General features: G+C 41.2%; 3 protein-coding genes across 3 annotated transcripts; 1 reads left to right on the plus strand and 2 right to left on the minus strand.

Annotated features, from left to right (window-relative positions):
- The first annotated feature begins 8,830 nt into the window (after window positions 1-8,830).
- LOC139374759 (uncharacterized) lies at window positions 8,831-24,329 on the plus strand. Its single transcript, XM_071115889.1, has 8 exons — window positions 8,831-9,313; window positions 9,737-9,861; window positions 10,024-10,197; window positions 16,108-16,269; window positions 16,653-16,764; window positions 17,076-17,200; window positions 22,729-22,840; window positions 23,053-24,329. Exons 1-8 carry the CDS (start codon window positions 9,055-9,057, stop codon window positions 23,940-23,942), a joined length of 1,959 nt encoding a protein of 652 aa, XP_070971990.1. The 5' UTR covers window positions 8,831-9,054; the 3' UTR covers window positions 23,943-24,329.
- Window positions 24,330-33,163: 8,834 nt separating this feature from the next.
- Window positions 33,164-45,950, minus strand: LOC139374769 (uncharacterized). Its single transcript, XM_071115902.1, has 6 exons — window positions 45,431-45,950; window positions 44,913-45,043; window positions 44,556-44,714; window positions 41,998-42,147; window positions 41,522-41,633; window positions 33,164-36,052 (listed from the first exon to the last, which is right to left on the minus strand). The coding sequence occupies exons 1-6, from the start codon at window positions 45,693-45,695 to the stop codon at window positions 35,013-35,015; spliced, it is 1,857 nt and encodes a 618-aa protein (XP_070972003.1). The 5' UTR covers window positions 45,696-45,950; the 3' UTR covers window positions 33,164-35,012.
- A 6,223-nt stretch (window positions 45,951-52,173) lies between these two features.
- LOC139374801 (uncharacterized) lies at window positions 52,174-56,737 on the minus strand. Its single transcript, XM_071115945.1, has 3 exons — window positions 56,239-56,737; window positions 55,681-55,811; window positions 52,174-55,482 (listed from the first exon to the last, which is right to left on the minus strand). The coding sequence occupies exons 1-3, from the start codon at window positions 56,519-56,521 to the stop codon at window positions 54,292-54,294; spliced, it is 1,605 nt and encodes a 534-aa protein (XP_070972046.1). The 5' UTR covers window positions 56,522-56,737; the 3' UTR covers window positions 52,174-54,291.
- Window positions 56,738-62,162: the final 5,425 nt, after the last annotated feature.

Here is a 62,162-nt window from a genome sequence, read left to right on the forward strand (position 1 = left end):
AAAGCCCAGACTTGAACCCGATTAAACATCTCTGGAGAGACCTAAAAATAGCTGTGCAGTGACGCTCCCGATCCAACCTGACAGTGCTTGAGAAGAATGGGAGAAATCTCCCAAATACAGGTGTGCCAAGCTTGTAGCGTTACAGTATACCCAAGAAGACTCAAGGCTGTAATTGCTGCCAAAGGTGCTTCAACAAAGTACTGAGTTAAGGGTCTGAATACTTATGTAAATCTGATATTTCTGTTTTTTATTTTTAATAAATTAGCAAACTTTTCAAATACATTTTAGAATAAGGCTGTAACCTAACAAAATGTGGAAAAAGGCATATCCTCAGATATATACCTCAGACAAACTTCCTTTTATTTATTTTTTCACAGCTTTTATGCATGAACCAGCTTAGACTCTTAAGGATTTTAGAACCTCATCCTTCGATCCTGTTTGACCTTGAGACTTGGTATGTAGGTGTCTTTCCTGATGCTGAACAAATTTGCCTCAAGGATCCATAAGATCTGTCAGGATAGATTTTCCTCCATCTTGGACATTTTGGAAAACGTCTTCTCATGAACCATAACAACAAATTTGGTATGTAGGGCCCATCCCTTGACTTAGTTTAAGAAAAGCTAAAGGATATGTTAAGAAATGGCTGAATTATTAATAAATCAGGAAATCAGATTTTACATGTCTCTTTTTAAATTATTTGTAAACCTACTACACAATAGCTTATCAACTTTCAACTTTTTACCATGATGAACCATGTTAAGTTTGGCATTGATATATTTTTTAACTATAACGCTAATGCCTAAAATAATCATTTTTTTTCTCATTGACTAAGCCAGATTCACAACAAATTTGGTTCCTATAGAGTTTGAGAAAATGTTGGCGCATTCAAAGATGGCCACACTATACCAGTAGATGCACATATACTAATCTGATTTTACGTGTCTATTTAAACAACTGTAAATCCACTCCACAATGGCCTAATAACTTGAATTGTAATCACTATCATGGACGTCCCTAAGATAAACCATACTGAACTTGATATTGATGAAAAAATTTAAACTAGGAAAATATTACCAAATCTTTGCATACCATGGGGCAAAAAAGTATTTAGTCAGCCACCAATTGTGCAAGTTCTCCCACTTAAAAAGATGAGAGGCCTGTAATTTTCCTCATAGGTACACTTCAACTAAGACGGACACAATGAGGTAAAGAAATCCAGAAAATCACATTGTAGGATTTTTTCTTAATTTATTTGCAAATTATGGTGGTAAATAAGTATTTGGTCACCTACAAACAAGCAAGATTTCTGGCTCTCACAGACCTGTAACTTCTTTAAGAGGCTCCTCTGGCCTCCACTCGTTACCTGTATTAATGGCACCTGTTTGAACTTGTTATCAGTATAAAATACACCTGTCCACAACCTCAAACAGTCACACTCCAAACTCCACTATGGCCAAGACCAATTTTGTCTGTCATAGTTGAAGTGTACCTATGATGAAAATTACAGGCCTCTCATCTTTTTAAGTGGGGGAACTTGCACAATTGGTGGCTGACTAAATACTTTTTTGCCCCACTGTATGTAATGCTAATGCTCAATATCCCTCCCATTACTTTATATCAACGTAGGATTGCAGCCTACAAAATAAATAACCAATACTGATAACCATCTAGATGTCACCGTGATACATACATACGTACAGTCCAGTGGGGGCTCCTCAGGGGAGGACCATCCTACTCAGTCAATTTCATAAAAAAATAGGGAAACATTTCAAAAGTTGTCCTTTTTAGATAAAACTATGCTAAATATATTAACGTCACCAAATAACTGATTAAAACACTTTTGTAGTGAAGGTCTACGGTAACCTCAACAGCACACTCTGGTGTAGCCGGAGGACAACTATTTTTCGCCCTCCTCTGGGTGCATTGACTTCAATACAAAACCTTGGAGGCTCATGGTTCTCACCCCTTTCCATAGACTTAACACAGTAATTATGACGACTTAGGTTGGAGGACGTCCTCCAACCTATCAGAGCTTTTGCATGTTGTCGACCCAATCAAAGGATCAGAGAATGAATCTAGTGCTTCAGTGCATAAAATGTGGTGAGTAGTTGACTCAAAAACAGTAGTTGAACAGTTTTGAACAAATAAATCTCTTAAATTAAGGAGAAGCAGCAGAGCGAGAGCTGGCTATATTTTGTTGTCTTTTTTTTAAACTTTCACTAACTTAGCCTGCTAATGCAGCTAGCTAATTTAGCCTACTCAAACACCTGACTCAAACAGAGAAGAATGCTATTATGTTAGCTAGCTGGCTAAGGCTATCCAACAGAACTCTTCCAAGTCAAGGTAAGCTTCGGTTTAAGTAATTTATTGCCACGCGGCCCGCCTGTGAAACTGCTTGCTGTACACTGTACTGCGGGATTGTTGCGGGTTTACTTACGCGTTAGTTCTAGTAGCTATGTTGACTATGACGTTTGCTAATATTGTGACATTGACAACGATGTGGGCTGTGTAGCGGTTATGGTATGATTGTTTGGCTTGGAAAGGGTTTTTAATCTGGTCACAGACCGCTGTTGTGTTGTGCACTGAAGTCCACAAGTGAAGGGAAAAGGTGAGAGGAGGAGAGCGTGTAGATGTGAGAAGGAATTATACAATGACCAAAATGATTATGCTGTTTGTATGTGGCTGCTATGAAGGTGAACTGTGTGTGCAAGTGATCAGGGGTGTATTCATTCTGTCGATTTTGTTGAAAAACATTTCTTAAACAGAACGAAACAGGGAGAAACCTACCTGAATTTGTCCAATAGAAACTATTGTTTGCAACTGTTTGGACTAATGAAGAAAATAAGAAAAAAAATGGTTGGACTAATGATTACAACCTAGATCGGCTAGATGCAGGCAAGAGTGTGCAAGGTGGTATTGAATGTGGCACTGTGTCACCTTGATTACTCCAATTTGTGTCTCGACCTGTGCAACTACGTTATAAACTTTTATTCGTAGGCTAGGTTGTAGCAACCTCCATGATGGGTATAGGGAATATTTCTAGTTTCATGTAGTAGCCTAAACCTATCGATGTTGGATTGAGCTGGGTGAATGGAAGATGAATGACAGTCATCCAATATGCTGTAATAGAAATAAGGCCATGGTCGTAAAAGAAAATTGTCCTCCCTAATCTTGAACTGCAACAACACCGGGACACAATGCCCTTCTCTCCTGCTTGACAAGCACTACTGTCCGGAAACTGTGTGGGAAGTAGCTACCTAGTAGTACACGCATAAAAATTTATTTGTGTAAAACAGTGAAATACAACTCATTCCCTGGCTTCAAAACAGAAGACCAAACTCTCGTGGTACAGTAGCTCATTGTACGGTAGTTGCATGGTAAGAAACAGAAGGAGAAAAAAACACTGCTCAATCAAAGCTCAGGCTTTGCTGAGATAGAATTAACTTGGCTATCTTTGTGTGATCCGTACTGATAGTATAAATATGCTGAGGGGGAAGTACCCCCTCCGAGCTTCTGACGAACTTGTGCTGTTTGTCTGTAATCACTTCGCTGGCGTGAATAAACCAATTAATTTAAGCTTGACTTTGTCGTGGAAATTACCACTAAGGACCCCAATCTCAACACACCCACTCGCCCATACTCCAGTCGCCATATTGGGATGCAGCTACCCCCTTCTTCCTTTTTCACCCATCTACACACAATAGCCCATAACGACAAAATTAAAACATGTTTTTAGAAATGTTTGCAAATTTATTGAAAATTAAATACACAATCTAAATAACGTCAATACTTAGTAGCAGCACCTTTGGCAGCAATTACAGCTGTGAGTCTTTCTGGGTAAGCCTGTAAGAGCTTTTCACACCTGTATTGTTCAACATTTGTCCATTGTTATTTTCAAAATTCTTCAAGTTCTGTCAAATTGGTTGTTGATCATTGCTAGACAACCATTTTCAGGTCTTGCCGTAGATTTAAGTCAAAACTGTAACTCGCCACTCAGAAACATTCACTGTTATCTTGTTCAGCAACTCCGGTGTAGATTTGGCCTTGTGTTTTAGGCTATTGTCCTGCTGAAAGGTGAATTAATCTCCCAGTGTCTGGTGAAAAGCAGTCTGAACCAGGTTTTCATCTAGGATTTTGCCTGTGCTTAGCTCCATTCCGTTTCTTTTTTATCCTGAAAAACTCCCCAGTCCTTAGCGATTACAAGCATACCTATAATATGATGCAGCCACCACTATGCTTGAAAATGTGGAGAGTGGTACTCGGTGACGTGTTGGGTTTGCCCCAAACATAACTTTGTTTTCAGGACAAAACTGTACTCAAGTTTGCCAAAAAGCACCTGAATGATCATCAAGCCTTTTGGAAGAATGTTCAATGGACAGATGATTCAAAAGTATAATTTTTTGGACTAAATAGGTCCCATTATGCCTTGCGAAAACCAAACACTGCATTCCACAGTAAGAACCTCATACCAACGGTCAAGCATGGTGGTGGAAGTGTGATGGTTTGGGGATGCTTTGATGCCTCAGGATCTGGACGACTTGCCATAATAGAAGGAACCATGAATTCTCCTCTGTATCAGAGAATTCTACAGAAGAATGTCAGGGCATCTGTCTGTGAGCTGAAGCGCAGCTGAGTCATGCAGCAAGACAATGATCCCAAAACACCCAATCAAGTCTATGAAAATGGTTAAAAAGCAACAAATGTGAAGTTTTGGAATGGCCAAGTCAATGTCCTGACCTAATCCCAACTGAGATGTTGAGGCAGGACTTGAAACGAGCAGTTCATGCTTGAAAACCCACAAATGTCGCTGAGTGTTAAGGGAATTTTTATCAATGATGACTAATTATGTTTACATTTCAATCAGGACTGACTAATCAGAATACTATTATGTTACTGTATATGTACTAATCTGAATACTATTATGTTACTATATATGTACTAATCAGAATACTATTATGTTGTTGTATATGTTTGAGTTTTCTTTCTTGATCCCAGTGCTGAATATAATGGGTGTAAATGTGGTCACGAGTTAGAACAATGACTGTCTGTTCCTTGGTAGAAATGAATTAATTATATCTCCAGTCTGGCTAGAGGGCTTACAAGCTGTCTTAAGCCCGGTCGTATATTATCTTAATAGGGAGAGACGATGTGAGAACCATACAGCCTTTGTACTGGAACGGAGATGGCACGGGTTGGTGCTGAAACTAATGACGTCATTTTCAGTTTATAACCTGTGGTAAACTGTATCGTGTTCAGTACTCTCGTGAATAAACTCTGCTGATTGACTTTAAGACTGGGCTCTGTCCATTATTATAGAATAAGGGTCTTAAAAAATCCTTATGAATTGACAGAGTGTTTAATTTCAATTGGGTATTAAAACAGAGTAATTTAATTCCTTTAATACTGAGTTACAGTAGTTCTGCATGCAAGAATGAGACGACATGAGAGACTGATCAACAACTACACAAAGCGTTTGGTTGGAGTCTTTGCAGCTAAAGGTGCCACAATCAGTTACAGTGTAAGGGGGAAATTACTTTTTTACACAGAAGCATTGTATGTTGCATAACTTTGTTTATGAAATACAGTTGAAGTCAGAAGTTTACATACACCTTAGCCAAATACATTTAAACTCAGTTTTTCCACAAATCTTGACATTTAATCCTAATAAAAATTCCCTGTCTTAGGTCAGTTAGGATCACCACTTTATTTTAAGAATGTGAAATGTCAGAATAATAGTAGAGGGAATTATTTATTTCAGCTTTTATTTCTTTCATCACATTCCCAGTGGGTCAGAAGTTTACATGCACTCAATTAGTATTTGGTAGCATTGCCTTTAAATTGTTTAACCTGGGTCAAACATTTTGGGTAGCCACAAGCTTCCCACAATAAGTTGGGTGAATTTTGGCCTATTCCTTCTGACAGAGCTGGTGTAACTGAGTCAGGTTTGTAGGCCTCCCTACTCGCACACGCTTTTTCAGTTCTGCCCACAAATCTTCTATAGGATTGAGGTCAGGGCTTTGTGATGGCCATTCCAATACCTTGACTTTGTTGTCCTTAAGCCATTTTGCCACAACTTTGGAAGTATGTTTGGGGTCATTGTCTATTTGGAAGACCCATTTGCGCCCAGACTGATGTCTTGAGATGTTGCTTCAATATATCCACATAATTGTCCTTCCTCATGACGCCATCTATATTGTGAAGTGCACCAATTCCTACGGTAGCAAAGCACCCCCACAACATGATGCTGCCACCCCCGTGCTTCACTGTTGGGTTGGTGTTCTTTGGCTTGCAAGCCTCCCCATTTTTCCTCCAAACATAAGGATGGTCATTATGGCCAAACAGTTCTATATTTGTTTCATCAGACCAGAGGACATTTCTCCAAAAAGTACAATCTTTGTCCCCGTGTGCGGTTGCAAACCGTAGTCTGACTTTGTTATAGAGGTTTTGGAGCAGTGGCTTCTTCCTTGCTGAGCAGCCTTTCAGGTTATGTCAATATAGGACTAGTTTTACTGTGTATATAGATACTTTTGTACCTGTTTCCTCCAGCATTGTCACAGGAGTCAGAACACGTCTCCGCAACATGTAAGGTGTTGGCTTCATGAGCTGAAATAAAATATCCCAGAAATGTTCCATATGCACAAAAAGTGTATTTCTCACAAATTTTGTGCACAAATTTGTTTACATCCCTATTAGTGAGCATTTCTCCTTTGGCAATAATCCATCCACCTGACAGGTGTGGCATATCAAGAAGCTGATTAAACAGCATGATCATTACACAGGTAAACCTTGTGCTGGTGGCAATAAAAAGCCACTCTAAAATGTGCAGTTTTGTCACAACACAATGCCACAGATGTCTCAAGTTTATATTTTTTAAGGAGCGTGCAAGTGGCATGCTGACTGCAGGAATGCCTACGAGACCTGTTCAAATTGAATCAAATTTTATTTGTCACATGCACCAAATACAACAACCTTTCCTTTAAATACTTACATAAAACCCTTAACCAACAATGCAGTTCAAGAAATAGAGCTAAGAAAAGGCTACTGAGGCTATATATGGGGGGTAACGGTACCGTGTCAATGTGCGGGGGTACAGGTTAGTCAAGGTAATTTGTACATGTAGGTGGGGGTAAAGTGACTGTGCACTATGCCAGGTATATGACCTCCTACCTACAGCGGTCTCATTCTTGTCGGTGATCAGGCCTACTGTTGTGTCGTCAGCAAACTTAACAAGGGTGTTGGAGTCGTGCTTGGCGACGCAGTTATGGGTGAACAGGGAGTACAGGAGGGGACTAAGCACAAACCCCTGTGGGGCCCCCATGTTGAGGATCAGCGTGGCAGATGTGTTGTTGCCTACCCTTACCACCCGGGGGCGGCCTGTCAGGAAGTCCAGGATCCAGTTGCAGAGGGAGGTGTTTAGTCCCATGGTCCTTAGCTTAGTGATGAGCTTTGTGGGTGCTATGGTGTTGAACGCTAAGATATAGTCAATGAACAGCATTCTTACATAGGGGATCCTTTTGTTCAGGTGGAAGGCAGTGTGGAATGCGATTGAGATTGCTTCATCTGTGGGTGGCTGGAGTCTGCCTGGTATAGAGGTCCTGGATGTACTGGGCCATTTGCACTACCCTCTGTAGTGCCTTGCGGTCGGAGGCTGAGCAGTTGCCATTCCAGGCAATGATGCAATCAGTTAATGCTCTCAATGGTGCAGCTGAGGAACCGTTTGAGGATCTGAGGACCCATGCCAAATATTTTCAGTCTCCTGAGGGGGAATAGGTTTCGTCGTGCCCTCTTCACAACTGTCTTGGTGTGCTTGGACCATGTTAGTTTGTTGGTGATGTGGATTCCAAGGAACTTGAAGCTCTCAACCTGCTCCACTGCAGTAGAGGTCGACCGATTAATCGGCATGTTTTCATAACAATTGGTAATTGGACGCCGCTTATGGCCGATTACATTGAAATCTACGAGGAGACTGCGTGGCAAGCTTGACCACCTGTTACGCGAGTGCAGCATCAAAAGGACCTGTGGCTGCAAGGAGCCAAGGTTAGTTGCTAGCTAGCATTAAACTTATAAAAAACAAATCTTAACATAATCACTAGTTAACTACACATGGTTGATGATATTACTAGGTAAACTAGCTTGTCCTGCATTGCATATACAGTGCCTTGCGAAAGTATTCGGCCCCCTTGAACTTTGCGACCTTTTGCCACATTTCAGGCTTCAAACATAAAGATATAAAACTGTATTTTTTTGTGAAGAATCAACAACAAGTGGGACACAATCATGAAGTGGAACGACATTTATTGGATATTTCAAACTTTTTTAACAAATCAAAAACTTAAAAATTGGGCATGCTAAATTATTCAGCCCCTTTACTTTCAGTGCCGCAAACTCTCTCCAGAAGTTCAGTGAGGATCTCTGAATGATCCAATGTTGACCTAAATGACTAATGATGATAAATACAATCCACCTGTGTGTAATCAAGTTATTAACGGTTCATTCAGGATTATCCGTAATCATGGTAGCATCCACATTCATATAGAAGTGTTTAGAACCAGTCTATTCTTATTTACAATAAGTGGCACCAAAAGGGTCATATTAGATTGTGTAGCAATTTTGGGGTAATCTAAAGCTAAGACCGTTGACCATTTACCTTACTGAGGTGATGTAGATGGAATTGCATTGTATTCGATTCTACTCTGTTCTTGCTAACACATTTATTTCTGAACAAGTCTGCTCTCAGATTTAAAAAATACTGACTGATAGTACCGTATTTAAAAAAAACAGCGCATATACAGTTTTTTTTATTTAACCACAACCTATGAGCTATGACTCCACCCAATAACATCCTTTCTCTTCAGTGTTAACGGAAATGAAAAGTGACCTAGAACAATTACCACGTTCGCGTTGTTATTTAGACGTTTATTAAAACCCTGGAACTCAAACTATGACTCATTTAACTGCACAGCATCACATACTTACAAGGTAGTGTTTAATTCGCGTTGAAGACAGGGCATGTTTGATAGATGTTATCCAGGTAGCGCTAGCTAGTTGCTAACAATGGCTAACTGTATGGTTTTTCACACTCAAATAGCCTCCATTATGGAGGTGCTAGCGAATGCAGCCGTGGCAGACATCTGTAAACTCGTAGACGACGACTATGCAGTGTTTCGTTTGGAAATTTCTCAAAGCCAGAAAGAAAACAGGGCATTGCGAAGGAAACTACAGCTATTCGAACTGAAGATGGCACGGGAGCGCGTCCTCACCAGTCGTCCCAGTAGTGTCAAGATCCTCGACCGATACAGAGGAATGGCAAGAGGTACATTTAGCAGAAGGCCGAGGCTGAGCGGCCTGTGGCTGTTCATATATAGCTAAGTGCCTGTCGCCCCTTCTGCACATGTGTTCTGATGTGTTACCCAGAATTGGGTCATGGTCAGTTTTTGGATAATATTCAATAATTCCCCTAATTACTTACCTATATTGCATAATGACACTATCATATTCTAACCATGTTCTTGATTTACTGCATGTCCTATTATTTACTCAGTAAAAACAATGCGATGCCCGGAACATAATCAATCAGTCTGTAAATAGTATATCAAGAAGTTATGCAAATTGTTACCTTACATCCTTGTCAATTCTATACTTTTTTCCAACTGTCAATAGTGTACAGTATAGCTTTGAGCATTCACGGTAGCTAACATAAACACCTCTTTTACCCCAATTACTCTCTCGGGTGAAGGACAGCTCACTGGAGGCAATAGGAGCTTTGTGAAGCCAGTGGGACACAATACATGGAGAGATGACCAACCAGATACTGTTGATGAGGGGAATGGCGAGTCAACCCAGCATGTTATCGTGATAGAGGTTAGTGTAATAGTGTTACATTAAAATTACAGTACATCAAATGTGACCAGTTTATTTCAGAAAGGCTCCGCTCCGCTATTAATTTGCTTAAATCCTAATTGATCTGCCGTAGGGGAGCTTGTGAGACTTCCCTACAACATTGTTATCCAATGCTTGTGTCAGTCTGCAGATGCAGAGGCTGCAGGTCTTGGGGTCAAGCAGCACAGGTCTGAAGGAGAGGAGGGCCTGAGGCAAAGCGGAGACATCCAGACTGGAGTGGCTGGAGCGCCCTATGAAGCCATGGAGGACCCCACCACCTCTGCGCCCCAGCCAAGGACCCGACGTAGCGTCACGGAGGTCAGTGGAAGGCCCGACTCCGTCCTCAAGTCAGAGACAGACACCAAGACTTTAACTGTAACACACAGGCTCTTACACACAGGATCAGACCCCAGATCAGACCCAGAGAGACTAGTGCTGGGAAGACTGGTCTGTCCTCCTGCTCCTGGCTCAGAGTATTTACCGGTATTTCACCAGAGCCAGAGGATGGTTCATTCCGGTGGGGATGGCTATGGTGACGCGTTAGACACTGTCGGTGATGAGCCGTCTTGCTCTTACACTACAGAGATGGACCCTGGCAACATGCCCTTGGGTTTAGAGACACAAACTGATCTGTCTAAAGGGGACTGGAACCGGTACAGTAGTAGTCTATACGCTGAAGGGTCCCTAGATAAGAAAGGGGAGGTTATAGTCGTAGATGAGGTGACTGTGAAAGTGGAGAGCGACGCTCCTCTGACATGGGATGCAGACGAGACTCACGTAGGGGAAGGACACTCTCAGGGCAACACCAGTGACTTTTTAGACTACAGGGAAAGCATAGAGACAAATGTAAATGTTGCGACCCACTCCCCTTTGCACGTGTTCAGGGATCTTGACCCAATGTCCACATCAATGGCACCTTCCGATTCACACGGCCGCGTCCTTTTATTGAATTCAAACGACAGGGCTAGAGCCCAGTCTCAGGGAGGGGGAGCCACATCAGGTGGTAGTAAAGATAAATGGTTCTTCTGCATGTTCTGTAACAAAAGCTTCAGCTGCCCACAGAAGGTGGAGATCCACCAGAGGGTCCACACAGGGGGAAAACCCTTCAGCTGTACCCAGTGTCATATGCGCTTTGCTCAGGCTCGTGACCTGAAGAGGCACCAGAGGGTCCACACAGGGGTGAAACCCTACAGCTGCCCCCAGTGTGAGAAGAGGTTCTCCCGCCAGGACCATCTGAAAATGCACCTGAAGGTCCACACAGGAGAGAGGCCGTTCGCCTGTACGCACTGCGGGAAGAGGTTCTCAGAGAGGAGATACCTCAGGATACACCAGCAGAAAAACCATTCCACTCTATAACATAGAAATGAACCATTCCACTGGATAGCTTATAGAACAAAACCCTGCATTAAAGACAAAGATTGTTTTTGTATTGTTGTTAGCAGAAAAGATCCACAGATGCATTTGGAATAACGAGAGTTAAGCCAAATTCAGATACAACAGCCGACATGAGACAAGATAAAACTCTAGTTTTAGAATGTTATGTTGTACAACTGCTGACCAAGAAGACAGTTGAGGCCATTTCCACGTGGCAGCATCATTTTGTGGGGGTGCTTTGCTGCAGGAGGGACTGGTGCACTTCACAAAATAGATGGCATCATGAGGATGGAAAATTGTGGATATATTGAAGCAACATCTCAAGACATCAGTCAGGAAGTTAATGCTTGATCGCAAATGGGTCTTCCAAATGGACAATGACCCCAAGCATACTTCCAAAGTTGTGGCAAAATGGCTTAAGGACAACAGAGTTAAGGTATTGAAGTGGCCATCACAAAGCCCTGACCTCAAACCTATAGAACATTTGTGGGCAGAACTGAAAGTGTGTGCGAGCAAGGAGGCCTACAAACCTGACTCAGTTACACCAGCTCTGTCAGGAGGAATGGCCCAAAAATCACCCAACTTATTGATGGAAGCTTGTGGAAGGCTACCTGAAACGTTTGACCCAGGTTAAACAATTTAAAGGCAATGCTACCAAATACTAATTGAGTGTATGTAAACTTCTGACCCACTGGGAATGTGATGAAAGAAATAAAATAATTCCCTCTACTATTATTCTGACATTTCACATTCTTAAAATAAAGTGGTGATCCTAACTGACCTCCTTTTTACTAGGATTAAATGGCAGGAATTGTGAAAAACTGAGTTTAAATGTATTTGGATAAGGTGTATGTAAACTTCAGACTTCAACTGTACATGCACCAGAAACAGGGTACACTTTGGGCCTGATCCCGACTTAGGAATGTATGCCTTTCCTACGCACTTCTCAGTATTTGGTATTCAGACTTACCTTATTCAGTCGCATAATGCTCTCTGCAGGCGTGGCTACCTTGCACGCTCTGAATAAATTTAATTCAACTGCTGAAAACCTTCCCACTTGCTGCCCAAACAAATTTTCTCGTGGAGTTTTCATTCAATGGTGTTTTCAGCACATTCATCTTTACATGTCATTTAGCAGACACACTTACCCAGAGCCTTTACGCACAAAATATATTGCTAAATAAAAAAATGGTGGTTCGATTCATCCTGACAGTTGTCGTATTCAGGTTCAATCTATACAATATTGGAAGGTGGGGAAAAAAGTGTACAATAGGGATTGAACAGTAATCCTATAAATGTACCCAAATGTCTTACTAATTGTGGAGCTGTATGACAACAGTCCAGTCATCGTGAACCATGCTCCAAGTTTAAACTGCTACGTGGGGCCTGAGTTCCATAATGATTCAATTAGGCTACATGTCCCAAATTATTGCACCACGTTAGGCTGTTATGAGCCACTAATGCTAGCGACCCTCAGGAACAATTTACAAATCAAATCAACATTGATTTGTCACATGCGCCGAATACAACAAGTGTGTGACAGGTCTAAGGAAAGAAAGGTAAACAGAATGGAATGATGCAAAATAAATGTATGTGGGTATTACTGACGTTGGCTCTCGATATTGGCTAATATTTAACATGATAAAAATTGTAAAATAAAATGTAGAAAAGCCCGGGCATATAATCAAAACATTCTAAAGTACATCAACTCGGCAGGTTCAGCCCCACAGAAGCCTATAGTTTGGGTCTCCAAATTTCATCCACGCAAATTATGAGGGCACACAATTAAAATTCGGAATAACGGCAGAGCTATTTACATCTTATTTCACTGTGGAAAAGGGGCCGCAATACATGTCATGTTGATATAATTTTCAGTTTGCTTCCATATGGCTGGTTTCACATTTGCCTCCAGGGATCCTAAGGGAAAAATAATCTAAAACAATTGCCATGTGTATTTACAATCCCCTTTTCCAAACGGATGACTAATTTACATAGCACTTTACATATCAATTGATAAATCACAGTGCAGGGAGAATACTGTGATTTCGATCAGTAAAAATAAAGTAGATCCTTTTTCCACTTGGAATATGGCAGGTTGGCTCGACCTTGTGCATGGTTTCCTCGCGCGTAAAGGTGTTGGAATTTTGATGGGAATTAATTAAGTCAAGTTTAGAATACGGCGTGTCTGGACACCGCTCCGCCACACCTTCATTTATTCTAGTTCAACCTCAAACAAATAGTGGGGGAATAGTATGCTATTCAAATGCTTAAGTTCAAGGTCAGAATACGAATAGAGAGAAAAGCACATAAAAAGTGAATTACGTTCCATTTACGCACGCTTAAATCGGGGCCTTAGAAACTTGTCAGATAAATATCAGCAAAATAGCTAGCTAGTTCCCTTCAAAGCTAGCTCCTTAAGACCGTCATGTCTCATCTTATGCATGTTGAATATTCCTGGGTGGAATATTGCATCCAGACATTGTGAGATATGCAGTCTCTAATGAAAGTCTACACACCCCTTGCACAGTCTTCACATTTTGCTGCCTTCAAATTAAATCTAAAAAGGGATTAAATTAGTTTCTTTCCTACCTATCTACACAACCTACTCCACATTTTCAAAGTGAAAATCATTTTATTATAGATCAAAAAATGTAAAACAACCATGTCTTGATTGCCTATGTCTTCACTAACCAGAGTTAATACTTGGCAGAAGCACTTTTGGCAGCCAGTACAGCTGTGAATAATTTTGAATAAGATTCTACCAACTTTGCACAACTCTTAGGGCAACATATATCCATTGTTTTTGTCAAAATTGCTCTAGCTCAGTAAATTTGGTTGGAAATCATTGATGGTGAGCAATATGCAAACCTTGTCTCTGATTTTCAAGACTGGACTACTAAAATACTCAACACCTCTTGGAAAGCTATTCTGGTGTGTCCTTGGCATTACATGTGTGTAATTGTAATGCTGAAAAATAAAACACTATCCCAGCGTTTTTAGAAGACTGAGGGGAGATTTCCTTTAACTTTTTAGCTGGGCTTTGCTCCTTTCATATTTATTTTGATCCTGACAAAGTCCCTGGCCGTGACAAGCATACCCATAACATAACGCTGTCACACTATGGTCTATAATCTTTCATTCACTTTGAAAATGTGAAGTAGCTTGTGTAGATCGCTAGGGAAAACGTTCAATTTAATACTGTGTGTACACACTGTGCAAGAGGTGTGGAGACTTTCAGCAGGCACTTTATATATAAGCCTAATGTTACCTATTGTGTTTGTACTGTGTAAGCTATATGATGTTCCCAAATGCCTATTTTCATTACTTCTGTTCAACTGCTTAACATTTTTTTCTAAAACACTTTTAAAAATAAAGTTAATGCAGTTGATCAAGTTCATGCAGATTTTTGTATGTGGTTTTCATATGGTGTATTTTAAAGATGCAATATGCAGAAATCACTGCCATTTCCTGGTTGCTAAAATTCTATTTTAAAAGCCTATTTTCAGTTTGTAAAACAAGCAGTCATTGTGTAGAGAATCATTGTACCATCTAAACTGCTGTGAAATATGTTTTACAGCTGTTTTCAGCTGTAAAAAGCTGGTGTACAAAACCGAAAGTAAATGACACAAAAATTAAACTTAAGAAGGGGAAGCATGGAACAGATCTACCACACATAGAACAGATCTACCACTTTTTAGACTTATAGACAGACCTATAACTCACATTTCTATGGGTATTTGGTCAGGTTGCCCAAAAAGTTACATATCGCAGCTTTAAAACTTGTTTATGTTTAATAGAACAAAAAGTCCCTTTTTGTTTTTAAGACTTTCATTAAGACTTTCTTTAGTTCACATCACATCTGATCTCACCCTGTTCTGCATACACACAACAGTGCTTTATAACCATTATAGACTTACTAAATATACCTACACAAACCCACACACTCATAAACACCTACTGTACAAGTCAAAACACACTGAACAAAAATATAGTGTAAAGTGTTGGTCCCATGTTTCATGAGCTCAAAAAAAATCCCAGATGTTTTCCATATGCACAAATTTGTTTACATCCCTGTTAGTGAACATTTCTCATTTGCCAAGATAATCCATCCACCTGAACGGTGTGGCATATCAAGAAGGTGAATAAACAGCATGGTCATTACACAGGTGCACCTTGTGCTGGGGACAATAAAAGGCCACTATAAAATGTGCTGTTTTGTCACAACACAATGCCACAGATGTCTCAAGTTTTGAGGGAGCGTGCAATTGGCATGCTGACTGCAGGAATGTCCACCATAGCTGTTGCTAGAGAATCTAATGTTAATTTCTTTACCATAAACCGACTCCAACTTCGTTATAGAGAACTTGGTAGTATGTCCAATTGGCCTTACAACTATAGACCACGTCAGCCCAGGAGTGTTTCTGTCTGTAATAAAGCCCTTTTGTGGGGAAAAAACTCATTATGATTGGATGGGCCTGGCTGCCAAGTGGGTGCACCCCTGTCCAGTCATTTGAAATCCATAGATTAGGGCCTAATGAATTTATTTTAATTGATTGATTTCCTTAAATGAACTGTAGCTCTGTGAAATCTTTGAAAATGTTGCGTGTTGCGTTTATTTTTGTTTAGTATAGTTTAGCTGGGTTTGGCTGATGACGACTTTTGAATTATTTACCAACAACATATTTATGTCCACCATGATGGGCTTAACAACAACAGTAATTCTGTAACTACAGTATAGGCCTCAAACGTAGTGGAGATGGGTAAACACTCCATGTTGAAAGTGTGTTTATTATCTGTGTGTACGTACCTGATGGAGTGTATGTCTTTGTAATCTGTATCACCTGTCTCTTCCAGGAGGAGGGTCTAGAGGTGCTGCTGGTGAAGGAGGAGGGGTGTGAGGAGGGTTTAGGGAAACCGGAGGGGACCATGTTCATGGAGGACAACCAGACTACACCTCCTCCTGAATCCACAGAGGAACCAGCTGAGCAGCACAGGACCACACACAGTCTCACTGAGGTGAACCCACTGTAAACTACTGTCTGTATGGTATTAGATCATGGTCTATATCCACAAAGCCTCAGAGTAGGAGTGCTGATTTAGGATCAGTTTTCCTTTTAGATAATAATGAATGACTATGCAGACATATGGGGACCTGATCTTCGATCAGCACTTCAACTCTAATACTCTTTGTGGATACAGGCCCAGGTCTTGATTCATTTTGTGTGGGACCATGCCTTTGAATTATCAAACCATTAAATAGTATGAAGTGATCAAATCAACTAACATGTTTGCATAGTACTCATAGCAATCCCTCATTGTTCAATCAGAAGATGCTGCATAGCAGGGTGCTCATATCAGATTTCTTGATCCAACATCCTTTCACTCTGTATCTCTTACAGTCAGTAGACATGGAGGATGGGAAGCCTGATCTGCTGCTGGTCAAAGAGGAGACAATAGAAGACGGACCAGAGAGCATTGACCTGCTGACTGGATTAAAGATGGGGGAGCAAGGTAAGGTAGAAATACATATAGCCTCCATACAGTAATAGATCTTCAATGGGAATAGTAATACATATAGCCTCCATACAGTAATAGATCTTCAATGGGAATAGTAATACATATAGCCTCCATACAGTAATAGATCTTCAATGGGAATAGTAATACATACAGCACATTGAAGTGATGTGCCTATTTTTTTTTCTTCATTCAATACATCAAAGGAAATCAATAGAACTTATGTTTGCATAGAAAAACAGACATTATAATGTCTGAACTTGACTCAAAAATGTTTTTAACGTTTTTTTTCTAACCTCTTCCTGCAGTTAGTTGGCTGGAGGCTAACAGAGAAGACTGGGCAACCATCTTGGATTACCAGACCCAGACGGGTGCCAAGGGCCCAGTGGATAACATCACTGAGCAGGCCAGGACCAGAGGTGACATAGTGGAGGTCAGTGGATGGGACAGCGTCCTCAACTCTGGGCCGGGGAACAACACTGTTAACCACAACCAGAAACAGACAGTCGAATCCAAAACAACATCTGAACATAGTCTCCATGACAACAGACTGGCTACGACCAGGGCGAGGCATAGCTTTGGTCTGCGGGGACGGGGAGGTGTCGGTATGCCGCGGGAGAGAACACACACAGACTCGGCTAGTGATGCTCCGTCCTGCTCCTATAGTTGTGATTCAGAGAGACTGATGGCGCCTCAGGTTACCCCCCTAACAGATGCTGCCTTCAGCTTGCCTTCTATAGGATCTATCAACTGGAACATTGACCCTGTGACATCACAGACCCTCCCTGGCCTTCGTCCTCCTCACAATCTCCTTATGTTAAACCAAACCTCAGACAATGCCAGTTCATCAACACTAAATGGCTACACAAGACCATTGACAAATGACAGAATCAGTAAAGGTGGCAGCGCCACAGAGAAGCGGTTCACGTGTTCGTTCTGTGGGAAAGCCTTCAATTTCCCCCAACAGGTGGAGATCCACCAGAGGATGCACACGGGGGAGAAACCATACGGCTGCCACCTGTGCCGGGCCACTTTCTCCCAATCGTCCAGCCTGAATAGGCACCAAAGAGTCCACACAGGGGAGAAACCCTTCAGCTGTACCCAGTGTAACATGCGCTTTGCCCATGCTGGCAACCTGAAGAGACACCAGAGGGTCCACACAGGGGAGAAACAATACAGCTGACCCCAGAGTGAGAAAAGATTATCCTGCTAGAACCAGCTGAAGGTCCACACTGGAGAGAGGTTGTTCGCACTGCAGGAGGAGGTTCTCAGAAAGGAGCTACCTCAGGATACACCTGCAGAAAAAACATTCCACTCTATAACATAGAACGTAACCATTCCACTTAATAGCGTCTGCAGTTTAGATTAAACCCTGCATTAAAGACAAACATGAATGGTCATTATTGTCAGCAGAAAATATATTATTGATTTGACTTTTATTTAAACAGGGAGTTAACAATGAGACCAGGGTCTCTTTCACAAGGGAGCTCTGCATATACAATGAATAGGACAATGTAAAACAAAGAAATAGCACAACACAAATATCCAAGATAAACAGTTACATTCCTCAATAAGAATTGCACGAATGGCACCAGAACATCCAATTGTAATGTATTATGTAGTTGGTTCCAGCAATGAGGTGCATTTATAACTAAAAGTGGATTTACCTAGTTTGGTGGAGACCCGAGGAACCTTGAGTTAACCAACAAAGTTAGGTAAGTTGGAAACTTGTGTAGTAAAGCTTTGTAAACAAAAAAGGGACGTTAATGAGGACCAGCCAACATTTTTATGCAGTGGTGAGTGTTACACAGATGCATTTGGAATTACGAGAGTAACAGATGTGTTGAATATTCCTGAATAGTCTATATTGTATCCAGACAGTAATATGTCAGGCATATACAGTGCCTTCAGAAAGTATTCACACCTCTTGACTTTTTCCTAATTTTGTTGTGTTCCTGACTGAATTTAAAATGTATTTTTTTTGTCACTGGTCTACACACAATGCCCCATAATGTCAAAGTGGAATAATGTTTTTAGAAATGTTTTCAAAAAAATTAAAAGTAGTCAATAAGTATTCAAGCCCTAAACACGTTCAGGAGTAAAAATGAGCTTAACAAGTCACATAATAAGTTGCATGGACTCACTCTGTGTGCAACAATTGTGTTTAACATGATTTATGAATGAAAACCCCACACAAACAATTATCTGTAAGGGTCCCGCATGTGAGCGATGAATTTCGACCACAAAGACCAGGGAGGTTTTCCAATGCCTCGTAAAGAAGGGCCCTTGTTGGTAGATGGGTAAAAAAAAGCAGACATTGAATATCACTTTGGATGGTGTATCAATACACTAAAGTAATACTGTAAGAAATGTAGCAACGCAATTAACTTTTTGTCCAGAATATAAAGTGTTATGTTTGGATTAAAAACAATACAAGACATTACTGAGTACAACTCTCCACATTTTCAAGCATAGTGGTGGCTGCATCATGTTATGGGTATGCTTGTAATCGTTAAGGATTGCAGTGTTTTTAGGATAAAAAATCCTAGCATAAAACCTGGTTCAGTCTGCTTTCCACCAGACACTGGGAGATGAATTCACCTTTGCAGGACAGTAACCTAAAACACAAGGCCAAATCTACACTAGAGTTCCTTACCAAGAAGACAGTGAATTTTCCTGAGTGGCCGAGTTACAGTTTTGACCTACATCTACTTGAGAATCTATGGCAAGACTTGAAAATGGTTATCTAGCATTGATTAACAAACAATTTGACCGAGCTTGATACAGTTTACATGCAGGTTTAGAAAGCTCTTGGAGACTTACCCAGAAAGATTCACAGGTTTAATCGCTGCCAAAAGTGTTTCTACAAAGTATTGTCTCGGGTGTGAATACTTTTGTAAATAAGACATTTCTGTACTTTATTTTCAATAAAATAAATAAAATAAAAACATGTTTTCACTTTGTCATTATGGGGTATTGCGTGTGGATGGGTAAGCATTTATTTTTTATACATTTTGAATTCAGGTAGTAACACAACAACATGTGGAATAAGTCAAGGAGTATGAATACTTTCTGAAGGCACTGTAGTCTAATCCATTGAGAGGGGACTGGAACTGGTACAGTAGTAGTGTATACTCTGAAGGGGAAAGAAAGGGGAGGGTCTGGTCGTAGATGAGGCGACTGTGAAAGTGGAGGGTGACGTTTCTCTGACATGGAATTCAGACGAGACTCACTTAGGAAAAGGACACTCGGAGGGCAACACTAGTGACTTCTTAGACTACAGGGAAGCTTAGAGACATCTAAATGTCACAACCCACTCCCATTTACATGGCTATTTCCATTAAATAGACTAACCAGGTGAATTATATGATCCCTTATTGATGTCACTTATTAAATCCTCTTCAATCTGTGTAGATGAAGGGGAGGAGACAGGTTAAAGAATGATTTTTAAGCCTTGAGAAAAATGAGACATGGATACTGTATGTGTGCCATTTGGAGGGTGACTGGGCAAGACAAAATATTTGAGTGCCTTTGAAAGGGGTATGGTAGTAGGTGCCAGGCACACAGGTTTGTGTGTATCAAGAACTGCAATGCTGCTGGGTTTTTCACGCTCAACATTTTCCTGTGTGTATGAAGAATGGTCCACCACCCAAATTACACCCAGCCAACTTGACACAACTGTGGGAAGCCTTGGAGTCAACATGGGCCAGCATCCCTGTGGAACGCTTTCGAAACCCTGTAGAGTCCATGCCCAGACGAATTGAGGCTGTTCTTTTTTAATTTTAATTTTACCTTTATTTAACTAGGCAAGTCAGTTAAGAACAAATTCTTATTTTCAATGACGGCCTAGGAACAGTGGGTTAACTGCCTGTTCAGGGGCAGAACGACAGATTTGTACCTTGTCAGCTCGGGGATATGTTGGTCACAGATACCTTTTAAAAAAAGGTACGCGCGTGGATGAGAACCACCATTTGCCTCATGCAGTACGACACATCTCCTTCGTATAGAGTTGATCAGGCTGTTGATTGTGGCCTGTGGAATGTTGTCCCACTCCTCTTCAATGGCTGTGCAAAGTTTCTGGATATTGGCGGGAACTGTAACACACGGTCTTACACATCAATCCAGAGCATCCCAAACATGCTCAATGGTGTCTGGTGAGTATGCAGGCCATGGAAGAAGTGGGAAATGTTCAGCTTCCAGGAATCGTGTACAGATCCTTGTGACATGGGGCTATGCATTATCATGTTGAAACATGATGTGATGGTGGCGGATGAATGGCACAACAATGGGACTCAGGATCTCGTCACGGTATCTTTGTGCATTCAAATTGCCATCAATAAAATGCAATTGTGTTCGTTATCTATAGCTTATGCCTGCCCATACCATAACTCCACAACGTTGACGTCAGCAAACCGTTTGCAGACAAGACGCCATACACACTGTCTGCCATCTGCCCGGTACAGTTGAAACTGGAATTAATTTGTGAAGAGCACACTTCCCAAGCGGGCCAGTGGCCATCCAAGGTGAGCATTTGCCCACTGAAGTCGGTTACAACGACAAACTGCAGGCAGGTCAAGACCCTGTTGAGGGCGACAAGGTGGTTTCTGACAGTTTGTGCAGAAATTCTTCGGTTGTGCAAACCCCCAGTTTGCTCTCATCAGCTGTCTGTGTGGCTCAGATGATCCGGCAGGTGAAGAAGCCGGATGTGGAGGTCCTGGGCTGGCGTGGTTACATATGGTCTGCATTTGTGAGGCCGGTTGGACGTTGTGTGACAAAACTGCACATTTTAGAGAAATAAACATTTTGTGTGTATGGAGCATTTTCTGGGAACTTTTATAACAGCTCATGAAACAAGGGACATTCTGATAGGCTCGTTCTGATATATATATATATATATATATATATATATATATATATATATATATTTTAATCTGTTTTCATAAAAATAAAAAAAATGTTTTACATATTTTTGTGCCGTGAAAAAGTATGTGCCCCTTTTTGGATTTTCTATTTCCACATATGTTTGATATTTAATGTCATCAAATCTTCAACCAAAACTAATATTAGATAAAGGGAACCTGAGTTTACAAATAACCCCCCATAATATATATTTTATTTAATGAACAAAGTTATACAACACCCAATTCCACTGTGTGAAAAAGTAATTGCCCCCTTACACTCAATAACTGGTTGTGCCACCTTTAGCTGCAATGACTGCAAGCAAATTGTTCCTGTAGTTGTTGATCAGTATCTCATGTCGCTGTGGAGGAATTTTTGCCCACTCTTGCATGCAGAACTGCTTTTACTCAGCAACATTTGTGGGTTTTCAAACATGTACTGCTCGTTTCAAGTCCGACCACAACATCTCAATTGGGATTAGGTCTGGACTTTGACTAGGCCATTCCAAAACTTCATATTTGTTGCTTTTTAAACATTTTCATCAAGGCTTGATTGTGTGTTTTGGATCACTGTCTTGCTGCATGACCCAGCTGTTCTTCAGCTTCAGCTCACAGACGGATAGCCTGACATTCTCCTGTAGAATTCTCTGATACAGAGCAGAATTCATGGTTCCTTTCTATTAAGGCAAGTCGTCCAGGTCCTGAGGCGGCAAAACATCCCCAAACCATCACACTGTTTTCCGGATTCTGACATAACACGTTCTGATCCTTCTTAATTATTATTATTTTTTTCTTGTGTGTATTGTTAGGTATTGTTGGAGCTAGAAACATAAGCATTTCACTGCACCTGCGATAACATCTGCAAAATATGTGTACTCAACCAATAAAATTTGATTCAAAGGTCTTGATTGATTTTTTAAGTGTGGGAACATGTCTTTGAATGATCAAATCAACTAATAATACTCATAGCAATCCTTCATTGCCCAATCAGAAGATGCTCCATAGCAGGGTGCTCATATCAGATTTCTTGATCCAACATCCTCTCACTCTGTATCTCTTACAGTCAGTAGACATGGAGGATGGGAAGCTTGATCTGCTGCTGGTAAAAGAGGAGACAGTAGAAGACGGACCAGAAAGCATTAATCTGCTGAGTGGACTAAAGATGGGGGAGCAAAGTAAGGGAGAAATACATATGGCCTACATACAATAATATATTTTCAATGGGAATAGTGATGCGCCTGGCTATACTTTTTTCTTCATTCATAAAATGAAACAACTTGTGTTTACATACAAAAAAAACACACAAACATAATGTATTCATTTCAGCAGGTAATATGTCGAATTCTCTGCCATGTTTGTAAAGTACTTTTCTAAACTCTTCCTGCAGGTGGTTGGCTGGAGGCTAACAGAGGAGACTGGGGAGCCATCTTGGATTCCCAGACCCAGACTGGTGCAGCCAAAGGCCCAGTGGACAACATCACTGTGCAGGCAAGGACCAGAGGTGACATAGTGGAGGTCAGCGGATGGGACAGCGTCCTCAACTCTGGGCTGGGGAACAACATTGTTGACCACTACCAGAAACAGACAGTTGAACACAAAACAACATCCAAACTCAGTCTCCATGACAACAGACTGGCTGAGACGAGGGCGAGACTTAGATTTGGTCTGCGGGGAAGTGTTCGTATGCAGCTGGAGAGAACAGACACAGACTCGGCTAGCGATGCTCCGTCCTGCTCCTATAGTTGTGATTCAGAGAGACTGATGGCACCTCAGGTTAACCCCCTAACAGATGCTGCCTTCAGCCTGCCTTCTATAGGATCTATCAATTGGAACATGGACCCTGCGACAACACAGACACTCCCTGGCCTTAAACCTCCTCACACTCTCCTTATGTTAAACCAAACCTCAGACAATGCCAGTGCCTCAACACTAAATGGCTACACAAGCCTATTGACAAATGACAGTAGTAGTAACGCTATCAACAGATCTTGTGGCAAAGAGAAACGCTTCCTGTGTTCGTTCTGTGGGAAAGCCTTCAGTTTCCCCCAACAGGTGGAGATCCACCAGATGATGCACACAGGGAAGAAACCGTTCAGCTGCCACCTGTGTCGGGCCAGTTTCTCCCACTCCTCCAAGCTGAAGAGGCACCAGAGAGTCCACACAGGGGAGAAACCATACAGCTGCCCCCAGTGTGATAAGAGGTTCTCCCACCAGCACCACCTGAAGAGGCACCAGAAGGTCCACACGAGAGAGAGGCCGTTTGCCTGTACGCACTGAAAATACAGAAAATACACACAGTGCGTGTATAATGTAGAACTAGTTAGATTGTAATGAATTCTGTTGGATTTGGATGTATAGGAAAGTGGATGAGGTGAACTGAGGATGATGAGGCAGAGTAGATGATTATGGTGATGGTTGGTGTGATGGTGTCTGTAAAAATGCTTTGTCCCTTTAGGTTGATACTGTTTTATAGTAAGATAATGACAGTGCCTTAATTAATGTTTACTTGACGTGATGTCTTGAAGCTGTGTGTAATGTAATGTTGAACCTTTTCCAAAGTATTCTAAAATGAATGTTTTCATTTATCGTTTTGTGCAATAAAAGTAATGTAGTTCACAGTTGACTCTTTGACCATTTTGTTTAAATTAAATACAAAATTGACTGTACTAACTGACTAGTTTTTTGTTTGTCTTTGCAGGGACTGAGTTTGACTTATTACAGTCGAAACAAAACATTATACTTAATTCTTGAATCAAAACTTAAAAATAGGTCTCCTGAGTGGCGCAGTGGTCTAAGAGATCCTGGTTATGGCGCAGTGTGCCACTAGAGATCCTGGTTCAAGTCCAGGCTCTGTCGCAGCCGTTCGCGACCGGGAGACCCATGGGGCGGCGCACAATTGGCCCAGCGTCGTCCATGTTAGGGGAGGGTTTGGCCGGCAGGGACGTTCTTGTCCCATCGCGCACTAGCGACTCCAGTGGCGGGCCGGGTGCATGCACGCTGACATGTGCCCGGCCCGCCACAGGTGCGCCCGGCCCGCCAGGTGTACGTACGGTGTTTCCTCGGACACATTGGTGCGACTGGTTTAGCGGGCATTGTGCGGCTTGGCTGGGTTGTGTTTCAGAGGACCTTCGCCTCTCCCGAGTTTGAGTCTATGGGGGCGCTATTTCATTATTGGATAAAAAAACGTGCCCGTTTTAAGCGCAATATTTTGTCACGAAAAGATGCTCGACTATGCATATAATTGACAGCTTTGGAAAGAAAACAGTCTAACGTTTCCAAAACTGCAAAGATATTATCTGTGAGTGCCACAGAACTCATGCTACAGGCGAAACCAAGATGAAACTTCAAACAGGAAATGAGCAGAATCTCTGAAGCTCTGTTTTCCAATGTCTCCTTATATGGCTGTGAATGCACCAGGAACGAGCCTGCGCTTTCTGTCGTTTCTTCAAGATGTCTGCAGCATTGTGACGTATTTGTAGGCATATCATTGGAAGATTGGCCATAAGAGACTACATTTTCCAGGGGTCTGCCCGGTGTCCTTTGTCTAAATTGGTGCGTAATCTTCAGTTGCGGGCATTTTCTCCTGGGATTCAGGACAGAAAGCACACTTCCACTAACGATATATAATTGAAGAGATATGTGAAAAACACCTTGAGGATTGGTTCTAAACAACGTTTGCCATGTTTCAGTCGATATTATGGAGTTAATTTGGAAAAAGTTCTGCGTTTTGATGACTGGATTTTCGTTTTTTTATGGTAGCCAAACATGACGCACCAAACGGAGCGATTTCTCCTAAACAAATAATCTTTCAGGAAAAACTGAACATTTGCTATCTAACAGAGTCTCCTCATTGAAAACATCTGAAGTTCTTCAAAGGTAAATTATTTTATTTGAATGCTTTTCTGGTTTTTGTGAAAATGTTGCCTGCTGAATGCTAACGCTAATGCTAACGCTAAATGCTACGCTAGCTAGCTACTGTTACACAAATGATTGTTTTCCTATGGTTGAGAAGCATATTTTGAAAATCTGAGATGACAGTGTTGTTAACAAAAGGCTAAGCTTGAGAGCTAGCATATTTATTTCATTTCATTTGCGATTTTCATGAATAGTTAACGTTGCGTTATGGTAATGAGCTTCAGGCTGTATTCACGATCCCGGATCCGGGATGGCTAAGTGCAACTGGTTTTAAAAATACTAACTTGAAAATAAACTCCAATGGCTCCATAATGTTAGGTACTTAAATCACTGTGATAGATTGGCTTGACTGTGGTTATAATATCATGTTTCTGTGTTTACAGCAAAGAATTTCTTATAAAAACCTTCATATTCTTTCTGTGCAATTTGTGTTTACAGTCTGCAGTCCATGAGGATTTGCTGATATCCGGTGATAGATGGCGGGGCCCGAAATTCAACGGCTCAGACACGAGACATATGTGACAGGATCTACAGACAATCACGGATTACAAAGGGAAAACCAGCCACGTCGCGGACACCAACGTCTTGCTCCCAGACAAGCTAAACACTTTCTGGTGGGGATCATATTTCCGAATTCCCTGAGTGCCCTGTTAGGGTGAAAGAGGTTGAGGTGTAAAGGATCGGGGCTGTACAGCAAATCTCCTATGTGGAGGCGGTGAAGAAAGTTGAAGGGGAAGAGGCCACAGTTCTGAAGAAGATATGGCAGTGGATGCAAATCTTATACGTCAATCAAGTGATCTGGATACACTTATTGTGAATAAGGTGTATTTTGTAGCATTTATAGCTACAGTTATTAACTGTACTGCACAAGTGTCCAATAAGCTGGACATCATTATATCTGTAGCCAAGACGATTTTGGGCCTCCAAGACTTAACAGCAGAAGCACTGCAAGGACAACTGCAAGGACAACTGCAGCCAGGAAATGTTGTTGTTACAGCCTGAATTTAAAATTGACTAAATTTACCGATTTTTGTCACTGATCTACACACAATACACCCTACCGTTCAAAAGTTTGGGGTCTCTTAGAAAGGTCCTTGTTATTGAAAGAAAAGCAATTTTTTGTCCATTAAAATAACACCAAATTGATCTGAAATACAGTGTAGACATTTTTAATGTTGTAAATTAATATTGTAGCTGGAAATGGCAGATTTTCTATGGAATATCTACATAGGCGTACAGAGGCCCATTATCAGCAACCATCACTCATGTGTTCCAATGGAACGTTGTGTTAGCTAATCCAAGTTATGATCAATTTGATGTTATTTTAATGGACAAAAAATGTCTTTCAAAACAAGGACATTTCTAAGTGACCCCAAACTTTTGAACAGTAGTGTATTTTTAATAAATTAGCAAAAAAAAAAATTCAACCTGTTTTTGCTTTGTCATTATGGGGTATTGTGTGTAGATTGAGGGGGAAAAAAACATTTAATCAATTTTAGAATAAGGCTGTAACGTAACAGAATGTGGAAAATTCAACCCAGAGACTATACGTTACGATCACATTTGGCAGTGATTACAGCTGTGAGTCTTTCTGGGTAAGTCTCTAAGAGTTTTCCACAACTGGATTGTGCAACATTTACCCATTATTCTTCTCAAAATTCTTCAAGCTCTGTCAAATTGGTTGTTGATCATTGCTTGACAACCATTTTCAGGTCTTGCCATAGATTTTCAAGCAAAAGTTAAAACTGTAACTCGGCCACTCAGGAACATTCAGTCTTCTTGATAAGTAACTCCAGTGTAGATTTGGCCTTGTGTTTCAGGTTATTGCCCTGCTGAAAGGTGGGATGGGGGTCTCCCAGTCTCTGGTGGAAAGCAGACTGAACCAAATTTTTCCCTCTAGGATTTTGCCTGTGCTTAGCTCCATTCCACTCCCCAGTCCTTAACGATTACAAGCATACCCATAACATGATGAAGTTACCACGATGACTAAAAATATGGAAAGTGGTACTCAGTAATGTGTTGTATTTGCCCCAAACATGACACTTTGTATTTAGGACAAGTGTTTTTGCCACATTTTTGTATAATTACTTTAGTGCCTTTGAATGTTTTAGGATATTTGTATTCCAGTGTTAAATTCTGTCTTTTCACTCTGTCAATTAGGTTAGTATTGTGGAATAACTACAATGGTGTTGATCCATCCTCAGTTTTCTTCTATCACAGCCATTAAACTCTTTCAAAGTCATCATTGGCCTCATGGTGAAATCCCTGAGCGGTTCCTTCCTCTCTGGCAACTGAGTTAAGAAGGTTGACTGGGTGTATTGATACACCATCAAAAGTATAATTAATAACTTTACCATGCTAAAAGGGATATTTAATGTCAGCTTTAATTTATATGATTACCTATCTACCAATAGATGGGTAAAATAGGTGCCCTTCTTTGCGAGGCATTGGAAAACCTCCCTGGTTTTTATGGTTGAATCTGTGTTTGAAAATTGAGGGAACTTACAGATAATTGTATGTGTGGGGTACAGAGATGAGTCAGTCATAAAAAAACACGTTAAATAGTATTATTGCACACAGAGTCCATGCAATGTATTGTTACTTAAGCACATTTTTACTCCTGAACTTATTTAGGCTTGCCATAAAGGGTTTGAATACGTATTGACTCAACATTTGAGCTTTTCATATTTTATTAATTTGTAACATTTAAAAAAACATAACATTATGGCATATTGTGTGTGTAGGCCAGTGACAAAACATCTCAATGTAATCCATTTTAATTCATGCTTAAACACAATAAAAATGTGGAAAAAGTCAAGGGGTGTGAATACTTTGAGGGTACTGTATATTTGTGTATTTCCCCCAACACCAAATACAAACATACACATATTAACAACAACTTACAGACGCACCCAAAAATGACTACAGCTCATCTGCCGAGACGCACATGCTCACACCCCCATCCCTAGTGCCTGCACTGTTGTTTTCTACATTGGCCTTAAATTGTACCAATTTGTTTTTCTAGGTCACCCATACTATTTCAATGTGTAATGATGGCAGATTGATTGATTTCCAGGTTTTTTTCGTATATATTTTTTCAAGATGAGTGATGAGAGGAGAATCGTCCAGCCCATTGGGTATCTCACTACACCCCCATATCCCATGTCTTGAAATTTGACAGATAAAAATTAAATTACCATTGTAATACTTCTGACAGCCAACTTTCTAACTCAGACCATAACTTTTGGACGTCATAGCATTCCCAGAAAGCATGGATTATTGAGTCATTTGTGAATTTTGGCTCTTGCATAGTACATTTTATCCATTAGTTTATACTGGATTAAGTGTACATTTGTTAACTGTAACTTCATTAGTTATGCACCAACATTCCCTCCATCTTGTGCCAACATCAGTTATTTTTAAGTCTAGGTTCCCATAGTTTATATTTGTTTCTAAGAGATTGTCAGCTGGATATGCTCTCTGCAAGGTTTTGTGTATCTTATCATATGAACACACTTTTCTGACTCAAATAAGATTCCCCCAAGGTTTCTCTGATGTCCCAAACATTATTGTGATATGTAACTTAAGTTTATTTTTAATTCCGTCAACAGGATGGGGGAGATATTGTGCCCCTTTCTTTTATATATATTTTATTTTTGCATTTTCCAATTAAGAACATTCAAAACAAAAGTGAAAAGATATTAGACAACGATAGGACAAAGTGACAGTAACAGACGAGCGTAACAAAAAACAAAAAATAATTATATATACAGTGCCTTGCGAAAGTATTCGGCCCCCTTGAACTTTGCAACCTTTTGCCACATTTCAGGCTTCAAACATAAAGATATAAAACTGTATTTTTTTGTGAAGAATCAACAACAAGTGGGACACAATCATGAAGTGGAACGACATTTATTGGATAGTTCAAACTTTTTTAACAAATCAAAAACTGAAAAATTGGGTGTGCAAAATTATTCAGCCTCTTTACTTTCAGTGCAGCAAACTCTCTCCAGAAGTTCAGTGAGGATCTCTGAATGATCCAATGTTGACCTAACTGACTAATGATGATAAATACAATCCACCTGTGTGTAATCAAGTCTCCGTATAAATGCACCTGCACTGTGATAGTCTCAGAGGTCCGTTAAAAGCGCAGAGAGCATCATGAAGAACAAGGAACACACCAGGCAGGTCCGAGATACTGTTGTGAAGAAGTTTAAAGCCGGATTTGGATACAAAAATATTTCCCAAGCTTTAAACATCCCAAGGAGCACTGTGCAAGCGATAATATTGAAATGGAAGGAGTATCAGACCACTGAAAATCTACCAAGACCTGGCCGTCCCTCTAAACTTTCAGCTCATACAAGGAGAAGACTGATCAGAGATGCAGCCAAGAGGCCCATGATCACTCTGGATGAACTGCAGAGATCTACAGCTGAGGTGGGAGACTCTGTCCATAGGACAACAATCAGTCGTATATTGCACAAATCTGGCCTTTATGGAAGAGTGGCAAGAAGAAAGTCATTTCTTAAAGATATCCATAAAAAGTGTCGTTTAAAGTTTGCCACAAGCCACCTGGGAGACACACCAAACATGTGGAAGAAGGTGCTCTGGTCAGATGAAACCAAAATTGAACTTTTTGGCAACAATGCAAAATGTTATGTTTGGCGTAAAAGCAACACAGCTGAACACACCATCCCCACTGTCAAACATGGTGGTGGCAGCATCATGGTTTGGGCCTGCTTTTCTTCAGCAGGGACAGGGAAGATGGTTAAAATTAATGGGAAGATGGATGGAGCCAAATACAGGACCATTCTGGAAGAAAACCTGATGGAGTCTGCAAAAGACCTGAGACTGGGACGGAGATTTGTCTTCCAACAAGACAATGATCCAAAACATAAAGCAAAATCTACAATGGAATGGTTCAAAAATAAACATATCCAGGTGTTAGAATGGCCAAGTCAAAGTCCAGACCTGAATCCAATCGAGAATCTGTGGAAAGAACTGAAAACTGCTGTTCACAAATGCTCTCCATCCAACCTCACTGAGCTCGAGCTGTTTTGCAAGGAGGAATGGGAAAAAAATTCAGTCTCTCGATGTGCAAAACTGATAGACATACCCCAAGCGACTTACAGCTGTAATCGCAGCAAAAGGTGGCGCTACAAAGTATTAACTTAAGGGGGCTGAATAATTTTGCACGCCCAATTTTTCAGTTTTTGATTTGTTAAAAAAGTTTGAACTATCCAATAAATGTCGTTCCACTTCATGATTGTGTCCCACTTGTTGTTGATTCTTCACAAAAAAATACAGTTTTATATCTTTATGTTTGAAGCCTGAAATGTGGCAAAAGGTCGCAAAGTTCAAGGGGGCCGAATACTTTCGCAAGGCACTGTACAAACATACAATAAGAAAAAAATAATAATGAGACATTGGATCACCTGCCGTAGGCTACATATTATACATTACGTGTGAAACATTATGTGAGGATTATATAGAGATTCAATCAATGAGATGTGGGGGGAGATTCTCCATATAGGTCAATAAAAGGTTGCCAAATTCTGTAAAATGTCTAACTTATTCCTCAAGCAGTAAGTGATTTTCTCCAAAGGCATACAACTATTAACTTCAGATAACCACATTGCAACTGGCAGGGAGGAATCCAATTTCCATTTCAAGGCAATACATTTCTTGGCAATCGCTAGCAATATTTCTGTTAGCTTTATAGTATGGCTTTGCCTAAGATTGGGGTTAGTAAAGTTACCCAGTAGACAGACCTCCGGGTCTAAAGGGAATACAACCCCGTGAATTGAGGATATGGTATCACATACCCCCTGCCAGAAACCGTGTAGTTTTGAACACTGCCAAGTGGAATGGAGGAATGTTCCTTCATCTGAGCCACATCTAAAACATAGGGAGGAGATATCTGGGTTGAACTTGTGCAGTCTAGATGGGGTGATATAGAGCTGATGGAGGAAATGAAACTGGATCAGTCTGTATCTGGAGTTCAATGTGGATGTAACACCATCCCTGCATAGGTCACTCCATAGACCCTCATCAAGATCAATGCCTAGATCTTTTTCCCCATCTAAGTCGGGGTTTATCTAGCCCAGGCAGTGTTAGTCCTGACATAAGAGCATTGTATACACGGGAAATGGTCTTGAACAGTGGTTGGTCTGCGTGGCAGAGTTGTTCAATAGGTGACATCTTAGGTAGGTTCCATTGTCCCTTGAGAGTCACCCTAATAAAGTTTCGTAGTTGTAGGTAGCTAAAGAAGTCCCTGTTAGGCAAGTGGTATTTCTGTTTCAGCTGATCAAAAGACATAAGAACTCCCTCCTCGTAACAATGTTCCAGAAAGACCATGGTCTAAAGTTACTATTCTGGAAAAACATAGGAATCAATCTATTGTTCCATAAAGGGGTTTTAGGGGAAAGGAATCCCCCTCGTCCGAACAGCTCATGCAGTTTGCACCATGCCAGGACAGAATGTATGATTAAAGAGTTGTCTGTGATGGTTTTTATAGATTTTCTGTCCCATTAGTAAAACAATTCTGGCCCAGTGTCATCATTTACCTCAATCTTTTCAATGTTCACCCATGAGGGAGAGGGACCATTGTCAAACCTCTGAGCCAGAAACCTAGACTGTGCAGCCCAGTAGTACATTCTAAAATTGGAGAGGTTTAAGCCCCCTTGACTGTAATTAAGGGTCAGTTTATCCAGGCCAACCCTAGGGGTTTTGCCGTGCCAGATAAACCGTCTGGTCAGCTTGTCGAGAGAGGAAAAAAATGTTTTAATTACATTGATTCTACCCAGTAGAGTGAGAGGTAAGTCCATCCATTTACAAAGGTCACCCTCCACCTTTTGCAACAAACTGGCCAGATTTAGTTTATAGAGGTTGTTCAGATTACCATCCACCATTATGCCCAAATATGTGAAGCCCATAGGCGACCATCTAAAAGGAAACTTGTGCTTGATGGTATGATGGTCAAAGACAGACAATGGTAAGATTTCGCTTTTATCAAAATTGACCTTATATCCAAAGAAATAACTATAACACTGTAGTAGGATCTGCAAGTGAGACAGGGAGTGTTCTGGGTTTGTTAGAAATAAGATAAGGTCGTCCGCAAAGAGTGATAATTTATGGGTATGGGGGCCCACCTCAAAGCCATGTATATCAGGGCACGTTCTAATAGCCTCAGCCAACGGTTCGATGGCGAGGGCAAAGAGGTGTGGGCTAATTGGGCAACCTTGTCTGTTCCCCCTATAAAGAGGGAAAGAGGAGGAAGTAATCCCATTGGTAGCAATCCTAGCTTTAGGAGATTTGTAGAGTGATTTTATCAAATTTACAAACACGGTACCTAAACCGAACTTTTCCAAGACGCGAAAGAGATATGGCCATTCAACCGTATAAAAGGCCTTTACAGCGTCAAGAGAGACTGCGACACTAGGTATTTTGTTTTTGTTAGCAAGGTGAGTTATATCAAAGAACCTTCTGAGATTATTGGAGGACAATCTATTAATTATGAAGCCAGTCTGATCTGGGTATTGTGCCCCTTTCTAAAGCAATTTCATCAGGTAATGTATTTTGATTCATGACATTGATATAATTTATTTAAATGTATTATCTCAGCTGGAAAATTGAAAGCTTCCAAAAGTTTTGAATAGAATATGCAATTTAAGACGGTCGAAAGCCTTTTCGGCTTCAACAGCCATTATTGATAAATATTTATCTAGTTTTTTTGCGTATTGCATTAAACATGTCCTTGTATTTGTTTGTCTATTTTTAATAAACCCCGTTTGATATGTATCAAGTCTGGTAAGACATTTGCCATGCTAATGCTTATAAGCATTTGCACTTATTGTATTGTCACAATTTATTAAGCTTTTGGGTCTATAATCAGCAGGGGACTCTCCAGATTTTCCTGGTTTTAATATAACTGAAATAACAGTTTGATACATGGAACTAGGACGTACTGAGCGACGAGTGTTGTCATTTGTATAAATAGGTGTACTTTGCCCTAAAATTGTGCTTTTCTCCATGCTAATGTTTTAATAGTATCCAATATTTATTTTTGGGTGATCTGTTTTTAGTGATTGTTTTGACTGCTGATAATTGCTTCAGGGTTCTTGAGTCTAAGGCTAGAGGATCCGTCCAACTATTTTTTAATGCGGATTTATATACATTTTCATAGAAGCTTTTAAAATGGTCATTAATCGCACTGTTTCTAATTACCGCATTTGTATCTTTTAAAACATAAATGTAGTGTTTTGTGAGAGCTGCCAGATAGTTACCATATTTATTTGCCATTAAGTAGTATGCTTTATTTGAGTTTAACCTGTAGTTGTTGGCTCTCTTCAAAAGTAAAAGATCGTATTCCTAATTAAGTTCAGAAATGTATTTCTTGTTTACCTTGTAAAGACTTCTATGGGCTTTTTCTAAGATAGAAATTAAAATGAAAGAAAAATAAGTCACTAAATCAGATGTAACTTTTGCCGAGTATGAGATTATCATTCCCCTAATGTACGCCTTAAAGGCATCCCAAATTATATTGGGGGTCGGCTTTTCTTTGTCTGCTATGTCTAAATTTGTCATGTTTTTTTTAATGGTTTCATTTAGGTATTTAATACATTCCGGGTCCAGAAGATGCACTCTGTTCATTCTACAGATTCTGTCGCTAAGTGTATTTTCTGTTGGTGTAATTAGGCATGATACCGGACAACGATCCGATATCACTATATCGTGCATTTTTGGGAATAAAAATGGTCAATTGAATAGCTTTTCTTACTTTGAGAGAGAAAAAAGTAAGTCTTAGTTGGGAATAGTAATCTCTAGGTGTACTGTAAATGATTTGTAACGATGACTCATTCCAGCCTCTTTATTACTGTGTCTGTTAATCTTATCGAACTTGTAATGTGGGTCACCTGCCCTAAAAAAAGTTCCTGGCTGGATTTGATCTAATATAGCTTGCATTCTATCTAAAAGCACCAGATTTGCCCCGGATACAAACAAAATCACGAGCTTTGGTTCTATCTGAATGTTTTTTCAAAATTGTGTTATTGATATAGCCTTGTTCTGTTCTCTACCTACTTAGTACTCTTAATAACCCAATTCATGTTTAGTTAAAAAGAATACAAGATAAAAATAGATGACACCATTCAAACCAATGAGGGTTCAGAAATATAAAGCCAATTATCTCAGAATCATCTTTTTGCAGATAGAACCTTATAGTCCTAAACTCTCAATATGTAACATACTTTTTAGACTTAAGGCATATATGTCACACAATGTCTGGATGAAATATTCTACCCAGGAATATTAAACACTGAAATCTGTGGGTCATCTGTGGGTCTTTTCTGCTGACAACAATGAAAAAGTATATTTGTCTTTAATGCTGGGTTTGATCTAAATGTCAGAAGCTATCCAGGGGAATGGCTACTATTAAGTTAGAGTGGAATGTTTTTTCTGCTGGTGCATCCTGAGGTAACTCCTCTCTGATAACCTCTTCCCACAGTGAGTACTGGCGAATGGCCGCTCTCCTGTGTGGACCTTCAGGTGCATCTTCAGCTGGTCCTGGCGGGAGAACCTCTTCTCACACTGCGTACAGCTGTAGGGTTTCTCCCCTGTGTGGACCCTCTGGTGCCTCTTCAGGTGACCAGCCTGGGCGAAGCGCATGTGACACTGGGTACAGCTGAAGGGTTTCACCCCTGTGTGGACTCTCAGGTGCCTCTTCAGGCTGAAGGAGTGAGAGAAACTAGCCTGGCACAGGTGGCAGCTGAATTGTTTCTCCCCCGTGTGCACCCTCTGGTGAATCTCCACCTGTTGGGGGAAACTGAAGGCTTTCCCACAGAACGAACACGGGAAGCGCTTCTCTTTGGCGCCACCACCTTTACTGATTCTATCTCCACTACTGTCATTTGTCAATGGGCTTGTGTAGCTATTTAGTGTTGAGGCATTGGCATTGTCTGAGGTCTGGTTTAACATTAGGAGAGTGTGAGGAGGATTAAGGCCAGGGAGTGTCTGTGTTATCGCAGGATCCATATTACAGTTGATAGATCCTATAGAAGGCAGACTGAAGGAAGCACCTGTTAGGGGGTCAACATGAGGCGCGATCAGTCTCTCTGAATCACAATTATAGGAGCAGGACGGAGCATCGTAAGCCAAGTCTGTACTCTCCCGCCGCATACGTTCCCTTTCCTGTCCCCGCAGACCAAATCTACGCCTCGCCCTGGTCTCAGCCAGTCTGTTGTCATGGAGACTATGTTCAGATGTTGTTTTGGGTTCGACTGTCTGTTTCTGGTTGTGGTTAACAGTGTTGTTCCCCAGCCCAGAGTTGAGGACGCTGTCCCATCCCCTGACCTCCACTATGTCACCTCTGGGCCAGGCCTGATCGGTGATGTTGTTCACTGGGCCCTTGGCTGCACCCGTCTGGGAATCCAAAATGGCCACCCATTCTCCTCTGTTAGCCTCCAGCCAACCACCTACAGGAAGAGTTTAGAAAATAGACTTTACAAACACGGCAGAGAGAACTCTACATATGGAGTTTTTGTTGTTGTCAATTACAATGTGTTTTTGTATGTAAACATAAGTTATATTGATTTCATTAAAGAAAAACCAATAGCCACTATTCCCATTGAAGATCTAATACTGTATGTAGGCTATATGTGGGTCTTTCTATTAACTACTTGTTACAGTTGTTGATAAGTCCCTGATAATAATCAGACCATGTCATTACATTAAGATAAGGGGGGAACATAGCTCTATATTCAATACAATTCACAAGTTAATTTAAAACCTGTTTAACCATTCTCATGGTGGGTGTCTTAATGGATTTGTCCAAATTTGGGTGACATTACTTTTCTGTCCTTGCATTTATGGCTGTGTAAGTTATTGTATCATATAATAAGCATTAATCAGTTCAATTATACTTTAAACTTGAACCCTGTAAAATCTACCTTGATCTAGCTGTCGGACAGTTTTTTTGTACAGAGATCTCAGAAATTCAGTGCAACTACATAACATTTTGTGCCTCCTTACACTGAGTATAGTGTTAGGAACATTGTCTTTCCATGACAGACTGACCAGGTGAAAGACCTATGATCCCTTGTTGATGTCACTTGCTAAATCCACTTCAAATCAGTGTAGATGAAAGAGAGGAGACAGGTTAAACAAGGATTTTTAAACCTCGAGACAATTGGGACATGGATTGTGTATGTGTGCAATTCAGATGGTGAATGGGCAAGTCAAAAGATTTAAGTGCCTTTGAACAGGGTATAGTAGTAGGTGCCAGGCCTAGGGCTGTGTCGGTCATGAAATTTTGTCAGCCGGCGATTGTCATGCAAATAACTGCCGGTCTCACGGCAATTGACCGTTAAGTAACAAACACCTTTAGCATCTCCTGGCTTCCACTGATCCATTTAATATAGCCTACACCACAATACATCCATTATTTATTTTAGTCGGGTCTAAATAAAACATGATGTGAAGAAAATGTAGCCTATTTCAGAAGAACAGAAGAGCATATTCTGAGTTGTCTTTATGTTAGGTCTATGCCATATGGCTGTGGGCTACACTAGTTAATTTAGCAGACAAGATTTGCTTAGAATTCCATGGCATTATTTCATATCATTTAATAGTATGAAGAATACAATTGAACATAGCTGAATAAAATAGAAAGGATATTTTCCCCAAACGATTTCCGATGGAGTGCGCACATGCGGCTTCTGTGTTGAGTGGTTAACAAAGAAATAGGTCCTCCTATCTGCTTAATTTAGAGACATTTATGCAACTTTAGTTGTGATACAAAAATTAGGCTATACGTTAACATATTTTATAAATTTCTAGCTGCATGATGTGACTAATGACGATTTGAAAAAAGTTGCATGAAAAGGCATGAGCTCTGCTCCGTTTCTTTGCGCAGGCTGTACACTTCATCAGCTCTCATTCACTATTTGACAAGAACTTGATCATATTCTCACCCATCAGACTATTCTTAATTTAATCTGGTCTTTACATATATTGTCGAGTCTGTGAAAAGTAGAGGCCACGCCAGGCATATCTCAATATTTCAAAATACAATCGCGGGAAAACATTGTTTGGAAAGCAAATGGTTATTGCTGTAAAGAGAAGACAATGAAAAGACTAATCTGTCTTTCAGTTATTAAAATTCTCAATTTCATTGAACGAACAACAGTATATCTTATTGGCACCAACCGCTAGAATCGGCAATATCCCTGGTGAGTGCTCACTGCGCATATTCACTATTTATCATTGTTGGGTCAGTGCTACTTAAGTTTGTTTTTGGAAAATAATTTCCTCCTTTGAGTCTCCCCTTCTCGTATGCTTATTATATTGACAATTCTTTGTTTTTTTGATCTGTTTGTCAGTATCAAGCTTTATGTTTCCCGTGCAAAGAAAGAAACGTATCTGATATAGCGTATTGTCTAGTCCTACTCTACGCGCTCAGCCAGGCATTGAGCGGTCTTTTTTGAGAACAGTGGTTGAGTTATATTGTTAACCTAAATTATGACTATCCAATCTACTCATCACATAACGAATAGTAGGCTCTCTCACATAAGTCTGCAAATGCGATGATGCATGGATTGCATTTTTATGGTGAAAATGAGCTTTCCCAAACTTGACACACACACCGCCTATGTATGCCAGGTAGGCTACACTGGTTGTAAAGAGGATTAATGTGCTTCATTTGAAGAATTTGGCAATAAATATAGCAGCAGAAGAAAGCTGGGATCCTCTTTTAAATAGTTGCCAGTCAAAACTCTGTTTTCACAAGTGATTGCGCTCCCGGACCAGGCCCAAATCCCAATATTTACATGAAGAAAAGACGGAGATACAGGGGGGAGCAGATGCCTTGTGAGAATTCGTCGGCGAGTGGGTAACCCGCCTCTAACATCCATTCTATTGGCCAACGTGCAATCACTGGAGAATAAACTGGATGAGCTCCGTTTGAGACTATCCTACCAACGGGACATTAAAAACTGTAATATCTTATGATTCACAGAGTCGTGGCTGAACAACCACACGGATAATATACAGTTGGCTGGGTTTTCCGTGCATCGGCAGGACAGAACAGCTACATCCGGTAAGACGAGGGGTTTTGGTGTGTGTCTATTTGTCAATAACAGCTAGCTAGTGCGTGATGTCTAATATTAAGGAAGTCTCTAGGTTTTGCTCACCTGAGGTAGAGTACCTCATGATAAGCTGTAGTCCACACTATCTATATCTTCTGTAGCCATCTATTTTCCAACCACAAACCGATTTTGGCATGAAGACTACACTCAAGGAGCTGTGTGCCAGAAGCAAACAAGAAAATGCTCATCCAGAAGTGGCGCTCCTAGTGGCTGGGGACTTTGATGCAGGTAAACTTAAATCCGTTTTTATTTCTAACAGCATGTACAACCAGAGGGGGAAAAAACTGTAGGACACCTTTACTCCACACACAGAGATGCATACAAAGCTCTCTCATGCCCTCCATTTGGCAAACTTGACCATAATGCTATCCTCCCGATTCCTGCTTACAAGAAAAAACTAAAGCAGGAAGTACCAGTGACTCACTCAATACGGAAGTGGTCAGGTGACACGGATGCTACGCTACAAGACTGTTTTGCCAGCACAGACTGGAATATGTTCTGGGACTCATCCAATGGCATTGAGGAGTATGCCACCTCAGTCACTGGCTTCATCAATAAGTGCATTGACAACGTCATCCCCATAGTGACTGTACATACATATCCCAACCAGAAGCCATGGATTACAGGCAACATTAACACTGAGCTAAAGGGTAGAGCTGCCGCTTTCAAGGAGCGGAACACTAATCCGGATGCTTATAAGAAATCCCGCTGTGCCCTCAGACGAACCATCAAACAGGCAAAGCGTCAATAAAGGACTAAGATTGAATTCTACTACACCGGCTCTGACGCTCGTCGGATGCGGCAGGGCTTGAAAACTATTACGGACAACAAAGGGAAACCCAGCCGCGAGCTGCCAGACAGGCTTAATGCCTTTTATGCTTGCTTCAAGGCTAGCAACACTGAAGCATGCATGAGAGCACCAGCTGTTCCGGGCGACTGTGTGATCACGCTCTCTCCACAGCCGATGTGAGCAAGACCTTTAAACAGGTCAACATTCACAAGGCAACAGGGCCAGACGGATTACCAGGACGTGTACTCAGAGCATGCACGGACCAACTGTCAAGTGTCTTCACCGACATTTTCAACCTCTCCCTGATATAGTCTATAATACTTACATGTTTCAAGCAGACCACCATAGTCCCGGTGCCCAAGAAAGCAAAGGTAACCTGCCTAAATGACTACCGACCTGTAGCACTCACGTCGGTAGCCATGAAGTGCTTTGAAAGGCTGGTCATGGCATTAACACCATCATCACGGAAACCCTAGACCCATTCCAATTCGCATACCGCCCCAACAGATCCACAGATGATGCAAATCGCACTCAACACTGACCTTTCCCACCTGGACAAAAAGAACACCTACAGTTGAAGTCGGAAGTTTACATACACCTTAGCCAAATACATTTAAACTCGGATTTTCACAATTCCTGACATTTAATCCTAGTAAAAATTCACTGTCTTAGGTCAGTTAGGATCACCACTTTGTTTTAAGAATGTGAAATGTCAGAATAATAGTAGAGAGAATGATTTATTCCAGCTTTTCTTTCTTTCATCACATTCCCAGTGGGACAGAAGTTTACATACAATCAATTAGTATTTGGTAGCATGGCCTTTAAATTGTTTAACTTGGGTCAAACGTTTCAGGTAGCCTTCCACAAGCTTCCCACAATAAGTTGGGTGAATTTTGGCCCATTCCTCCTGACAGAGCTGGTGTAACTGAGTCAGGTTTGTAGGCCTCCTTGCTCGCACACACTTTTTCAGTTCTGCCCACACATTTTCTATTGGATTGAGATCAGGGCTTTGTGATGGCCATTCCAATACCTTGACTTTGTTGTGCTTAAACTGAACCAGTTTAGTTAATTGGGGTTGGCGCAAAAACCTACAGGACAGTAGCTCACCAGGAACAGGGTTGGAGACCCCTTGGAATAGAGTGACAATAGAGCGCTAAGTACCAGGCCATAGGCGACTGGCAGTTAGCAAGTTTGGTATGCTACTAATGACCATCAGCGACAAAGCGCAGTTTTGGAGAAGCCTAGTTACCGTCACATGGAATTTGACTGTGGTCATGACTCGGTAATACGGTCACCGTAACAGCCTTAGCCAGGCACACTGGTTTGAGTGTGTCAAGAACTGCAAGTTTCCCGTGTGTATCAACAATGATCCCACCACCCAAAGGTAATCCAGCCAACTTGACACAACTGTGGGAAGCATTGGAGTCAACATGGGCCAGCATCCCTGTGTAACGCTTTCAACACCTTGTAGAGGCCATGCCCTCCCGAATTGAGGCAAAGGGGGGTGCAACTCGATATTAGGAAGGTGTTCCTAATGTTTTGTACACTCAGTGTATGTTACGGGGTGAAACCCGTTTTTATGGAAACATAAATCCCCAAAAATGTATGCTATTGCAAAATCGAATGCTTCCAACCGAATGAGTCACCTTGATACTTAAAACCTAAGTCGATACTGTCATTAACGTGGTTCTTCAATAATTACATAATACTTGTTGGATGTGCCTTTGGTGTCGAGTTTCAATTTCAATTACGTGCATGAATATATCCCTGAAAGTCCTTCATTTTGGCTTGCCAATGTCTGTATGAACCCTGCTTAAAGGATGTGCAGTCTCGGGCCTATGTTGTATAGGTGGTGTTAAGGGACAATTTGCATATATTCCTCTAAGTACAGGTATGTGGAACTGCATGAAAATCATTTTCATTTAGCTTCAAACCATTTAGAAATGTTGATCCTAATGTCACACATTGGCCCCATTATTTATAGAAAGACCCATGTATGTATCCCTTACCTTGTTCCCCCACCTTTAGTCCACTCAGCAGATCAATGCTCTCTGGTTCATCTTCTATTGTTTCCTCTTTGACTAGCAGCAGATCAGGCTTCCCATCCTCCATGTCTACTGACTGTGAGAGATACAGAGTGAGAGGATGTTGGATCAAGAAATCTGATATGAGCACCCTTCTATGGAGCATCTTCTGATTGGGCAATGAGGGATTGCTATGAGTACTATGCAAACATATTAGTTGATTTGATTACTTACACTCTTTAGTTTTATAATTCAAATGCATGGTCAAGACCTGGCCTGTATCCACAAAGCGTAAAATAGTAAAATGGCTGATCGTGTATCAGGTCCCCTGTCTATATAGTCTTATTCATTATTATCTAAAAGGCAAAACTGATCTTAGATAAGCACTCCTACTCTGAGGGTATTTGTGGATACAGGCCCTGACCTAATACCATTCAGACAGCAGTTCACAGTGGGTTTACCTCCGTGAGACTGTGTGTGGTCCTGTGCTGCTCAGCTGGTTCCTCTGTGGGTTCAGGAGGTGTAGTCTGGTTGTCCTCCATGACCATGTTCTCCTCAGGGTTCCCCAGACCCTCCTCCTTCCCCAGCAGCACCTCTGGACCTTCATCCTCCTGGAAGAGACAGGTGATACAGATTGCACAGACATACACTCCCTCATTTACGTACACACAGATAATAAACACACTTTCAACATGGAGTGTTTATCAATCCCCACTATTTTTGAGTCCCATTACTGTAGTTACAGAATGACTTCATTGTTGTTAAACCCATCATGGTGGACATTAATATGATAAAAACAAGTCAGCTATGATAAGTCAAAAGTCAGACAAACCTGACTAAACTATTTTGACGTGTACAGTAGGTATACGTTAGTGTGTTTAGTATATTTAGTAAGTGTAAATTGGTTATAAAGCCTCGTTGAGTGTATGCAGAATAGGGTGAGATCAGATATTAAAGAGGGTCTCCGTAGCCATGTTTCCATCCAACTGCCGACACATTTTCATGCGAATATTCGAAAAACAAAATGCGCATTTTCCCACCAGAGATGCGTTTCCATCAAATGGACTTGTTGCGGATGAAAGCTGTGTGATGATGATGTAGCGCACATAAAAATACCTTTTACAGTTAAATTCCATTTACCGAATAAAAAATACAAGTTAAATGGGTTTCCATCACATTTTCAACTCTATTGATGTTTTTCTCAAAAAAAGAATGTAGGCAGTATGCCCACTCTGCTATTGGCAGTGCGCTCTAGCCAACAGTGCTATCTGCACACTGTTGGCTAGATCGCACATATAGCCTACATGATGAGATTATTATTATGGACAAAAGAGCGATATTATTTGTATTTGTCAAACGGCAGCCAAGCATCCATCATCATGTCACCAGAATAAGACCCTCAATATTTATCGGAAAGGACCATCTAGTTCATCACCATGCACTTTCACCACCCTGTGAAATCCATCATTATTCATTTCATATTTTGCCTAAACTGTTTCTGACAACTTGTAGCAGGAGGACCACACAACAAATGTTTCCACCGACATTTCTCGCACAATTGACTTTAATCAGTCACAAAAAGATCCCATCTTGTCTAGCGTACTTTGTTTTGTCGACATTTGGAAAGTTTACCGAAAATGTTTCTGTTTCCATCGTTACAATTTTTATCCGACATGTACTTTTCTCACATAAAAAGATTGGATTGAAACCTTGTAAATTACAGTCTTGGAATGAAAAGTCCCTTTTTATGTTTATTAAACATAAACAAGTGTTAAATAAACCATATGAAAACATAATATATCCTACACAGTACAAACACAATATGTAACAGACTTTTTAGGCTTATATATCGCACAATGTCTGGATGCAATTTCTACCCAGGAATATTCAACACTGAAATTTGTTACTCTCGTTATTCCAAATGTATCTGTGGATCTTCTCTACTGACAATGAAAATGAATCTTTGTCTCAGGGTTAGATCTAAGCTGTCGAGTGGAATGGTTACTTTCTATGTTATAGAGTGGAATGGTTTTTCTGCTGGTGTATCCTGAGATATCTCCTCTCAGAGAACCTTTTTCCGCAGTGCGTACAGGCGAACGGCCTTTCTCCTGTGTGGACATTCATATGGTCCTGGCGGGAGAACCTCTTCTCACACTGTGTACAGCTGTGGGGTTTCTCCCCTGTGTGGACCCTCTGGTGCTTTTTCATGTCGCCAGCCTGGGCAAAGCACATATGCCACTGGGTACAGCTAAAGGGTTTCACCCCTGTGTGAACCCTCTGGTGAATCTCCACCTTTTTGGGGCAGCTGAAGCCTTTGTTACAGAACATGCAGAGGAACTTTTTATCTTTACTATTGCCTGATGTGGCTCCCCTCCCTGAACCTGAGCTCTAGCCATGCCGTTTGAGTTCAATACCTGATCGAAAAGGTGTGTGAATCGGAAGTCCCCATCGTCGTGGACACTGGGTCATGATCCCTGAGCGTGTATAAAGGGAAGAGGGTAGTGACATTTGGATTTGTCTAAGCTTCCCCTGTAATCTAAGAAATCTGTGCCCTGTGACTGTCTGTCTCCTAGGTGACTATCTGCATTCCATGCAGGAGGAGCGTCACCCTCCACTTTCACAGTCACCTCATCATTATAACCTCCCCTTTCTCATCTAGGCACCCTTCAGTGTATACACTACTACTGTACTGGTTCCAGTCCCCTCTAGACAGGTCAGTCTGTATGTCTAAACCAAAGGGCATGTTGCCAGGGTCCATCTCTGTAGTGTAAGAACAAGGTGGATCATCACCTTAAGTGTCTAACGCGTCACCATCACCATCCACACAAGAATTAACCGCCCCCCGTCTCTGGTGAAATACTGGTAAGTACTCTGAGCCGGGAGCAGGAGCAAAGCACATATGCCTCTCTGGGTCTGATCTGTGGTCAGATCCTTGGTGTAAGAGTCTGTGTCTGTGTGTTACAGTTAATGTCTTTGTGTCTGTCTGTGACTTGAGGATGGCATTCAGCTTTCCACTGACCTCCGTGATACTGCGCCGGGTCCTGGGCTGCGCTGGGGCGGCGTCCTCCATGGCTACAGCCGCCTCTCCAGTCTGGATGTCTCTGCTGTGCCGTAGGTCATCCTCTCCTTCAGACCTCTCCAGCTTAACCCCAGGACCTGCAGCCTCTGCATCTGTAGACTGACACAAGAAGAGAAGAGGTTATTACTGGTACAGGAGTTTAATTGGATAACAATGTTGTCAGGAAGTCTCACAAGCTCCCATGGCATATATTTAATTAAGATGTTCATGAACAGCTGAGGGGAGCCATTGTGAAATAAAGAGGCTACATTGGATGTACATTTGATGTAATTTTGATCTAAATGCTATTATAGTAACCTCTATCACGATAACATGCTGGGTCGTGGTTCCACTCCCCTCATCAACAGTGATTGGTTGGTCATCTCCCCGTGTATTGTGTCCCGCTGGCTTCACAAAGCTCCTGTGGCCTCCAGTGAAATGTCCTTCATCTGCGAGAGTAAATTGGGGGGGGGGGGGGGGGGGGGGGGGGGGAAGAAGTGTTTAGGTTAGGAACTGTCAATGCTCAACTATATATTGTACACTATTGACACGTCTAGAATTGGCAAGGATGTAAAGTAAAACTTGGCATAACTTCATATATCATGCCTCATTGTATTAAATTATTAAATCATAGGAAATGCATTAAACATGAATCTAGTTAGAATATGATATGTCTTTGTGCAAGAAATTATTGCATACTATCCAAAAACTGACCAAGACCATATGTGGTAAACACATCTACAGTCACACATGTGCAGAGGGGAATGGGGCGAGAAGCACTGAGCCATCTATGAACCGCGGCAGGCCGCGCATCTCGGGCCTACTGCAAAATGTACCTCTTGCCATTCCTCTGTATCGGTCGAGGATCTTGACACTACTGGGACGACTGGCAACGACGCGCTCCCGTGCCACCTTCAGTTCCAGTAGTTGTAGTTTCCTCCGCAATCCCCTGTTTTCTTTCTGGCTTTGAGTGATTTCCAATCGAAACACTGCATAGTCGTCGTCTACGAGTTTACAGATTTCTGCCACGGCTGCATTCGCTAGCACCTCCATGATGGAGGCTATTTGAGTGTGAAAAACCATACAGTTAGAGTTAGCCATTGTAGCTAACGTTAGCAGCTAACTAGCATTACCTAGATAACGTATATCAACCAAGACTGGTATCCAACGCGAATTAAATACTACGTGGGGTAAATATGTGATGCTGTGCAGTTAAATTAGTCATAATCTTAGATCCATGGTGTTAATAAACGTCTAAATAAAAACGCTAACGTGAAAATTGTTCTTGGTCGTTTACTTCCGTTTACATGGATGATTGGCGTCATAGTTCAAAGGTTGCGGCTAAATTAAAAGTGGTTGCGCTGGTGATGCTCATGAAACCAGAGGAGCGTTCAGTTTGCTGCACTTTTGCTACGTTGCGTAAGGGTTTGTACTGAACAAGAGATACGTTTGCTCCGGTTTGGTGGGTGTGACAAGGTGTGCCTTAAAGCAATAAGCGAGGTACTGTATTTAAAGGGCAGTGGCCATGCTGACAGTGTTCACCAAACCACAACCTCAACCCCTCCACGTTTTCAATTGGTCATTCAGTACAGCAATTATCCATCAAAAATACTGAACACAGCCCAGTTTTAATCATGGTAGCAAATTGAGTTACAAAACCATGATGCATCTGCAAAAATCAACTGTCATTCTGAAGTCTAAGATGCCTAGTTTATGGAATGAAGGAATGCTCAAGGAGACCCCAAATAACATATTTCTGTGGGGTTTGGTTTACATCACTTAAACCCCGATGTTACATATAGGTAACACACTTTCAAGTGGCTTTACTTACCTAAAAATTAACATTATTCTTAGAAAATGTACTCAGCCGTCTCTGGCCATTGTATAAGCATTTTGCATGCATTGAATTTCAGAAACTCAACTTTTTGACAATGTCCGAGACCATTCCGAGGAGGATTTGGGATTTTCAGCGCAAATCTCTGAGTGTAATTACAACGATTGGTCACCAGCGGGTGCCAAAGGTGTTTATGGGGATGTCTTCTTGAAGATAGTGGTTTCCTTTTATGTATTAATCATGTACAGACGCGTAACCAGGTGTTTAAAGACAATGTTACAGATATATAACATTGGGCTTTAAAGGGTTAATCCTGAAGAATATGTATTGTTCTGACAAGTGAAAATCAAAACTTTGAGCAGATCTCTTTGGTCAAGTCAGGTATCTTCTAGCATGCTAGCAGATACCCATAGACTTCCAGTCGTTGCACTAATGCTAGTTGGCTTGTGAAACTACTTTCAACTTCCTTCATACTGGACAGAGACATAAAAATGGCATCCACGAGTTAATCTGACTGTGGGGAAATAGATTAAGGGTCTCAGTGCCAAAATCCTGAAGTATCCCTTTGAGGTTATAAAACTGTCATAAATAATGCACCGTGCAAAATCATGTATTATAGTGCATACTAATGTACTGGTACATCAAAATAAATAAAAGTTGCAATATTACATTTCAATTGAGTAATTCAGTCATGTTTTTAGTTGTCCTGCGTTACCAACTGTAGCTAGCTAAAGTAGTACAGCAAGGAGTAGTTAAAGTGGGACAGTCTTTATAGGCTTTTCCAATGGAGGAAAGACATCCAGTTTACATTAGGAACCTGTACTTTGGTTAGGCAAGGCTCTGGTTCTTGTAGTACTTGTTTTACTGTTATCCTGTTCATATTTGGCACCAAGTAGAACTATCGCTGGGTAAATTCTGAAAAAGTGTGACACTTTTTTCATACCCGGTTTTGGCTCAGGCTTCTGTCACCTCTTTCGATAGATTTCTGAAATCCTCAAGATGTTTCCTATTCACACAAAATTGAAATTAATTGTCATTGGGGTACAATTACAACTATCCCAGTTTATCTAACCTGCTGTCCTAGTTTACCAAATACAAACTGAAAATATGGTTTTGGCTCAGTGTACACAAATGGGTGTGTCATGCCTCCTGTGAATATGATATCAACATTTGTCATTTTTGTGTGATTAGAAAACATCTTGAGGATTTCAGAAATGTATCATGTGTTGGGCTAATATGTTGGATAGATGTCGAAAGAGGTTACAGAAGATGGAAATGCAAAGTGTCCCACTTATTATGAATTCACCCTAAATGATAAAAATTATATATTATTTGAAGTTGACATAAAACCATTATATTTATCACAGAAAATAAATCAGGGTGGCAGGAAGTAATACAATTAAGTTATTAAATTAGATAACCTCATTGGTTTCACCCATGGTTGTAAAAAATTATGTAATGGCTCAATTTAGTTCTTTAACACTTAGATAAACTTAAGTGGAATTTAATTCCTGGTTTAATGTTGGTAGATGTTATTTACAATAATATTTAAGGGTGCCATTAATTGTGAAACTTTGATTTGGAGGACATTGATTTTTAATTAAATCAATAAATGATTTTGTTGGGTTCCATTGAAACATTAATAAAGTATAGTATTTTTCACGTTGTTATTTTGAGTTTCTCTCTATAGTTATATTGTTTATATTTTTTAAAGTATTGTTTGTGTATTGCCAGTAATTTTGGAGCCCACTGTGTGTGTGTGTGTGTGTGTGTGTGTGTATATATATAAAGTTAGAGATGCACGATATATCGGTGAGCATATCAGAATCAGCCGATATTAGCTAAAAATGCCAACATCGGCATCGGGCCCGATATCTAGTTTAAAGCCGATGTGCAAAACCGATGTCAAAGCTGACGTGCATAGCTAGATGATGTAATGACGCCACGAAAAATACAGCGCTACACAGAACAAAAGCAGAAAAATACTACGCGCACACTTCCAACAACTAAACAAGTTCAAGTCGAGCAGTCATTTGAAAGAGTAAGAACATTTCAGCAAGACAACTCAAAGGCGATATCCATTAACGTCAAGATAATGGAATTCATTGCCCTTGACAATCAACCGTTCTCTGTCGGGGATGATGTTGGCTTTCGCCGACTGGTCGAGCTCCGGTACACACTATTTTTCAGATGTTGCCCTACCGGAGTTACACAGTATTGTTGAAACGTACATCTATGAGCTACTTGCTATGGGCGTCACTGCTATTAGCTTCACGACTGACATTTGGACCAGTAATGTCAGCCCCATAGGCATGCGGAGTCTGACAGCACAGCGGGTCAACAAGGATTTCGTACTGAGGAAAGCTGTATTGCATGCTCAAGAATTTCAATGGCATTTGAGAACATGTTTGAAATGGAATGGAGCTAACTCCATTCGAACAACTGACTCAATAAATAATCTCATCAACTGCGTCTGCAGCAGACGTGATACCCTCTGTCATGGCACTGAAACGCCTGCTCAACAAAACTGCCGACAAAGACAGTGGGGTTAAAACTTACAAAAGTACTCGAGGCTGTGAACAAGTGATTCGGTGGCATTATCTCTGAGCCTCTTTACGGTGTCACCACCATGCTCGATGCTAGGTACAAAGACCGCTACTTCGATGCAGACAAGAAACAGGGTTTACGTGAAATGTTACATACACAGCTGGCCAAGATGGAAACGGACACAGTGACAGTGTGCACCGAAGAAGAGATGCCATGGACAGACAGAGCTGAAACGTCACTGCTTGACATGTATGATGAAATACTGGTTGAGAATGAAACGACTGAACAAATGAACAACGAAACAGCACAGCAAGTAAGTGAAAGAAATAGGTTTTTGATTATGTTTTACTGGTAATGGGGACACGTAAATTAGAGGTCGACCGATTATGATTTTTCAACGCCGATACAGATTATTGGAGGACCAAAAAAAAGCTGATACCGATTAATCGGCCGATTTATTTTATTTATTTGTAATAATGACAATTACAACAATACTGAATGAACACTTATTTTAACTTAATATAATACATCCATAAAATCAATTTAGCCTCAAATAAATAATGAAACATGTTCAATTTGGTTTAAATAATGCAAAAACAAAGTGTTGGAGAAGAAAGTAAAAGTGCAATATGTGCCATGTAAGAAAGCTAACATTTAAGTTCCTTGCTCGGTGGTTCCTTTTAACATGAGTCTTCAATATTCCCAGGTAAGAAGTTTTAGGTTGTAGTTATTATAGGACTATTTCTCTCTATACGATTTGTATTTCATATACCTTTGACTATTGGATGTTCTTATAGGCACTTTAGTATTGCCAGTGTAACAGTATTGCTTCCATCCCTCTCCTCGCTCCTACCTGGGCTCGAACCAGGAACACATCGACAACAGCCACCCTCGAAGCAGCGTTACCCATGCAGAGCAAGGGGAACAACTACCTCAAGTCTCAGAGCGAGTGACATTTGAAACGCTATTAGCCCGCACCCCGCTAACTAGCTAGCCATTTCACATCGGTTACACCAGCCTAATCTCGGGGGTTGATAGGCTTGAAGTCATAAACAGCGCAACGCTTGAAGCATTGCGGAGAGCTGCTGGCAAAACGCACGAAAGTGCGTGGGTGGCATCCGCAAGTCTAAATATTCCTGATACATTGCATAACTTTCAATGTTATGTCATAATTACATAAAATTCTGGCAAATTAGTTCGCAAAGAGCCAGGCGGCCCAAACTGTTGCATATACCCTGACTCTGCGTGTAATGAACGCAAGAGAAGTGACACAATTTCACCTGGTTAATATTGCCTGCTAACCTGGATTTATTTTAGCTAAATATGCAGGTTTAAAAATATATACTTCTGTGTATTGATTTTAAGAAAGGCATTGATGTTTATGGTTAGGTACACGTTGGAGCAACGACAGTCCTTTTTCACGAATGCGCACCGCATCAATTATATGCAACGCAGGACACGCTAGATAAACTAGTAATATCATCAACCATGTGTAGTTATAACTAGTGATTATGAATGATTGATTGTTTTTTTATAAGATAAGTTTAATGCTAGCTAGCAACTTACCTTGGCTTCGTACTGCATTCGTATAACAGGCAGGCTCCTCATGAGGCAGGTGGTTAGAGCGTTGGACTAGTTCTGTAAGGTCGCAAGATTGAATCACCGAGCTGACAAGGTAAAAATCTGTATTTTGCCTCTGAACAAGGCAGTTAAACCACCGTTCCTAGGCCGTCACTGAAAATAAGAATGTGTTCTTAACTGACTTGCCTAGTTAAATAAAGGTGTAAAAATATATATATTTTTATTTAAAAAAATTAAATACAAAAATAATTGGCTAAAATCGGCATCCAAAAATACCGATTTCCGATTGTTATGAAAACTTTAAATCGGCCATTTCGATTAATCGGTCGACCTCTAATGTAAATACCAACAAAATAACTTTTTGGTCAGAGTGGTTGTGTGTGTGTATCCTTTACTTAACTGGGCAATTCAGTTAAGAACAAATTCTTATGTACAATGACGGCCTAACCCGGCTAAACCTGGAAGACACTGGGCCTATTATGCACAGCCCTATGGGACTCCCAATCATGGCCGGATGTGATACAGCCTGGACTCGAGACACCTCTTGCACTGAGATGCAGTGCCTTAGACCGCTGGGTCCATGTGTGTGTACAACATGCGCAATGTCAAAGTGGACAAAAAAAAAAAGTGATTTTTTTGTCCACTTTGACATTGCGCATGTTGTATCTCTATCACTGATCCATCCACGACTATAGCAACACATCAACAATACATAGGCCAATATCCAGCTATATCCCTATTATTACAAATGAGACTCATTATAAATGGGAGTTGAGTGGCACAGAATGAAAGTGCAATTTAGCTGACAAATGCATGTCGTAAGGGATAATAATATTGGCTCCTGGCTGTCAGTCGGGTGGTAAGGGTAGGCAACAACATATCTGCCACACTGATCCTCTGCAAAACTATCATGGTCTAAACACACCAAGAAAGTTGTGAAGAGGGCACGACAACACCTTTTCCCCCTCAGGAGACTAAAAAGATTTGGCATGGGACCCCAGATCCTCAAAAGGTTCTACAGCTGCACCATCAAGAGCATCCTGACCGGTTGCATCACCGCCTTGTATGGCAACTGCTCAGCATCAGGCCGTAAGGTACTACAGAGGGTAGTGCGTACAGCCCAGTACATCACTGGGCCAAGCTTCCTGCCATCCAGGACATATATACCAGGCGGTGTCAGAGGAAGGCCCAAAAAATGGTCAAATACTACAGTCATCCAAGTCATAGACTGTTCTCTCTGCCACCGTACAGCAAGCGGTACAGGAGCGCCAAGTCTAGGTCCAAAGGCTCCTTAACAGCTTCTACCCTCAAGCCATAAGATTGCTGAACAATTCATCAAATGGCCACCTGGACTATTTGCATTGACACCCCTCCTTTGTTTTTACACTGCTGCTACTCGCTGTTTATTATCTATGCATAGTCACTTGACCCCTACCTACATGTACAAATTACCTTGACTAACCTGTAACCCGCACATTGACTTGGTACCGGTACCACCTGTATATAGCCTCATTATTGTTATTTTATTGTGTTATTTTAAACACCTTAGTTTATTTAGTAAATATGAACTCTATTTACTTAAAACTGCATTGTTGTTTAAGGGCTTGGAAATAAGCATGTGACATTTTTTTTGATTTGATAACATCAGATAGATAGATGCATGTGCACACACGTGTAGCATGTGACAACAGCAGGATCATATCAAGGATAGCGTCACAAATGCGTCACAAATTAATACATAAATACCCAGTGAAGCTTGACGATGAGTTGCTCATTTGAATCAGCTGTGTAGTATTAAGGCAAAAACTAAAATGTTGCAAGAAACCTTATTGATATAGCAACGCTCCCAGAAACACACCTGCTCTATAAGGACTCACATAGAATGCAGGACCATTTGTACCAACTTGTCTGCTTTTTCATCAGCCCCAAACAAATCTAAAGGTGTAATCATAATAATACATAAACTCAAATCACCATCTTGGGTAAAGACCCAGACTTAAGAAGGCAGAATCACTTTCCATAAATGTATCCATAATGGAACGAAACAATTTATTAATGTGTACACTCCCCCCCCCAAAAAAAATATTACTGCGTACGCTCCAAATTCATAAGATCTAATGTTTTTTTGATTGCCTGAACAGTATATTGTTAGATATAACTGAATTCCATCTGGTTATCCTACATTCTGTGATCAATTTGAAATTGAACCAAATGAATTAATAATGATCAATACAAAATTCACTGATTCTGACCACCGATTCTATGGGATGCCATCATTTTTTATAGAAAACCTTTGATGCAGCTGCATTTGCATCTGGGTTGGATAAATCACAATGAAAAAAAAACATCAGAATTGGAAATGTTAACTGCATTAGAGCGTTCTCAACACAAACTATTTTCAGACCAGGTAGCGATTACTATTTCCAAAGTCAAGACAGAACATAATTTAATGATAAAAGTGGGTTTGTTAAAAATCTTTTATCCTCGGATAACCTCCGTCGACTATTACAGAGCCTTCAGAAAGTATTCACACCCCTTGACTTATTACACATTTTGTTGTTACAGCCTGAATTTAAAATGTATTCAATTTAGATTTTGTTTCACTGGCCTACACACAATACCCAATAATGTCAAAATGGAATTATGTTATTTGACATTTTTACAACTTAATTAAACATGAAACGCTGAAATGTCTTGGGTCAATAAGTATTTTGTTATGGCAATCCTAAATAACTTCAGGAGTACAAATGGGCTTAACAAGTCACATAATAAGTTGCATGGACTCTGTGTGCAATAACGGTGTTTCACATGATTTTTGAATTACTACCCCATCTCTGTACCCCACACATACAATTATCTGTAAGGTCTCTCAGTCGAACAGTGAATTTCAAGCACAGATTCACTGGGCATTCCCAAAACATATGTATATAGATCCCGACTGATCCAAGAGGGCAACCGTTTACAAAGATTATCGCCAGAGAGTTTCATCTGGAAGCGGCGATATGGTGTAGAAAAACATTTGTGAATACATTTTAAATTAATCAACTGGTGAGATGTTTTTTTTAATGAGAAAACATTGTTCCATATCATCTTCCAGTTCAACTGTTCTTCAAAACCTATTAGTTCTCTGTTCCAGATGGAAGTGACCGCAGGTGAACACTTGTCGATCGAGTTAAGTTTGGAGTAGAAAGTGGAGACCAGGCCAACAGATTTGGGAGTATTCAAAAGAGTCTCAACTAGGGGATGGGTGGCAATAAGGGAATCCCAGGACATTCCATATTCTTTGAAAGCCAAGCGGAGCATAAGGGGGGGAAAAAATAAGGAAGTCCTTGGGAGATTATATGATTCTTTGAAGTCTTGAAAAGTATGAAGACCTGAATTGTCAAAGATGTCACTGAGGATGAAAATATTTCTACTAGACAATTGATGAAAAACAAAGGGTTTTGAGCCTGATAAGTTTAGGTTATTGTCCATAATGGAGAATGGCTCTGAAAAGGGAATGAGATCATGAGATGTCTGTTGGCCTGTCTCCACACTTTAACTGCATTATCTATTATTGGACCCATTCGGAGACGTATAGATTTTTGCATTTAGCCAGAGAATAAGAGGCATTGTAGCCTAATGGGTTTTATTAATCTATGGGTATTTTCTGTTGAAAACAATTCCCATTTGTCTTTAATGCAGGGTTTGATCTAAAATGTCAGAAACTATCAAGTGGAATGGTTACTTTCTACGTTACAGAGTGGAATGGTTTTTCTGCTGGTGTATCCTGAGGTAGCAGCTCTCCGAGAACCTCTTTCCGCAATGCGTACAGGTGAATGACCTTTCTTCCGTGTGGGCCTTCAGGTGCATCTTCAGCTGGTGCTGGCGGGAAAACCTCTTCTCACACTGGGGGCAGCTGTAGGGTTTCTCCCCTGTGTGGACCCTCTGGTGCCTCTTCAGGTTGCAAGCCTGGGCGAAGCGCATGTGACACTGGGTACAGCTGAAGGGTTTCACCCCTGTGTGGATCCTCTGATGGATCTCCACCTTCTGGGAGCAGCTGAAGCCTTTGTTACAGAACATGCAGAGGAACGGTTTGTCTTTATTTTTACCCGATGTGGCTCCCCCTCCCTGCGTCTTGGCACTTTGGTCTTTTGGGTTCAATACCTGATCGAAAAGGACGGAGCCATGTGAATCGAAAGGCACCAATGACGTGGACACTGGGTCACGATCCCTGAACACATGTAAAGGGGAGTGAGTGTCGACATTTAGATTTGTCTCTAAGCTTCCCCTGCAATCTAAGAAATCTCTGCCATGTGACTGTCCATCTCCTAGGTGACTATCTGCATTCCATGTAGGAGGAGTATCGCCCTCCACTTTCACAGTCACCTCATCGACCACTATAACCTCCCCTTTCTTATCTAGGCACCCTTCAGAGTATACACTACTACTGTACCGGTTCCAGTCCCCTCTAAACAGATCAGTCTGTGTCTCTAAACCCAAGGATATGTGGCCAGGGTTCATCTCTGTAGCGTAAGAACAAGACAGATCATCAATGCCAGTGTAGAACGCATCACCATCTCCATGGGAATTAACCGTCCTCTGGCTCTGGTGAAATACTGGTAAGTACTCTGTGCCAGGAGCAGCCAGTGGCCCCAGCCCCAGTCTCTCTGGGTCTGATCTGTGGTCAGATCCTGTGTGTAAGAGCCTCTGTGTTACAGTTAAAGTCTCTGACTTGAGGACGTCGTTCAGCGTTCCACTGACCTCCGTGATGCTGCGTCCGGTCCTGGCCTGGGGCGCAGCGTAAGCGGCAAGGTCCTCCGTGACTACAGGGTGCGCCACTCCAGCCGCTGCTCCAGACTGGATGTCTCTGCTGTGCTGTGGGTCCTCCTCTCCTTCATTCCTCTCCTGCTTGACCCCAGGACCTGCAGCATCTGCATTTGCAGACTGATAAGCAGAGAGGAGGTTATTACCGGTACTTGAGTTGAATTGGATAACAATGTTGTAGAGAATTCTCACAAGCTCCCCTATGGCAGATAAATAAGGATGTACATGTAAGCAAATTAATAGCTGGGGGAGCCTTTCTGAAATAAACGTGTCACATTTTACATACTGTAATTTTTTATGTTACACTATGACACTAACCTCTATCACGATAACATGCTGGGTTGAGGTTCCACTCCCTTCATCTATAGCTATGGGTTGGTCATCTCTCCACACGTTGTGTCCCGCCGGCTTCACAAAGCTCCTGTGGCCTCCAGTGAGATGTCCTTCACCTAAGAAAGTGATTGGGGGGTAAGTGGTGGTTAAGTCAAGTACTTTCAATGCTCAACACTATATTGTACACTCTTGACACTGTCTACAATTGGCAAAGTAAAATTTATCATAACTTCTTGATATACTATTTATTGATTGATTGATGTTCCATGCATCACATTCTTTTTTATTGAGTATGATAATAGGACATTCAGTAAATCAAGAATCTGGTTAGAATATTGTGTCTTTGTGCAAGAATAATTTGTTCTTAATTTACCTGCCTGGTAAAAATAAAGGTAAAATAAATATAACACCTAATTAATGAGGTAAAGTATTGTATTCTATCTAAAAACTGACCAAGACTCAACTCTGGATAACACATCTGAACACATGCGCAACGGGAACGGGGCGACAGGCCCCGCAGTCTCTGCCTTCTGCTAAATGTACCTCTTGCCATTCCTCTGTATCGGTCGAGGATCTTGACACTATTGGGACGACTGGCGACGACGTGCTGTCGCAAAGTTCTCTCTGCGCGCTCCCGTGCCACCTTCAATTCCAGTAGTTGTAGTTTCCTCCGCAATCCCCTGTTGTCTTTCTGGCTTTGAGTCATTTCCAAACGAAACACTGCATAGTCGTCGTCTACGAGTTTACAGATCTCTGCCACGGCTGAATTCGCTAGCACCTCCATAATGGAGGCTATTTGATTGTGAAAAACCATACAGTTAGCCATTGTTAGCTAACTATACCTAGATAACGTCTATCAACCAAGTCCCGTCTCCAATTCGTATGTGATGCTGTTAAGTTAATTAGTCATATTTAGAGTTACATCGTGTTAATAAACGTATAAATAACAGCAATAGAAAAAGCTAACGTAGAAATTGTTTTTGGTCATTGCTAACTTCCGTTTACACCGAAGAGAAAGGACGTTTTTGGCGTCATAGCTCATAGGGTGTGGCTAAATGAAAAGGAAACGGGTAATGCTACATCGAACCAACGAGTCATGATTTGTCGTTGCTATCTGGAATCCTTGGGACGTCGGCCACCCTTCCCTTACCCATTATATTTTCAACTTCAATGGGGAAGGGACGTTCCAAAGATTCTAGATTGCAATGACCATTCATGTTCATTTTCTTGGAAGCTCAGCCTTGTTAAGAAAAAATACCGTAAATTATCTAAAAAGAATGTCTCGCTCTATCCCATCGGTGGCAAGGAAAGAAACCTATAGGTTTCAAGGAAGCCAACGAAACTAAGACCAATTTTAATTTAAAATAATAAACAAGTAAATAAAAGTAAACATATCAAACGGACAGCACTATTTAACAGATTTTATCACCGTAGTAAAGGAACAGGTACCACTGTTTAAAAGGTGTTATAAAAAGAGGGGAACATATTTCTTATGAATAGAACATAAGCAAAACCAAATTCGGAGAAATGTTGTGTTACACTTCAATTACAGTGTTTTGGCTATGCCAACATACCAAACAACAGGTCTGTGTATCATGTGAGAACGTAAGCGTACCTTGAGCCCTATACTAGATGGTTTGAGGAGTTAGCGAGGTAACTGGTCAACTCTTGAGTTCCATTCGGGATAACAGGTACAACGAAAGTGGCTCACCTTTTAGCCATGTACATTTCTATGCAACGACTCCTTCAGAATGAACCTGTTCCCGGGCAGGCTAACTCAGGGCTAACTCCATTTGTGATGAATGAGCTGCGAGTTGAGCACCAATTAACTTTTATTTCCTACCTCTCACAAAGATTGCGTCAGCATCCCCTTCATTTGAGGAATATGACAGATTAAATATTTTATTAATAAAAAATGTTTTTGTAAAAAAAATAATGTTATGTTATAATACCAATCATATTACACATATAGTAATGACAATGTATTTGAAACTTCACGCACAGTAAAACTTGTGTTTGATTTAATACAATTATTTGTATTGATAGAAGTGAAAAGGTCGCAGTTGTAAATGAGAACTTGTTCTCAACTGGCCTACTGGTTCAATAAAGGTCAAATATACATATATTTTAAATGAACGATTAAGTAATAAAATAAAGACGGCACATCAACAAGCCTATTTCGCACCGTGGCCTGCTGAATTTGCAAGATAACTCTTCTTTCATTTTGATTTAGGCACACATGAAAATGTGCGACATGCACGCGCAGTTACAAGTCTGCTAGAGTCAGCCGCAGGCGGACGAGCAATATCAACTGTCATAGTATGGATGAAACCTGAGCTGAAGTGTGAAGCTAACTGAAGCAGGCTAGCTTTAGAAAACCTTGAGTAGATCTAGCTTCAATCATAGCATACCCATCCGATGCACAACTGAGGGACTTAGTAATACAAAAAAAAAACTATTGCCCCCAATACACTTCACATGATAACTATAATAAGGTTCCCAGATCTCAAGCCACACTGCTACGATTTCTCCCCGTTTTGGACACAGTCGGATACGGATAGTCAGGAAGAAGCTCTTTTAACATAGTTTGCACTTGAAGGGCTTTTCCTTGGTGTGAACGCCTCTTCACATACTTCGCCTCAGTGAAGGATTCCCACGTGCACGGCTTGTTGACGTCGATCCCAATAATTGGCCTCCCACGTTGTGAGGTGATAGAAACAGGAGCCAGTCTTTGAGCTCCCTCGAACTCTAGCCATTGTTATTGGGATTGTGTGATGGAAATTTGTCTTCTGCTTTTATCCAACACCTGATATACACACACACACACATACATACATACAAACACATTAAGTTGTAGAGGTTGGAGCAGAGAGCAGCCGCAGTGCACCGTCCAATGAGCAGTTTAGGGGGTTAAGTTCCTTGCTCAATGGAACATCAGTGGTAGGTGGCACCTGAGATGTTGATGCCGGCAACCGGACTCCCCGCCAGATGTGTTCTGTGTGGCTCGGTCCTGGTTCTGAACCTGGAAGGAAGAGTGAACAAAAAAATATGCATGAGAGGTGGATGACCTGGGGAGCTCTTGAGTTACCGGAACGCATTAAATGCTAACTGGGGTAAGTATGTGATGCTGTGCAGTTAAATTAGTCATATTTTGAGTTCCAGCGTGTTCATAAATAACAACGCTAATGTGGAAATTGTTCTTGGTCACTTTTCAATGAAAAACGTACTCGCGCTGTTCTTTGAAATAAGATACTGCATATAACATTACACATCAAATTATGTGTTATCACTGTCTTTAAAGCTGAGCGCACACTCGTTTAGAACAAAAAGTGTGTTAGCAACTCTCATAAAAATAGGTATTCACAATCCAATTTCAAATAGCAAGTTAACAAAGGGTTAATGAGAGTATGTATGTGGTTAATTACCCTCTTACCCCAAGACACTTAACATGCCACACTGCTACGATTTCTCCCCGGTGTGGACACTCCTATGTCTGATCAGGTTAGTCAGGAAGGAGAATCTCTTGTAACATCATTTGCACTTGAAGGGCCTCTCCTTGGTGTGAACGGCCTGGTGCCTCTTCACATAGTTCGCATGAGCGAAGCGCTTCTCACAGGTGGGGCAGGCGTACGGCATGTCGGCGTCCGTTCTAATGCTCGGCCTCACACGCTCTGACCCAGTGGCACCAGAGGTAGAAACAGGAGCCACCGCCCACAGGTGGTTAGTTTTGAGCTCCCTCCCTGACTTCTAGTCATTGTTTGGGTGTTGTTGGGATTGTGTGCTGTGTTATAGGCTAGGTACCTCTTGTGACGAACGCCCATCCTGACCCTGTCTGTATTTGTGGCGTAACCATGAGGTAACTGAGGAAGGTTAGACCCAGGTCCAGGCTTTCTATGAACCCAGTCACCAGGCATTAGGCGGGATCCCATCAGGGGGGTCTCCCACTACTCTCTGTGAAGGCTGAAGCCCAGGGTGACCTGCTCTGTTCATCATGGATACTGTGGTGTTTGTATCATAGGAACAGGAGGGTCTATCTCTATCAGCTCCAGGCCCTGCTTCATCCCGGCACTGAGACTGTAAAGAGAAGGGTCTGGGCTGCAGACTGGATCCCTGACTGGAGCCTCTGTCTCTCTGATGACCACCAGGACTGAGGTTGTTCAGTCCACCTGTCCACTGGTTGTGTTCTGTGTAGTGGTTGTTGTGGAGTCTCTGTCCCTCACGATTGGGCCCTGGTTCCGACTTGGGAAGAGAAACGGCTCCTGACCCAGGGTCCAGTCCGGGACCAGGATTTGTGATCAGCAGCTTCAGAAGTCCAGTCTCTCCCGCCAGCAACACCGGATATCAGCAGGTCTTCGTGGACTGCAGATAAAGATGATACTTTTCTGTACAAAGGTTTATATAAGAAACTCTTTGCTGTACACACAGAAACATGACACTATATTATAAAATGTTAACCACAGTCAAGCCAAACTATAACACTGTGATTCAAGTACCTAACAATATGGAGCCATTGGAAATTATTATAAAAAATAAAATGCACCATACAGTGAATCTGGAAAGTATTCAGACCCCTTAATTTTTTCCAGTTACGTTACAGCCTTATTCTAAAAAAAAATTTATTCCACAGCAATCTACACACAGTACCCCATAGACACAGCAAAAACATTTGTGTTATGTTTAAAAAAAAATAACATAACTGAAATATCACATTTACATAAGCATTCGGACTAGTACTTTGTTGAAGCACCTTTGGCAGCAATTACAGCCTTGAGTCTTCTTGGGTATGATGCTACAAGCTTGGCACACCTGTATTTGGGGAGTTTCTCCCATTGTTCTCTGCAGATCCTCTCATGCTCTGTCATATTGGATGGGGAGCGTCCCTGCAAGGCTATTTTCAGGTCTCTCCAAAGATGTTAGATCAGGTTCAAATACGGGCTCTGGCTGGGCCACTCAACGACATTGAGACTTGTCCCGAAGCGACAACTGCATGGTCTTGGCTGTGTGCTTAGGATCGTTGTCCTGTTGGAAGGTGAACCTTCGCCCCAGTCTGAGGTCCTGAGCACTCTGGAGCAGGTTTTCATCAAGGATCTCTCTGTACTTTGCTCCATTCATCTTTCCCTCGATCCTGACTAGTCTCCCACTCCCTGCCACTGAAAAACATCCCCACAGCATGATGCTGCCACCACCATGCTTCGCCGTAGGGATGGTGCCAGATTTCCTCCAGACGTGACACTTGGCATTCAGGCCAAAGAGTTCAATCTGGTTTCATCAGACCAGAGAATCTTGTTTCTCATGGTCTGAGAGTCCTTTAGGTGCCTTTTGGCAAACTCCAAGCAGGCTGTCATGTGCCTTTTACTGAGGATTGGCTTCTGTCTGGCCACTACCATAACGGCCTGATTGGTGGAGTGCTGCAGAGATGGGAGAACCTTCCAGAAGGACAGCCATCTCCACAGAGGTACTCTGCAGCTCTCTCAGAGTGACCATCGGGTTCTTGGTCACCTCCCTGACCACGGCTCTTCTCCCCTGATTGCTCAGTTTGGCCGGGTGGCCAGCTCTAGGAAGTCTTGGTGGTTCCAAACGCCTTCCATTTAAAAATTATGGAGGCCACTGTGTTCTTGGTTACCTTCAATGCTGCAGATATTTTTTGGTACCCTTCCCCAGATCTGTGCCGTGACACAATTCTGTCTCGGGGCTCTACGGACAGTTCCTTCGACCTCATAGCTTGAATCTTGCGCTGACATGCACTGTCAATTGTGGTACCTTATATAGACAGGTGTGTGCCTTTCCAAATCAAAAACTAAGTCCCAGATTTTTTTTTTTTTTACAAATCAGTCAGCACACAGTCAATTTAGTCTTTAATTTGAGCAAAACTGTCATGCACTCTCACACGGGACTTTGACACATCTTCACTACTACATAAATAATTTATTAGAATACTTTGGAAAAGGTTCAACACTACACACATCTTCACTAATTCATGTCAAGTAAACATGAAATAAGGCACTATCTTTATCTCACTATGAAACACCATCAACCTAAAAGGGAATTAGTTGTCACTTCATCAGTGAAGCATTTTTACAGACACCATCACAACAACCATCACCTTATCATACTAATTCTTTCCTCATGTCACCGCAACAAGTTCCCTATGATATCAAAAACCAAAATAATTAACTACCAACAAACTATACTGAACAAAAATATAAACACACATGTAAAGTGTTGGTCTCATGTTTCATGAGCCGAAATAAAAGATCCCAGAAATGTTCCATGCGCACAAAAAGCTTATTTCACTCAAATGTTGTGCACAAATTTGTTTACATTCCTGTTAGTGAGCATTCCTGCTTTGCTAACATAATCCATACATCTGACAGGTGTGGCATTTCAAGAAGCTGATTAAACAGCATGATCATTACACAGGTGCACCTTTTGCTGGGGACAATAAAAGGCCACTCTAAAATGTGCAG

This window comes from Oncorhynchus clarkii, chromosome 19, assembly GCF_045791955.1.
Source record: "Oncorhynchus clarkii lewisi isolate Uvic-CL-2024 chromosome 19, UVic_Ocla_1.0, whole genome shotgun sequence".
NCBI classification, from domain to species: Eukaryota; Metazoa; Chordata; class Actinopteri; order Salmoniformes; family Salmonidae; genus Oncorhynchus; species Oncorhynchus clarkii.

Bases quoted from the DNA above. Each gene is read 5' to 3' on its own strand.
- LOC139374801 (XM_071115945.1), bottom strand. From the start codon at position 56,521: ATGGCTAACTGTATGGTTTTTCACAATCAAATAGCCTCCATTATGGAG. The intron at 55,812-56,238 runs GTACATTTAGCA...TCACTTTCTTAG, and splicing joins ATACAGAGGAATGGCAAGAG to GTGAAGGACATCTCACTGGA. The intron at 55,483-55,680 runs GTTAGTGTCATA...TCTGCTTATCAG, and splicing joins AGCATGTTATCGTGATAGAG to TCTGCAAATGCAGATGCTGC.
- LOC139374759 (XM_071115889.1), top strand. From the start codon at position 9,055: ATGGCTAACTGTATGGTTTTTCACACTCAAATAGCCTCCATTATGGAG. The intron at 9,862-10,023 runs GTTAGTGTAATA...TGCTTGTGTCAG, and splicing joins AGCATGTTATCGTGATAGAG to TCTGCAGATGCAGAGGCTGC. The intron at 10,198-16,107 runs GTCAGTGGAAGG...TGTCTCTTCCAG, and splicing joins CCCGACGTAGCGTCACGGAG to GAGGAGGGTCTAGAGGTGCT.
- LOC139374769 (XM_071115902.1), bottom strand. From the start codon at position 45,695: ATGGCTAACTCTAACTGTATGGTTTTTCACACTCAAATAGCCTCCATC. The intron at 45,044-45,430 runs GTACATTTTGCA...TTACTCTCGCAG, and splicing joins ATACAGAGGAATGGCAAGAG to ATGAAGGACATTTCACTGGA. The intron at 36,053-41,521 runs GTAAGGGATACA...CTCTTCCTGTAG, and splicing joins ACTAAAGGTGGGGGAACAAG to GTGGTTGGCTGGAGGCTAAC.